The sequence below is a fragment of the Elephas maximus genome, chromosome 2, assembly GCF_024166365.1.
Source record: "Elephas maximus indicus isolate mEleMax1 chromosome 2, mEleMax1 primary haplotype, whole genome shotgun sequence".
Lineage (NCBI taxonomy): Eukaryota > Metazoa > Chordata > Mammalia > Proboscidea > Elephantidae > Elephas > Elephas maximus.
The window spans coordinates 46,904,930-46,959,986 of NC_064820.1; the positions used below are offsets into that span (position 1 = coordinate 46,904,930).

General features: G+C 41.5%; 2 protein-coding genes and 1 non-coding gene across 3 annotated transcripts; 1 reads left to right on the forward strand and 2 right to left on the reverse strand.

Annotated features, from left to right (window-relative positions):
- Positions 1-16,676: 16,676 nt before the first annotated feature.
- RPL37 (ribosomal protein L37) lies at positions 16,677-19,419 on the reverse strand. The gene is made up of 4 exons (XM_049862900.1): positions 19,316-19,419; positions 18,570-18,705; positions 18,255-18,339; positions 16,677-16,797 (listed from the first exon to the last, which is right to left on the reverse strand). The coding sequence occupies exons 1-4, from the start codon at positions 19,316-19,318 to the stop codon at positions 16,728-16,730; spliced, it is 294 nt and encodes a 97-aa protein (XP_049718857.1). The 5' UTR covers positions 19,319-19,419; the 3' UTR covers positions 16,677-16,727.
- On the reverse strand, positions 16,886-16,965 carry LOC126070752 (small nucleolar RNA SNORD72). Its single transcript, XR_007516275.1, has one exon. It is a non-coding gene; the product is annotated as a small nucleolar RNA SNORD72 (small nucleolar RNA).
- Positions 19,420-30,505: 11,086 nt separating the features above from the next.
- CARD6 (caspase recruitment domain family member 6) lies at positions 30,506-54,752 on the forward strand. Its single transcript, XM_049862915.1, has 3 exons — positions 30,506-30,819; positions 32,576-33,133; positions 50,553-54,752. Exons 1-3 carry the CDS (start codon positions 30,531-30,533, stop codon positions 52,844-52,846), a joined length of 3,141 nt encoding a protein of 1,046 aa, XP_049718872.1. The 5' UTR covers positions 30,506-30,530; the 3' UTR covers positions 52,847-54,752.
- Positions 54,753-55,057: the final 305 nt, after the last annotated feature.

Below are 55,057 nucleotides of genomic sequence, written 5' to 3' on the forward strand. Positions count from 1 at the left end.
AGCAAATGAAGGTCCCGAAAGCTTTACTCCATCCACATCATTAAGGTTGACTCTACTTTGAGGAGGCAGCTCTTCCCCAGTCATCTTTTGAGTGCCTTCCAACCTGGGGGGCTCATCTTCCAGCACTATATCAGACCATGTTCCGCTGCTTTTCATAAGGTTTTCACTGGCTAATGCTTTTCAGATGTAGACTGCTGGGTCCTTCTTCGTAGTCGTTCTTATTCTGGAAGCTCAGCTGAAACCTGTCCTCCATGGGTGACCCTGCTGGTATCTGAATACCAGTGGTATGGCTTCCAGCATCACAGCAACACACAAGTCCCCACAGTACGACAAACTGACAGACACGTGGGGGATGAAATGATAATATGTTGGATATATTGGATTAAATAAAAGATACTATTAAAATTAGTTTCACTTTTTTTTTTAACATGTTTTAATGTGGCTCCTAGAAAATTTTAAATTACTTATGTGGCTTGCATTTATGCTCACATTGTATTTCTATTGGACAATGCTTTCTAGGTCATTTTACAGACTAAAAACTTTCATATAGGCCAAGTCAGCACAAGCTTTACTCAGGTCGACTATGACAAAGGGCATTAAGCAATATTAAAATGATTTGTGGTAAACTTTAGAAAGAGGCCTAGGGTTTCTCTCGCCAGGATCCTGTATCCTGCAAGGCTTCTTGAGTGCCAGGCTCTTGCAGTGTGGGTGGCTTCTCCCATGCCAGAGACTGCTGTGTGCACTGGCCAGCAGTGACCAATGGCCACCTTTCTCCAGAATCCCTTCAGCAGCTTCACAGAGAAATGCTGTTGGGGAGGCTACTCCCACATTGTCTCTGATGAGTTTCCAGCAAGTTCTAGCAACAAGACACTTCTCCACTATCCAGTGAGCCATGGCTGTGCCAGTCTGACAATATCAGGATCTCAGCCCTGGGTTTGGGAAGGCCTCTTCTTTGGATGCTTTATCTCAGCTCTGGGGTAGTGATTGTCTTTATTTCTGCTATTCGTACATTCTTTAGCATTCCCTTTACTTCTTTCTTCAATATTAAACTTTGTCTGCTCAAATTACTATGTGGTTTCTGTCTCCTTGTTGGACCCCGATTGATACACCAACTATTTTCATTGATGTTGGTATTTTTACACTCCGTATGTTATTTCTGGCATTTATGTAATGAACTACCATAATGTTGTAGTCAACTGACAACTGAAATTTCCTTATTTAGCAAATGCTAAATGCCTGTCTGTACTTGCATCTACAGAGATTTTAGCGTTGGTCTAAACCTAACACATTAAAAAATATCAGAAGGCAGAATGTGAATAAGAAATTTATTCAAAATTTAAAAACAGTTGAGGATTTTACTCTATGATAAATTCCCTCATAGGATTTGAGGGTGGGAGACAGGAAAGGGCAGATTTGCTCTGATTAAAATTGTTGGAAAATTATCTTTTCAATGAATTAACTCAATGTCAAAATCATCTATGTGAATGTTATCTTAGATCTCTGTATTGTAATTAGCTTTGTGGTTCCACATCCAGGCCATAGATGAGTAAAGGATTCTAAACAACGAAGGTATATTTGTTGACATAATCTTACATTGTACAACATCTCTATTAAAGGGATACATTCCAACAACACTCACCATTGTCAGAACCTTTATTAACAAGAAAAACAAAATATCTACTTTTAACAATCTCTGTGCCTTAGCTTTCTCCTCTTCGAAATAAAGGAATTGTGTTACACAATCGTAAATCTGTTATAACTCTAAAACTACTGTGCTGTGCCGTGCCGTCCTGTGCTGTGCCGTGCTGTGCCGTGCCGTGCTGTGCTGTGCTGTGCTACCCATAGGGTGTGTTCCCAGAGGTTGCACTCTCCGGAGCCATCCTTAATTGGGCAGTAGATATACACCTCCTCTGAGGATTCCTGCTTCCTGTCTCTCTCCTCCCTTGAGGAAGGGCTTTTCCTCTGAGGGCTGCTTCCTTGTGACACAGGGACCATAGACAGTTTCTGCTCTGTACTTTTCAGTGGCATCACTAGAGTTGGTGTCACCCCCCTATGGACCTCCTCTCATACCATACCATACAGAAGTCTAAGTAATGTTTTTGGTACTAATGTTACTCATAAATTGTAATTCTCATATATCACTCCTTTTCCTTTACTACTTCATTGTCAAAAATGGTATTGATACAGGTTAACAAATACTAATTGCCACAATATTGTAGATAAAACACCAGCAAATTTGACAAAATCAGCAACTATAAAAACACCGGCCACAGCTGGAAAGGACAGCTCGTGCTTGGAGCACGTGCAAACGAAACCACATGATTTGAAGCATCACTGTAATTGGGCAATAATGACAGCTTTGAACAGAACACATTAGATGGTTCAAAAAGTAGATTAGCATAGAGTTTTAGCCATGTAGGTATATCGATACATATAGGCTGGGCTTACAAAAAATAGTTTTTGTTGTGACTAACTACGAGGATATTTTTGTAAAAAATAGTAAATTTCTGCTGAAACACTGCACAAAAACTTTTATAGACAGTCACTTTATTGTCCCCCCTGACAGTGTTACCCAGTGTAGTCCTCACCCCTCACACCCCTCCTAGTGATGCCACTGGTGCCTTTTACACACAAGGCAACTGAACTATGCACTACACAACTCTTATCTTCCTCCCATTTGCCCAGGATGCTTCTGCTCCTGAAATAATACTGTTTACCACCTGGTCTCTTCCTCCTCAGCTGCTTCTACCATCTGTCCTAGCCTGGGGAAGCGCAACATTTTTCCTGTGCCATTTTACCAGTTCTCTTTCTTAAAAAGGCTTTGTTCCTAAAGGGTTTTACTAATTTTATCTGTATATTAACACTCAGAGGCTCAAATCATTTTAAACATTCTTGAGGGCAAAGCAAAATTTTTTTACATTTGCTAGATGCTTAGGTCTACCCATATGTTTGGGAACTACCAAAATTAGTCTCTCTCTCTCTCACAATCCACCAGGCGCTCCTTGGAAACTCTATGGGGCAGTTCTACTCTGTCCTATAGGGTCGCTATGAGTCAGAATCGACTCGACGGCACTGGGTTTGTTTGTTTTTTTTCTCTCTTACACACACGCACACATACACATGTGCACATACACACACACCCACACACACAAAGGAAAATCTATCCAAATACCTGGTCATTGCCTTCAGACCACTTAGCTAGATCAAGGACTTAGGAGTACAAGGGAGAAATTGGTGAGTTTTTTTTTTTTTTCTTTTTCTGAAGAGGGATATTAGTGTTTAATCCAACCTTGTTGAAAAAAAGAGGCTACTACCTTTTAAGTTTCAGGACAGTGGTGGCTCGCTCAGTAGTAGAATTCTCACCTTCCAGGCAGGAAAGCCGGGTCAATTCCTGGCCAACGTACCCCAAGCTTGCATTTTGCTATGATGCTGAACAGGAAGTCCCAGCCTGACAGACTAGGAAGAAAGATCCTGTGATCTACTTCCAAAAACCAGCCAGTGAAAATCCAACAGATCAAAGCAGTCTGATCCCGTGGTGCATGGAGTCACCATGAGTCTGGGGCAACTCAATGGCCACTAACAACATTCTAACCTTAAGCCTAGTGAAGAAAACTTCATGGGAGCCATTCAAAAAGCTTTGAAATGTGTTCCTGGCAATTTGGTGGGAGGCCGGAGAGGGCTGCTGCCATGAGATCTCCCTGTACTTCAGAGTTTGTTCAGGCCAGGCATGTGGGAATGTTTCCTGTGGACCAGATGTGGGCCACTCAGAGGAGATCCAACATGGGGGTAATTTTGGATCCTGCCAGTAGGGTACCCAGAGAGGAAACCTCAAGAGACACCAGTTGGATACTAGGAACTAGGAAGGAATTTCAAAAGCCTATTTGAATTTAAATGGGCCCACCAGATTTAAGGGAACTACGAAAGAGGAAACCCAACAGGGAACTTCCACAAGGATCATACAAGTGCCTAGGAGAAAAAGTTAACTTAAACATCTGCTAGGCCCAGGGATTGTGAAACTTAACCAAGGAACCATATCATCCTCTCATCTCTCTTTCTTCCTATCTACCCTTTAACCCCAGTGAGTGCGAAATTGCAGGTCTCAAGCCCCAGAAGAGGTGTCCAGGGACAAAGCAGAGATCATGCCCCCTTCCCTACTGCTTGACTTGCTGCCCAAAGCAGGCCCAAGCTGGGAGAAGTGACTTAAAGCTAAGTTTGACTTTTGACTATTACGTGAAACCAAACATTTTAATTACTGAAATAAAACTGTTTTTACAACTAATCATGACTGGAGGATATTTTGTATTATCTGTGAGTGGTCTAAAAATACATGGGTCCAAACAGCTTTTCATCCTAGGGCAGGATAAGATTAGTCTCACTGTAAAAAAAATAAGGACACGAATACAATTCCTGTTCTACAAACTGTTTACATACCTGAGAACCATTACATTTTCATTGGAATTTTCCTTGTCAAAACATTCTTCTACCTTACCATGGTGGTTACTGTTATACGTGAACTTGGCTAGGATATGATTCTAAGTGGTTTGGCAAACATTGGACTGATTGCTGTTCCATAATGTAATATAATGTAATCACCTCCATGATGCGATCTGCTATGACCAGTCAATCAGTTGAAAGGGAAGTTTCCTTGGGTAGCATGGCCTGCCTCCAGTGTATAACTGGATGTTCCAGTAAGACTCATTCTCGCTCTGGATCCTGCATCCAACTTATCATCATCTGACCTCCAGTTCTTGGGACGTGAGCCAGCAGCCTGGGTTCTGACCTACTGATTTGGAGTTCTTCAGTCCCTGCAACCTCGCACGTCAGGAGAAGCCTCCACCCTGATGCCTGACTCATGGATTTGGGACTTGCCAGCCTCCACAACTCTGTGAGCCATTTCCTTGAGTTAAATCTCTCCATATATATTTATATATGTACATTTGACTGGATTTGCTTCTCTAGAGAACCCAGCCTAAGATGTCTGGTACTGAAAGTGGTTCTGAAATAAACCTCATTGCCTTTAGAGTCGATTCTAACTTGTAGAGGAACAAAATCATAATAGTGAGTTTTCTGAGTTGGTTTTCAATTCTGGTTAGTCTTAAAGGCACTAATGAGTCTGCTGCCAGTAGTAAAGAGGGCACTGCTAATTCATGGCATAAGGTGGAAATAGACATATGCAAAATATTACCACTAATGGAACAAATATTTGGGAAAGAAAAGGCTCTGGGTGATTGCATATTTGATACTTTTATACCATTTTGTCAGAATGAAAATTATAAGGAAGCTGGTTGGTTGGTCCTACTTTCACTAGACAAAGTGTTGAAAGAAAGAGATTATCTTAGGGCTTCAGAGTCACAGCTCAAATGCAACATAAAAGACCTGAAAGTTGCCTTTTGTGCCCTGAAAGAAAGCTGTATTTCTTGTAACAGAGCTGATACTGCCAAAAACCAAACCCGGAGTCTTATAAGAGTAGCTGAACTTACAACACCAATTGTAATTCCAGCCTCGAATGGTGTCTGAAGGTAAAGTGAGGGCATTGATTGGGAAGAAATGGAATCCTGAATCTTGGGATGGGGACCTATGGACAGGTAACTAGAAGCTAGCCCCTAAATTCCGTTCAATCACCCCTGCCAACAGAAACAGCCCTCCCAACTGAAGAGTTTACACATCATGTGTGTTGGCTAAACTATGTTCCTCAGGAAAACCATTACCCCCGCTTCCACCCCCATCTGTTGAGGCTAACCCAGCTGCGCCTGAAGAGTCTTTGTTAGAGATATGACTTGAGGCAGTGCCTAGGGAGTTGTGTGGGGTATTGCCTGAGGTAGATGCTTTTTTTTTTTTTTTTTTATAAAACATTGCTAAATGTCCCCAGGACCTACCCCCACCACCCATTTTTGCTTCTAGACATATAATTAGACTTAAGTCTCAGCAAACCCCAAGAGGTGAAGTACAAAGTGTGACCAAGAAGGAGATACTACGCTTGATTTTTCTAATATATATGAACAGAAACCTGGGGAATAGGTGTAGGAATGACTATTAAGGGTGTGGGATAATGGTGCAAGAAACATAAAGTTGGGTCATTCTGAGTTTATTGATATGGGCCCACTAAGCATAGATTTTTTTTTTAAATTGTGCTTTAAGTGAAAGTTTACAGATCAAGTCAGTATCTCATACAAAAACTTATACACACCTTGCTATGTACTCCTAACTGCTCTCCCCCTAATGAGACAGTACACTCCTCCTCTCCACCATGTGTTCCTGTGTCCATTCAACCAGCTCCTGTCGCTCTCTGCCTTCTCATCTTGCCTCCAGACAAAAGCTGCCCACATAGTCTCATGTGTCTACTTGAGCCAAGAAGCTCACTTCTCCTAGTATCATTTTTCTGTCTTATAGTCCAGTCCAATCCCTGTATGAAGAGTTGGCTTTGGGAATGGTTCCAGTCTTGGGCTAACAGAGGATCTGGGGACAATGACCTCCGGGGTCCCTCTAGTCTCAGTCAGACCGTTAAGTCTGGTCTTTTTATGAGTATCTGAGGTCTGCATTCCACTGTTCACCTGCTCTATCAGGGATTCTCTGTTGTGTTCCCTGTCAGGGCAGTGATTGGTGGTAGCCAGGCATCATCTAGTTCTTTCTGTCTCAGGCTGATGTAGTCTCTGGTTTATGTGGCCCTTTCTGTTTCTTGGGCTCATATTTACCTTATGTCTTTGGTGTTCTTCATTCTCCTTTGCTCCAGGTGGGTTGAGACCAATTGATGCATCTTAGATGGCCACTTGCTAGTTTTTAAGACCCCAGACACCACTCACCAGAGTGGGATGCAGAACATTTTCTTAATACATTTTGTTATGCCAATTGACCTAGATGTCCCCTGAAACCATGGCTCCCAGACCTCCGTCCCAGCTACTCTGGCCTTCAAAGCATTTGGTTGTATTCAGGAAACCTCTTTGTTTTTGGTTTAGTCCATTTGTGCTGACCTCTCCTGTATTGTGAAGCACAGATTCTTTATTCAGTGTTTCAGCTCAAGAGGTTAGAAAAGGATCTAATAGTTTATTTGGTTATTTCACTGAAGCATGGATTATGCGGTGGCCTACACTAAATCAAACTGAAATGCCAGACCTATCTTGGTATACTGTAGAAGGAATCCAAAGGCTTAGAGAAACTGGCATGTTATAGTGGATTTATCAGGTCAGACTCACAGACCAACCCATGGAGTGCCCAGAGAGCACACTTTTTACCACAATAAACCCATTACCGTCGAGTCGATTCTGACTGGTAGCAACCCTCTAGGACAGAGTAGAACTGCCCCATAGAGTTTCCAAGGAGTGCCTGGTGGATTCGAACTGCTGACCTTTTGGTTAACAGCTGTAGCTCTTAACCACTACGCCACCAGGGTTTCCAAAGGGTGAGAAAAAAATTCATGAAGGGAGCCCCAGCATTCTTCAAGACTGCTGTGATTGCTGTTTTAAATATTTGACAGTGGGAACTGCCCTAACTGAATTAAAACACCTAAGTACAATGGGGAGCCCTGGTGGCACAGTGGTTAAGAGCTACGGCTTGCTGTCCAAAAGGTTGGCAGTTCAAGTCCACCAGCCTCCCCTTGGAAACCCTATGGGGCAGTTCTACTCTGTCCTATAGGGTCGCTATGAGTTGTAATCGACTTGATGGCAACAAGTTTGGTATGGTTTAACTACAATAGGGCTGAATGGATCTAGTGGTGATAGGGGCTAAGTGGTGGCACTTAATTGACAAAGACAAGGTAGGCGTGGTTACCATAACGGAGAGCAGGATCGAAGCAGTAATCAGAATAGTCTGACTCATATGGACTTACAGCCTTGGCTACTTAGTCATGGTGTCCCTAGGAGTAAAATACATGGGAAATCTAAATATTTACTTGATCTGTTAAGCAGAAGAATTCTAGGTCAAGTGAATGGCAATATAACTTGAATTGCCAGAATATAGAGTCATGGCCCCTCAATCAATTCTCAGACTTGAGCCAGTTTGTTGTTGTATTATTAGGTGTGGTAGAGTTGGTTCTGACTCATAGCAACCCTATTAACAACAGCATGAAACACTACCCAGTACTGTGCCATCCTCACAACCATTGCTATGTTTGCATAGCATGTTGTTGCAGCCGCTAGATCAAGCCATCTCATTGAGGGTCTTACTCTTTTTCACTGACCCTCCACTTTACCAAGCATGATGTCCTGCTCCAGGGACTGGTCCTTCCTGATAACGTGTCCAAAGCACGTGAGATGAAGTTTCGCCATCTTTGGTTCTAAGGAGCATTCTATTCTTCTTCCAAGACAGATTTGTTTGTTCTTGTGCAGTCCATGGTTGTAAAAACGGCTTTGGGGCAGGGTCTGACCTCCTCCAGCTTCACGAGGGGGAAGGAGAATCAAGATCAACAGCCCAAGACTGATTAGCATGAGGCAGGGTTCAGACACGCCTCCTCTCTCCGCCATCTTTACCAATTCTGGCACCAATTGTCCCTCCTAATAGGACTCTCTACTGGGTTGGGTAATTCATTGCAACAGCCACACAGAACTCACAGACCATACTCACAATTATGGGGTTTATTAGGGAAGTAACAGTTACAATTTAGGCTCAAGAACACTCAGGATGCAATTCTTCCATTAGCATAGGCTCTCCTGAGCTGTGCTTGCAGGCCAGGCTCTCCCTGGCCATCAGTCACTCCCCAAAGTCACTCAGCTTTCTGTCTCTGCAGGCCAGGAAGACCACTGCAGTGGTATATTCAATATTCTTTGCCAACACCATAATTCAAAGGCATCAATTTTTCTTCTTTATTCATTGTCCAGCTTTTGCATGCATATGAGGCAACTGAATATACCACGGCTTGGGTCAGGTGCACATTACTCCTCAGAGTGATGTCTTTGCTTTTCAACACTTAAAGAGGTCTTTTACAGTAGATTTGCCCAACGCAATGCTTCATTGGATTTCTTAACTGCTGCTTCCGTGGCAGTTGATTGTGGACCCAAGTAAAATGAAATCCTTCACAATGTCAATCTTTTCTCTGTTTATCACAATGTTTTTTTTCAGTCTAGTTTTGAGGATTTTTGTTTTCTTTATGTTGAGGTATAATCTATACTGAAGGCTGTGGTCTTTGATCTTCAGTAAGTGCTTCAAGTCCTCTTCACTTTCAGCAAATTAGGTTGTGTCATCTGCATAATGCAAGTTGTTGATGAGTCTTCCTCCAATCCTGATGCCCGTTTACAGACCACAACCCCTTGAAAAAAGGGGAGGCTGGGTCCCCTTAAGGAAGGATCCCACTGTACTGCCAAAAATTTATACTGTTAATCTTTCTCTCAGCTTTCCCCAAAGGGATCTATGGCCTTTTATGAGAGTGACTATTCACTGGGAAAAAGGAAATAATCAGGCTTTTGGGGGATTGGTGGACACTGGCTATGTACTGACATTAATTCCAGGAGACCGTAAATGTCACTGTGGCCCACTAGTCAAAGTAGATGCATATAGAGGTCAGGTTATTAATGGAGTCTTAGCTCAGTTCTATCTCATAGTGGGTCCAGTGGGTCCCCGAATCCACCCCGTAGTGATTTCCCAAGTTTCACAATGCATAAATGGAATAGACATACATACTCAGCAACTGGCAGAAGCCCCACGCTGGATCCCTGACAAGTGGAGGAAGGGCTATTATGGTAGGAAAAGCCAAGTGAAAGCCATTAGAACTGTCCCTACTAGGAAAAGAGTAAACCAAAAGCAATACTGTATTCCTGGAGGGATTGTAGAGATTAGTGCCACCATCAAGAACTTGAAAGATGCAGGGGTGGTGATTCCCTCCACGTGCCCTTTCAACTCGCCTATTTGGCCTGTGCAAAAAACAGATGGGTCTTGGAGAATGACAGTGGTTATTGTAAATTTAACCAGGTGGTCACTGCAATTGCAGCTGCTGTTCCAGATATGGTTTCATTACTTGAGCAAATTAATATGTGTCCTGGTACCTGGTATACAGCTATTGATCTGGCCAATGACTTTTTCTCAATTCCAGTTTTGAAGGACCACCAGATGCAGTTTGCCTTCAGCTGGCAAGGCCAGCAATACACCTTCACTGCCCAATCTGCCAGCAGCAGAGACCAACAGTGAGTCCCCAGTATGGCACCATTCCTCGGAACCATCAGTTGGCAGGTGATTACATCGGACCACTTCCATTATGAAAAGGGTAGCATTTTCTCCTCACCGGGATATACACCTACTCTGGACATGCATTTTCCTTCCCTGAACACAATGCTTTTGCCAACACTACAATCTGTGGACTTACAGAATGCTTCATGCACTGTCATGGCATCCTACACAGCATTGCCTTGGATCAAGGGGCTCACTCCACAGCAAATGAAGTGTGGTAATGGGCCCTTGCTCACGGAATTAACTGGTCTTACTATGTTTTCCATTGTCTTGAAGCAGCTGTTTGATGGAACAATGGAATGGCCTTCTAGAGACACAATTAGGGCACCACCTAGGTGGCACTACTTTGCAGGGTTGGTATAGTGTTGTCAAGGAGGCTGTATATGCTCTAAACCAGTGTCAAATGTTTGGTACTTCTCCTTCCATAGCCAGAATTTACAGGTCCAGGATTCATGGGGTAGAAATAAGGGTGGCACCACTCACTATTACCCCTAGGGACCCACCTGCAGAATTTTTGCTTCCTCTCCCTGCAATCCTATGCTTTGCAGGCCTAGAGGCCTAAATTCCAAAGGGAGGAATGCTCCCACCTGGAAACACAACATTGACTGCATTGAACTGGAAGTTAAGAGTACTACCCAGCCACTTGGGGTTCCTCATACCTCTGAATCAACAGGCAAAGAAGGGAGTTACTATATTGCCTGGTGTGACTGATTCTGATTACCAAGGGGAAATTGGATGGGTATTACATAATAGAGGTTTTTTTAATGGAGGTAAAGAAGAGTATGTCTAGTATACAGATCCCCTAGGGCATCTTAGTGCTACCATGACCTGTGATTAAAGTCAATGGAAAACTACAGCAACCCAATTCCTGCGTAACTACTAACGGCCCAGACCCTTCAGGAATGAAGTTTTGGGTCACCCCACCAGGAAAGGAACCACTACCAGTTGAGGTGCTTGCTCAGGACAAGGTGAACACGGAATGGACGGTGGAAGAAGCCACTGCTGTCGAGTTGATTCCAACTCACAGGGTCGCTATGAGTCGGAACCGACTCAATGGCACTGGTGGAAGAAGGTAGTCCTAAATACCAGTTACGACCATGTGACCAATTGTAGAAATGAGGACTGTAATTGTTGAGCATTTTTTCATTTTATTATACATGTATGTGTGTATGTATATATATATATTTTTTATTTCTTCACTCCCTTATCCTATTACTCATAAAGTGAAAGATGTAAACGGGGCTAGTCTGCTTTCAGTTGTACACATTAGTGGTATCATGTTAAGCTTAAGTATGGCTTTATAATTGTCTTTATTTAGAGATTATGGTTTAAGGGCATGTGTACAGGTGCCAAGTTCACAACGGGTGGACTGCGATGGTTTACGTTAAATGTCACCTTGGCTAGGCTATGATTCTCAATGGTTTGGCAGACACTAGACTGATTGCTCTTCCATAATGTAATATAACCACCTCCATGATGAGATCTGACACAATATAATCACCTTCATAACAAGATCTGCTATGAGCAGCCAATCCAGTGAAAGGGGAGTTTCCTTGGGGTGTGTGGCCTACCTCCAGTATATACGAATGAATGTTCCAGCAGGGCTCATTCTTGCTCTGGATCCTGCATCTGACTCATCATCTGACCTCTGGTTCTTGGGATGTGAGCCTGCAGCCTTCCGCCTGACCTGCAGATTTTGGAATTTGCCAGCTCCTGCAAGCATGTGAACCAGCAGCCTGCCATCTGACCTGCCAATTTTGGGTTCGTCAGTCCCTGCAACCACGTGAGTCAGAAGCCTCCAACCTGACACATGACCCACAGATTTGGGATTTACCAGCCTCCACAATTACATGAGCCATTTCCTTGAACTGAATCTGTCTCTCTCTATATATGTTTCACTGGTTTTGCTCTAGAGAATAAGATACTTAGTATACAAGGAAGCTTTTGCTTTACTGCTTGCATTCCTGGTCTCCAAGGTTATTGATAATTTCTGCCCTGTGCTTCTCTTTGATGACTCAAACTACCTTTTATCTGGGGTGGGGATTCCTAAATAACCCACATGTGCTAATGTGAAAGAAAGTTCTCTGAAATTAATTCTTAAGCAAAACAATCCTGTAACACATTACATTGCTTTTCCTACACAAATTTATATTACAAAGAGAAATTTCCACCAGTTACAGCCAAAGTTAAATTCTGCAACAAACTCAGAACTCAAAAAATTGAGTACAATTAATTGGTTTGCTGAATTGCTATTCCCTGGAGCCTTTGCCTGGGTGGATCATTACAGCTTTCTAAACCACCTTTCTAAAGGTTCCCCCACTCTCTATCACATTCGTTACGACTTCACAGGACTTATTACTATGTGAAATTTACTTGTTCACTGCCTCCCCCCGCCCTTAAAGGGCATGCTGTCAAAGCAGTGTCCATGTCTTGTTCTCCACTTCTATCTCTAGAGCCTAGAACTATTTTTTGTACACAGGTTACTGAACAGATATTTGCTTCACGAAGAGGTTACTTTATTGTCAGTAAAAATTGGGAACCATAGAAGGAAGAGCTAGGTAACCTACCAAAAGTGTCTAATTTTGTTTTTTAAATTCTACCTTTCATTTCTTATTGCCCAATCTCCCCTGAACCCCTAGAATATTGACTTTTTTCTTGGTACTCTACTGAAATTTGAAAGGTCTATGGAAAGTCAACACTAACCTAATTTGCCGAATCCAAATCTATTTTATACCTTCATTCTCTTTAGTCTCAGCCACTTAAGACCAAGTGCCCCTCAAAAAATCTTTCGTGGTTTGCGTTGACTCAGCCCTATCTTACTTCCTGGGCTAATTCTGCAACTACTGCAGTTAACTGTCACCTTCAAGAGAGCAGGGACCATCATTTTTGCTCCCAATGAATCTCTAACATGGTCTGGCATTTTAGACGTATTATATTGAACAAATGAACCACCCTCTTCTTTGATCTCCCCAAATCTTTTGAGCCTCTCTAAATTGTCTTTAGCTTTGTATATTCTCATATGGTTCCAAGCATTAATGAACCAAGGACTCAAGTCAATGAACTGAATCTTTTTCTCACAATCATAGAAATGCCTACCAGATCTCATCATTACTTCGTATGTTCATGTTTAAATTATCTTCACCCCTGTGACCCTTAAATCAGTTCCCTTTCGTAACTATTTCTCCCAAATGTACATCTCCAGGTCCAACTCTATACCAAGTGTTTACCCAAGTGCTTCCTAAACACCAACTCCTGATAGCCCTCATTGCATCTAAACAAAGCCCTCATTCCCTCTATTCTGTATTTCAGTTAAGGCCATCAAGTACTTCCTTGCTGTAGCCAGAAACCAAACCTGTCTCCCCGATAAGAAGAGCTTGCTGTTAGACACCATGCTTATCTCATGTAATTCTCACACCATCACCCATCTGTCAGTTTGTTGTACTGTGGTGGCCTCCATGCTGCTATGATGCTAGAAACCATACCACTGCTATTTCAAATACCAGCAGGGGCAACCACAGTGGATAGGTTTCAGCACAGCTTCCAAACTCAGACAGACTAGGAAGAAAAGCCTGGAGATTCACTCCTGAAAGTTAGCTAATGAAAACCCTATGGCCCACAATTGAACACTGTCCAATATAGTACAGAATGTGACCTCCAGCTCATCTGTATATAGAGATTGGAAGGCACTCAAAATACGGAAGCTGCAACAACAGATGTGGGCATAACAATGATTATAAAGATGGTGGAGGATGAGGTAACATTTTGTTCTGTTGTACATGGGGTCACCACTAGTCTAACACAAATCCTCATAACCACCTAGAGAAGTAAACGGGCTTGCGAACTGTTCATTTTGATTCAAGTTTTAGATGTGTGGTGCAATGAGTTGCTCAATGCGGCCCTTCTACCCATAGTCTTTGTGACTCATACACAATGACTAAGACTATGCAAGTAAGGTACGTGGAATGCTCGAGAAGGGATCGGGTTTGAAGGTCAGTTCTGCTTCCCTGCTAGCTTAAAATGAAGACACCCCAGAGGGAGGAGGAGGATCTCACCACCACTACCAACAGGGTGTGAAGGATAGAGGGGGAAGAGTGAAAAGAGGAGTGCTTGCAGTTATTTCTAAGCTGTCCTACTAAGAACTGTATCCTGAGCATTTCTGAACCTGAAGTGTAAACCTGTTGCTTCCCTAATTAACTCCATAATCCTGAGTATTGTCCCTGAGTTCTGTGTGCCCAGTGCAATGAATTACTGAACTCAGCAGATAAGTAGACGGTGCCACGGAAGGAACAGTTGGTGTCCGAACTGGTAAAAACGGCTGGTGAGAGGATTTAAATCTGACGTCTGCCTTAAAGCAATCAGCCTTGGGCTGTTGATCTAGTTTTGTCCTTTCTCTTTGTGAAGTTAAGAGGTCAGTGCCCCCATACCATTTAAACCTGATGTTCCCCATAAGAGACCTCCCTCCTACAGCCCCACTGCCACTACCTTACTGGTCCAGGCCATCATGACTTTTACATTAAGAACATGTTGACTGGGTTTCCAGTTTCAATTCTCACCACATCCACACTAGTTAATCTTGCTTAACTTTTAACAGTGCCACTCCTGTGCTTGAAACCAATCATTTACCACTGACCTCAGGCTAAAGTTCAAACCCCTTAGGGGTTTTTTATGTGATTGGAAACCAACACCCAAACCTCAACTGTGATCCTCGGAGCCACATCATCAGAAACACCAGAGCCGAGACATAAGCATTGAGTAAATTAGGCCTCAAGAGCAATCATTCCACTTGCTCGTACCCTAAACGTGTTAACCCACCCCCAAAAAAGAAAAAAAAATAGCCATACAATTTTCAACGGCAACTTTTTCAAGTAGATAGCCACGGCTTTCTTCCCAGGCTTCATCTCTGGGTGGCCTTTTACTGCCAACCTTTTGGTTAGCAGCTGACAGCCTTAACCGTTAGCACTACCCAAGATCTCTTAACCCACACAGACCCTTTTTGATTTTTTTCTCCTTATGGCTACCCTGGAATAGGCAAGTGAAAGATATTGAGAGAGACCCTTTCTTAAAAGGTATCTAGTTTCTAACTCTTCATCTGGACTTAAAATGCTCATCACATCATCTGTCTTGTGCCAAATGATTCTTCCTCTTGGCACAGGATTCAACAATTCCAGAGGTCTTCAGGTCAATGCCCCTTTCATTTGCCTCAGTATCTAAAACTTATCCAGTACTGGGTGTTACCTATCATATTGAGTACCCCCAGCCCATCACTCAGGAATCAACTATTAGAAACACCAGAAGATTACGCTGGAAAAATCTTAAAAGTGAGACTCCTCTTAGGCAAAAATAAACATTATAGTGCTGTTTTTGTAGGTCAAAAAAAAAAAAACAAAAACAAAAACCCCAAACCCACTGCCATTTAGTCAATTCCAACTCACAGCAATCCCGTAGGACAGAGGACAACTGTTCCACAGGGTTTCCAAAGAGCACATGGTGATCTGAACTGCCCATCTTTTGGTGGGCAGGTGAACTCCTAACCACCATGCCACCATTTCCCTTTTGTAGGTTAGAAGATAACATATAAACCTGAACCTAGATATTACCAAGTTTAGGTGTGGCCACTGTAAAAGCACCGCCATTTACTGACCTATAGACTTTGCTTATTTAGTCCTCACAAGCCCGTGAGACAGTTATTATTAGCCCTCTCAGCTTAAGTGAACACTGGCACAAGTTAGTACCATCACACTAACAAATGGCAAATGGACTCTAGAATCCATGCCCTTAATTGTTCATACTTAAATTAAAAAAAAAAAAAAAAACTATTGCCGTCAAGTTGATTCCCACTCATAGCTACCCTTATAGGACAGAGCAGAATTGCCCGATAGCTTCCAAGAAGCACCTGGTGGACTGAAACTGCAAGACATTTTGCTTAGCAGCTGTAGCACTTCACCACCAGGGTTTCCTTAACGTAGAGAACACAAAAGTCTCACAAGAAGCCCAAAGCAGATCTCCAAGATCATCAGGGGCTTTTATGCAAGTGAAATGTAAGGCAAATGAAAAGCTCAGATGTGAAGGATGACTTAGTAGGTAAAGAAGAAAAAGTAGCATGAGGGCAGGAATTAGCTAGTATCTTGAGAAAACATTCTAGGCTATAGTAAAGAAAGGTTGGCGAGGCAGGAGATCATGAAAGCCCAGGTTAAGGTCATTGGATGTTATCCTACATGCAATGAACGGCTCTGAGTTAGACAGGGTAGCCCTCTGTTACTTTATTTTATGGTGGCAGTTTCAACATTTGTGTTTCTTTGAATCTTCCTTGTCCTATTACTCAGTAGTCCAACTAAATTGGTCTTGTTTCATTTCAAGAAACTGGCAATAAACCTGTTCTGAGGAAGGCATGACAGAAATTCAGAGCACTCTGTTTAAAAAGTCTTCCCTTAAGCACCACTACAACCGAGATCAAGTAAATTTAAGTTGCCTCATTCACGAAACCAACTGCAATTCACTGATTAAAAATACCTTACACCACCAGATATATTTTAATAGCAGAGCATTTATTGCACAACTACTAAGCGTTGAACTCCTTAAGATGAACTGGATGCTGCAACAGCTGCCCTCTTGGGTTTAGGTGTTGTTCCTTCGCGGAATCCATGCCTGCACCATGTTAAAATTAAAAACGAGAATAGTTACTTTAGTAACATTACTACATCCATTTCAATTTTTTATTAAACAGAATTTAATGAGCTTATCTCAGGCAAATGCTGAAATCAGTATTGTATTCATATGTTCAGACATTTATTTTTATGACATCACTGATAAGCTGCTAGCGTAATTTTATTTATTTCCTCCTGCTTGAAGACATCTATTTCAGTCAGGGATAGTCGATTGCTTATTTGGTTGTACTGATCACTGGGTCAGTTATTTCCCCACTGCTTGTCAAGAAAGACCCAAGTTATTTGTGAAAATGCCTTCCTACACCAGCAGGGAAAAAACCCTTACTTGCCCTTAATCAAGGTAACAATAAACAATGGCAGATACTTTCTGAACAGCTTACTAAGAGCTTTACATTTTAACTAATATTTGTAACTACTGTTATCCCACTTTACAAGTGAGCAAATTGAGGCTCAGTAAGTCTGGCTTCAGTTAATTCTCTTAACTCCTATATTATATAAGCAAATTACTCACACCAAATCTTTACTATTGTACAATGGCTGTTACGTACAGAAAGAAAAGTCACCACCTTAGCAGATGAACACAAACAGACCTAACTGTTTACAAGGCTACAAACTGCCTTGTCATCCCTTAACGTTAGAAACTCCGGCACCTAATGTGTTGAGGTCAGGAATTTTGCTATACATCTCACAATGCAGAGGGCGACCCCTCATAAGTTATCCGGTCCAAAATGTGAAGAGTGGAAAGAGTGAGGATCGCTGAAATAGAACATAGAAGGTGCACAGGCTTTCAAGGGAGGTCTGCATCACTTTCAATCTCAGCTGTGACAGACGGGTTAATCCCTAGGCAGTTTCAAACTTTAATACAGGTTTTCAGTAAGTCTTGGCAGAGATTTTTCATTTATAACAAGCTCTAAGGACCTCACACTTTGAGGGCCAAGTTTGTCCTTCTGCAAAAATGCAATACCAATTATGACAGCTTTTAGCTACTCTAAATGCATTATACACATCCTTCAAAATCCCCAAACCAACTTAAACCAAAAACCCGCTGCCACCGAGTCAATTCAGACTCACAGCAACCCTACAGGACAGAGTAGGACTGCCCTACAGGGTTTCCAAGGAATGGCTGGTGGATTTGTGAAGATTTTATTCCCATTTTACAAACTAAACCAAGTAATCCTGACTCCAGATCTCATCCAAGTCTTTGGTATGAATCCAAGTGAGACATTAGTTATTACTAGTAAACATCACATTTTTATAAGTCTAGTTCAAAACATGCTCTAGGCACTTAACAATTCATACTACTGTTTACTAAGATGATTACCTTCCAACAACTCATCTCCACTAATCATCAGGGCAATATCCTCATTTTACACAAGCAAATGTGAGGATTCTCACCCAGTCATAGAATCAAATATGACTGAAACATATTAACTGTACCTGAATCTGCGGTATACAATTTTTAGGTGTCTCATTCGACCAGTACCAGTGGTATTTCGTCTTTTAGCCTTGGCACTCCAATTATCTAAAACACAAATGCAGGTAAGATTCCGAGAGATGTTTCCACACAACTTGTATGCTTTGATAGTCAAAATACTTGCGTGCTTTAGTTCGTCCTATACAGATGCATTAAGTTTTATTGTTAAGCACCAAAGTCAAAAGTCATGTCCCACTCAGGCACATTGCAAATAATTATTCTTAATCTCAATATTCATTCTAAGACCTAACAGTCGGCAGGAAAAACATTCAACTTACACTTCCTCTTGCGCTTGGCAGGGTAGCCACATTTGCCACAGGTCGACTTCTGAAGGTGGTAGGCCTTAGAGCCACAGCGGCGGCACAACGTGTGCGTCTTATTGCGACGCTTTCCAAACGATGACGTTCCCTTCGTCTGCAAATGAAGGGGATAAACAAAAAATTCGGCAACCTGGCAAATTTCTATACATGTTCTGTAGTTTTCAGGAAAGGCAACTACTGGTAAGCTTTAAAGACAATAACGGTTTTTAACTTCTCATAAATGCATTCCAGGTTATTTAAAGCCTTCTGCAGGAGTAGCTGTTTTGAAATCTGCTACCTTGTTAGAAGTAAAACAAGGGGTGGCGCTTAAGGCTAAAGAACATGATTTTACCACCTACTGCAAAGTTTAAGTACTCCCGCAAGGCACGGCCAACAACGTCGTCTTTTGCTCCTACGCAGAGCCAAATACTTCCAAACTACGTTTCTTTCCTTAGCGCTCATCCAAAGGCATGGCTCTAACGGCTCCCCAAAGGGCCCGCGGGAGCATGGGACTTTGAGCAACTCCAGCTCTACGACCGCAGGTTCGGAGCCCCCAGGCTCCACCTCAGCAATCCCTTCGACTCTAGGGGACCCTCACATACTTCTTTCCTCCTCCACCCGTTTCCTTTATGCGGGACCTTGCCGGCTCCTTACGGACAGCAAGCAGGGCGGCACAGGGAACAAGGATGGAAGGCGATACCGACGGCGCCGTGGAAACAACTCACCATCTCGCTTCTGCCGCCGACACCAAAGAGGCCGGAAAACCAGTCACTTCCGCTATATTGAACTCAGAAGCTTCCGCCGAGGGGAGTACTTCCTGCGGAGCGCGGTGCACCGCTCTCAAGCGTCCGTCGCCGCACTGTGGCTGGAGTTAAGAGGAGGCTGTGAAGCCAGGAAGGACCAATCGGATTTCAGCGCCGGCGGGCAGGCGGGGCTCCCGGCTTCCTAGGGGCTGGATGGGCGTGTCCCCCCGGACCGGCCTCAGCTAGGGCTTCCTTCAGGCTAGTGCTTCGCTTTCTTCGCCGCTGCTGCTCGCGGCCTTGGCTCCTCATTCTACATCGGATGTGCGGTCTCTTCCCGGAGTCCGCGTGGAGAGCCTGGGGTGCGGGGGTGGCTTGTCCGGGAGCACACGCTCTGACTCAGCGTCCTTGGCGTGTGTGTATTGGTGTGGGCTGGGAATGGGATCTTGATGCAGGGGCAGCCAGCTTCTCTCCAAGTTCTCCCTCCCTCTGGGCCCAGAAGCTTCTCACTGTGGCGGGGGTGGGGGTGGCTAAAAGTACAGTGACGAGACGGCCCCCAAGGAGCTGGTGCTCAGAAAGTAAAACCAGTTGCCATAAAGTGGCTTCCGACTCATGGCGACCCCCTGTGAAAGGCAAATAATGTTTTTTTCTACCATTTATTTTTCCTACCAGTTTTTTAGGAGCCCTAATGGCGCAGTAGTTAAGAGCCGAAGAGATCCGCAGCTGGAAGCTACCAGTTGTTTAATGAGCTCTGTGGAGTCGCTGGAAACCCTGGTGGAGCACTGGTTAAGTGCTAAGGCTGCTAACCAAAAGGTCAGCACAGCAGTTTGAATCCACCAGGTGCTCCTTGGGAACTCTCTGGGGGGCAATTCTACTCAATCCTATAGGGTCACTATGAGTCAGAATCAACTGGATGACAGTGGGTTTGGTGTTTTGGTAGAAGGTCGCTGGAAACCCTGGTGGTGTGGTTAAGTGCTGTGGCTGCTAACCAAAAGGTGAACAGTTGGAATCCACCAGGTGCTCCTTGCTAAGCCCTAGGGGGTAGTTCTATTCTGTCCTACTTAACAGTTTTTCTTTTTTTTTTTTTTGGTAGTGTAAATTTTAAGTGGCAGCTAACTGGAAGGTTGGTGGTTTGGACCTACTAAGACCTGGAGATCTGCTTCTGTGAAGATTATAGCCAGGAAAACCCTATGGGGCATTTCTACTCCATAGGGTTAGATGTCTTAAGGGGTTGGAATTGACTTGCCTCCACCCAACAACCAGTTACTTTGAGACAAATAAGTTGATCTCAAATCTGAATGTGCAAAGGAATTTGTTAGTCTCCTAGTTTCCTGTACTCTGCTGTCAGAAATCTGATTCAGCAGGTTTGAAATAGAACCTGGAAGTCTGTACTTAAAAAACACTTTATAGTTTCGAAATTGGTGGTTCACAGACCATATTGATAAGCTGATACATTTGTAAACTTTTACCCACAAAAGCCTCTCCTTGGGCAAAACAAACTTGAAAGTATTAAACATTTAAGAGTTAATAGGGAAAACTGATCCCAAATAACCATCTAATCTGTTCACTTTGTAGAGCAAACTAGGAATTCTTGGCCTGTCACATGGAAAATGTTAGGGAAAACTCTGAGTTAGATTGACTCACGGCAACAGGCTTGGTTTTGGTTTTAACCAGTAACAACAAGGAGCACGCTAGGAATCAGAGGTTTGATTTTGACAGGTGTTAATTGTTGTTGTTGTTAGGTGCCTTGGAGTCGGTTCTGAGTCATAGCGATCCCATGCACAACAGAAGGAAACATTGCTGGGTCCTTTGCCATCCTCACACTATCATTGTTATGCGTGAACCCACTGTTGCAATCACTGTGTCAGTCCATCTCCTTGAGGGTCTTCTTTTTTGCTGCCCCTCTGCTTTACCAAGCATGATGTCCCTCTCCAGAGACTGATCTCTCCTGATAACTTGTCCAAAGGATGTGAGATGAAGTCTCTCCATTCTCACCTCTAAGGAGCATCCTAGCTGTACTTTTTTCAAGACAGATTTGTCTATTCTTCTGGCAGTCAAAAGGTTATTTAATAGTTTAGCCTAATAAATATAGACAGTTTTCTAGAACTGGGAATTGAAAGATTAACAGGACATAGTACCTGTCCTCATGGAGGTAGCTGATGGCTGGGAGAGAGGGGGCGGGAACGGAAAGGAAGAGAGTAGGCATATAAACAGTTAACTTCATTACGAATGCTGTGCACAGGAGGAAGTGCTTGGACCAAACTACAGTTCAGGAGACACTTTGTGGTTTAGGTGCTGTATTAGTTTCTTAATGTTACTGTCACTGCTGTAACAAATTATCACAAAATTAGTGGCTTAAAACACAGCAAATTTATGACTATACAGTTCTGTGGCACAAGGCCAAAATCAGTTTCCCTGTGGCAAAAGTGGAAAGAGACCTGTGCAGTGGCTAGGGGAGCTGGGCTGCTAACTGAAAACTGAGGGAGAAAGATGTGGCAGTCTGCTTCCATAAAGATTACAGCCTTGGAAACCCTATACCAAAAACCAAGGCCAAACCCCTTGCTGTCAAGTTGATTCTGACTTATAGTGATCCTATAGGACAGAGTAGGACTGACCCATAGGGTTTCCAAGGAGCACCTGGGTAGGGGCCAAGGTGGCTGACTAGGTAGAAGCTACCTTGGATCCCTCTTTCAACAAAGTCTCGGAAAAACAAGTGAATTGATCACATACATGACAATCTACGAACCCTACCATCCAATACAGATCTAAAGAGTTGACCTGAGTGACAGGGGAGGGAGAAGCTGCACCCTGAAGCAGCGACTGCCTCTGGAACCAGCGTCCCGCTCCACAGCCTTGAGCCCTCGCGGTTCCCTGGTGCCAGGTGGCAGGGCTGATTGTGGCTTGCTGAGGTAGGGCAGGCATGGGACACAGGCCTAACCCCTAGCACCCTGGGGCAACCTCAGTAGAGACTCAGCCAGCGCAAGAAGGCTGCACACTGACACGGGTAACGAGAGAACGAGCAACCACAGGGAAGGAGCGACTGTTTTCGGAGCCTGGAGCCAGCATCCCAGTCAGAAAACCTTGGTGCTGGGCTTTGGACTGGGAGCAGAGGAGCTGACCATGGCTTCTGAGACAGCACAAGCACGGGACACGGGCCTGACCCTCGGGGGGAAGGGGGCAATCTTGACCCAGCCAGCACACACAGGCTACATGCCCCTCAGGAATCTCAGATAAAACAGTCATCACCAAGCAAGATAAGTAACTTTGTCTACATTGCTGGGTTCTACTCTCTCCTATCTATCTGATCCCTCCCCTCCCTGCCCCAGGCGGCTTCATTAACATTGGAATTTCCCGGGCCAGGAAGTGAAGTGCTCTGCTGGGTTTTTTTTTTTTTTTTCTTTTCCCAACCCATTCTTCTGGCCTAAGAGAAAAAAAAGAGAAGAAAAAAAACAAACAAACAAAAAACCCAGGGATGAAAAATCCTTCCCTGACTTCCCTAAATTGGAATAAAAATACAGAACCAGCTCCAGCCAAGCATGTGACATCCACAGTCTTTGGCTTTCATCCCTACAAGGAACAAGGTGGCTATTATTATGCAAAGGCAATTCTGATAGAGATCTGACTGTAATTGTTTTAGTGGATCACTGGAAAGACAAGTTTTCCAGGTCTGATATCACTACTTATTAAACAGAGCCCTCGCTGATCCACAACGGGGAACTGAGGGTTGAAGCTCCACCCGAACCACCTAGCCACCTGCCAAAGGGGTCTGAGGATACTGACACCTACCAATCTTTAGCGGTACATGCATTGGGTGCCTAAGGTACAGCTACAGAGCCCATCCACCAAAGTGCTTTAGGAATAGAGACACACTTACCTCACTGGCACGTGGGGGAATGCTGTCAGCATCCTGCCCCCCTGGAGAGTGACCCCCTGCTGCTACTAGAATCTGGTGCACACAACTATCACCACTACTCCTCTAAGTTAATAGGTGACAGTCTACACCACACACTTGGTGACCCAAAATCGGAACACGTACGCTGATTCTACTCAAGAATAGTGAATGGACTCTTAGGCTTATATATCTGGTAACAGCTCAAACCAGCTGGTAATAGGACATAAGTGATTCAAAGGCTACAACAATCAAGATAGTGCAATCTAGTAGCCCATCTGCATATATCGAAAGAAAACAAAACAAGATAAGACTCAGTGAGCAAATATAAAACCATTACAATATCTTACAGATGGCTCAGAGACAGCAGTCGATATCAAACCACATAAAGAACCATGATTGCTTTTACAACTCCCCAAATTAAAGAATCAAAATCTTTCCCAAATGAAGATAAATCGTGGAATTGCCAGATGCAGAATATAAAAAACTAATATACAAAATGCTTCAAGACATCAGGGATGACCTCAGAAATGAAATAAGGCAATCTACAGAAAAAGCCAAGGAACACACTGATAAAGCAGTTGAAGAAATCAAAAAGATTATTAAAAAACATAGTGAAAAAATTAATAAGCTGTAAGAATCCATAGAGAGACAGCATTCAGAATTCCAAAAGCTTAACAGTAAAATTACAGAATTAGACAACTCAGTAGGAACTCAGAGGAGCAGAATCGAGCAATTGGAATGCAGAGTGGGGGAGTTAGAGGATAAGGCAATTGACACCAATATAGTTGAAAAAAATCAGATAAAAGAATTTTAAAAAATGAAGAAACCCTAAGAATCATGTGGGACTCTATCAAGGAGAATAAGTTGTGTGTGATTGGAGTTCCAGAACAGGGAGGGATAACAGAAAATACAGACAGAATAGTTGAAGATCTGTTGGCAGAAAACTTCCCTGGCATCATGAAAGACAAAAGGATATCTATCCAAGATGCTCATTGAACCCCATATAAGATTGACCCAAAAAGAAAATCACCAACACATATTATCATCAAACTTGCCAAAACCAAAGTTAAAGGAGAAAATTTTAAAAGCAGCCAGGGATAAAAGAAAAGTCTCCTACGAAGGAGAATCAAAAGGAATAAGTTCAGACTACTCAGCAGAAACCATGTAGTCAAGAAGGCAATGGAATGACATATATAGAGCACTGAAGGAGAAAAACTGCCAGCCAAGAATCATATACCCAGCAAAACTCTCTCTCAAATATGAAGGTGAAATTAAAACATTTACAGATAAACACAAGCTTAGAGAATTTGTAAAAACCAAACCAAAGCTGCAAGAATTACTAAAGGAAATTGGTCAGAAAATCAATATCAGATACCAACATAACACAAGGTCACAGAACAGAACATCCTGATATCAACTCAAATAGGGAAATCAAAAACAAATTAAGATTAATTTTAAAAAGAAAAAAATGCTTAAAACAGGGAATCATTGAAGTCATTATGTAAAAGATCACAATAATCAAAAAGAGGGACTAAATAAATACAGGAGGCATAGATCTTCCATATGGAGAGGAAAACAAGGCGATATAGGATGATACAAGTTAGGTTTTTACTTAGAAAAATAGGGGTAAATATTAAGGTAACCACAAAGAGGTCTAACAACTCCAACGAACACCTGGTGGATTCAAACTGCCGACCTTTTGGTTAGCAGCGGTAGCTCTTAACCACTTTGCCAGCAGAGGTTCCAAAACCATATAGGGCAGTTCTGTCTTAACAGGGTCACTGTGAGTCAGAATTGATTTGATGGCACCAAACAAGGCTAAAATTAAGGTGTTAATTTTAACAGGACTGTGTTCCTTTCTTAAATCTATCTTCTTACCTTTTTCAGTTTCTAGGGGCTATGCACATTCCTTGGCTTGTTGCCCCCTTCCACCTTAAAACCACCATAGTTTTTCTTGAATCAAATCACTCTGACTCTCTCTCTGCCTCCCTCTCCTACTCATAAAGACCCTTATGTTACATTGGGGCCACTCAGATAATTTCCTAATCCCAAGGTTGATGATTAAACCGAAACTAAGCCAGTAGCCATCCAGTCAATTTCAACTCGTAGCGACCCTATAGAACAAAGTAGACCTGCCCTATAAGGTTTCCAAGGAGGGGCTAGTATATTTGAACTGCTGACCTTTTGCTTAGCAGCTGTAGCTCTTAAGTACTGCACCACCAGGGTTCCAAGGTTGGTGATTAGCAACTTTAATCCATCTGCAACCTTAAGTGTCCTTTGCCATGTAACCTCACAAATTCACAGGTTTTGGGGATTAGGACGGGTTCATGGGTGGGGGGGAGCAGTATTCTTTCAACTACAGGTGCTGTGAGAAATAAGTGTAGAAAGGACTGGTGTCAACCTTGAGGAGCCAAGCAAATCACAGGCTGTGTGACAGTTACTATGTATCTTTAGACATTGTATGCATCCCAGAATTGTAGACAGCAGAGACACTTCAGAGAAAGGGAAATATTTTTCCTTCTTTCCCTGATGGGAGTTGGTTCTGTTTGGTGTGCTTGAAACTACATCATTTTTTACACTGACCTGGCAAACCTTTGGCTCCCCAAAGGCCCATGAAGCCAGTTTAGAACCTCTAGTTTCCTATCCAACAGTCAGATTTAAGTCAGGATTGGGTCAACTTCTGAAATGGACGATTGGGGGTTTTTAGCCTAGGCATTCACCCTATACATCTTACCTTTTGACAAAGTGTTAGAAAGAGACTACATAAGTCCTGCATCCATGGTTCAGATACAGTTCAAGTCTCTTGACCACCAGGACTTGGCTCTAGACCTGAATTTTTTTAACAATAAGTGAAATTACCAGTTGCTATCGAGTCTCAGGGTTATCCCATGCATGCTAGAGTAGAATTGTGCCCCGTAGGGTTTTCAAGTATAGATCTTTTGGAAGCAGGTCTCTAGTTCTTTTTTCTGAGGCACCTCTGAGTGGACTGGAACCGCCACCCTTTCAGCTAGCAGCCAAGCACCTTAGCCATTTGCACCAATTCTCTTAAAACCACCACCTCTCTGTCGGTTGTACTACGGTGGCTTGTGTGTTGCGGTGATGCTGGATGCTATGCCACTGGTATTTCAAATACCAGGCGGGTCACCCATGGTGAACAGGTTTCAGCAGAGCTTCCAGACTAGACAGACTAGGAAGAAGGACCCGGTGATCTACGTCTGAAAATTAGCCAGTGAAAACCCTATGGATCACAACAGACTTTCGTCCCACCTAGTGCTGGACACCTAAGTTGGAAGGCACTCAAAATACACAGTGGCTGCAGCAATGAACTTGAGCATACAAACAATCATGAAGGTAGTGCAGGACTGAGCAATGTTCTGTTCTGTTGTATATGGGGTTGCGATGAGTCAGAGTGGACTCGAAGGCAGCGAACAGTTGATTCTCTTAAAAACATGTAATTTAAATTCCTTAGCTGCAAATTAAAAATTTTTGCTACTGTGTTATTGGTTTTGATTTGAGGGGTATATTTGCAAATCTGTATCTTCTGGCTATATTTTATATAATAGAGACCATCCTGGCCACACGCATCCTTCCTCCAACGCACTGCCACTTGGATTAGAAACCTGTGATACACAAATTTCTTGTAACCCAGAAACAGAAGGCCAGCTGTGTTTTTTTTTTTTTTTTTTTGCCAACAACCCCAGAACTTTCTGTAAGTTTAAATTTCACTGCTAAATTGCCCACTTCAAATAAACACTTTTCTTTCCACCGCACTTCAAACTCTCAAGGGCAGGTTGTGGTGGAATTGGAGTATATTTAGGGGGAAACAGTATGGGGGAGATGGGTTTTGGGAGACCTGTTATTAGAATGCCTTACCAATGAACTTGAACAAAAAAGAGTAGCAAACTTGTTGACATTGTCGATGTGGGCATGAGGTGGGATGCATCTTTTGAAACCCATACTGTAGACACATACATTAAAATTCTTACCTAAAATTCATTTTTAATATCATTTGAGAATCATTTTCTTCTTTTTTCAACCTCAGGGACATCAGAATTAGATTAACCATTATCCTTGGTTCCTAATACGTTCTCAGCTTTGGTCCATGAATGACCTGCTTTTATTAGCATATGTACCTATTTATGATAATATAGTGTTGTTGCTGGAAGGTGCTGTGGAGTTGGTTCCAACTCATAGCGATCCCATGTACAACAGAATGAAACCTTGCCTGTTGCTGTGCCATCCTCACAATAGTAGGTTTGTTTGAGCCCATTGTTCAATCTGAGGGGCTCATCTTCCAGCACTATATCAGACAACATTCTACTGCTATCTGTAGGGTTTTCACTGCTTAATTTTTAAAATTTTTTTCCGGAAGTAGATCACCAGGTCCCTCTTCCTAGTCTTTCTTAGTCAGGAAGCTTCACTGAAATCTGTCCCCCACGGGTGACCCTGCTGGTGTTTGAAATACCAGTGGCATAGCTTCCAGCATGATAGCAACATGCAAGCCACCACAGTTCATCAGACTGACAGATAAGTGTTGGAAACCTGTTGCCCTCCAGTTGATTCTGACTATAATATCAAAAATCCAAACCAAACCCACTGCTGTCGAGTCGATTCCAACTCATAGCGACCCTATAGCACAGAGTAGAACTGCCCCATAGAGTTTCCAGGGAGCACCTGGTGGAGTTGAACTGCCAATCTCTCGGTTAGCAGCTGTAGCACTTCACCACTAAACCACCAGGGTTTCCGACTATGATATAAAAAAAAGTGCCCCAAAATACCAAGCTAAACCCATTGCCATCAAGTTGATTCCAGTTCATAGTGAATCTATAGAACACAGTAGAACTGCCCCATAGGGTTTCCAAGGAGCTGCTGGTGAATTCAAACAGTCGACCTTTTGGTTAGCAGCCAGGCTCTTAACCATTGTGCCATCAAGGCTCCTATAATACAATAACCCAGAACCTATAAACCCATCACCTGAACAATAGCCTTCATCTCACCCCATAATCTCTCCATGCTGCTGCCTTTTTTGCCTCCACCTGAGATGACCATTGTTCTAAATTTCATACAATATCCTTGCTTTTCATTTTATAGTTTTTAATGACTTCCTGTATATTCCCAAAATCGTGTGTGTGTGTGCATTTAAGTTATTTTTAACTTTAAAAAAAGGGTATTATGCTGCAGATGATCTTTTGGGACTTAGAGTTTTCCCTTAATATTGTTAGGGTTTCTTTATATTGTTATAGGTCACTGAAGTTTATTCTTTTTGAATGTTGTATAGTATTATGTGAATATACTACAATTTATTCATTCCATATCTTGTTGATAGTGATTTAGGTTGTTTTCAGGTTATTGTAAACTGTAGGAAACCCTGGTGGCATAGTGGTTAAGTGCTACAGCTGCTAACCAAAGGGTCAGCAGTTTGACTCCACTATGGAAACTCTATGGGGCAGTTCTACTCTGTCCTATAGGGTCACAATGAGTCGGAATCGACTCGACGGCACTGGGTTTGTTTGGTTTTGTGTAACTGTAAATAAAGGCCAACTAGATAGTTTCTTTCTTTAATTAAAATGAAAAAAGTCTGCTTATAGAAATAAAAAAATGTAAGATATTATCTGGGATCATAAAAGCTTGTGAGGGGCCATCTAAGATACTCCACTGGTCTCACCCTGTCTGGAGAAAGGGAGAATGAAGAAAATCAAAGACACAAGGGAAAGATTAGTCCAAAGGACTAATGGACCACAACTACCACAGCCTACATCAGACTGAGTCCAGTACAACTAGAGGGTGCCCAGCTATCACCACCGACGTCGCTGACAGGGATCACAATAGAGGGTCGCAGACAAAGTAGGAGAAAAATGGAGGACAAAATTCTAACTTCAAAAAAAGACCAGACTTACTGGTATAACAGAGACTTGAGAACCCTGGGAGTATGCCCCCTGGACACTTTTTTAACTCAGTATTGAAGTCACTCCTGAGGTTTAGCCTTCAGCCAAAGATTAGACAGGCCCATTAAACAAATTGAGACTAAATGGACACACCAGGGCAGGGGCAAGGATGAGAAAGCAGGATGGAACAGGAAAGCTGGTAAGGGGGCACCCAAGGTTGAGAAGGGGAGAGTGTTGATATGTCCTAGGGTTGGCAACCAATGTCACAAAACAATACATGTTAATGGTTTAATGAGAAACTAATTTGCTCTGTAAACCTTCATCTAAAGTACAATAAAAAAGTAAGACATTAAAGAGTAACATTTACAATAAAAAAAAAAAAAAGCAAAGTGTAAATACCTCTGTAATCATATCCCCAGGAATAAACAGTGTTAAGGTTTAGGGTTATCTTTTTCTTGACTTTTTTTTTTTTAATATAATGTATATCTAAATACATATACGTATTAATATTTTTAACAAAAATGAGGTCCATAACTCATTTATTTACTGTAACAATTTATCATGGATATTGTTACTTGTCATTGCATATAGATCTATTTCATTTTTTTGGAGCTGTTCACTATTGTGTTTCATAATTTATTCCACAAAACCCCAAATTGATAAACATTTTAATTATTTTCAATTTTCTCACCATTATAAACAATCTTGCAACACAGATTGTTGGGCATTAGTCTGATTAGTTCCTTAAGATAATTTTCGAAAAATGGAATTGCTGGATTAAAGGGCATTAATTTTGATCAGTTTATCTATTTAGTATTGCTGGATATTGCCAGATTGCTCTCCAAAGAGAATTAATTTACGTTCTTATCACCATGTAGAGTCCAGAGCAGGGAGTATCTATTCCAACCAGAAGTTGAAGAAAGGCTCCCAGGAGGTGATCCTGGCACTGAGTCATGATGAAAACTCAGTCATCAAAAGAGCAAATAATCTGCAGGGAGCCAGGGTGAGATTCCCCCACTGGGCTTGTTTGTTTCTGCCCTCTCCAACACTGGGTGTCATTGACATTTGAGAACTTTGTCAAAAGAATTTTTCTGTGCTTTTCTTTTTTTCTTTTAACTTATATTTATTTATCTAGCACAGAAAACAAACAAACCAAAAAAAAACACAAAAAACCCCAAACCCGTTCCTGTGCAGCGGATTCCAACTCATGTAGTGAACCTATAGGACAGAGTAGAGATGCTTCATAGGGTTTCCAAGGCTGTAAACCTTTCCCCAAACCGCCTGCTGCATCTTTCTCCCAGGGAGCCGCTGCTGGGTTGAAACCACTGAACCTTGCAGTTAGCTGCTACCACTGAACCGAGGCTCCGCCTAGCTATCAGAACCACTTCCTAATCTGCTTCCTGGTTTGCAGAAAACTGAAACAATGGCTACTGACGGTGTTCCGTCAGAGATCATAGAAAGAGAACGAAAAAAGTTACTTGAAATCCTCCAGCAAGACCCTGATACTGTCTTAGACACGTTAACCTCTCGGAGGCTGATTTCTGAAGAAGAGTACGAGATTTTGGAGAATGTTCCAGATCCCCTGAAGAAAAGTCGGAAGCTGCTAATTTTGGTACAGAAAAAGGGAGAAATGAGCTGTCTGCATTTTCTCCAGTGTTTAGGTAGTACTTTTCCAGAGTCAGCTACCATTTGGGACTTAAGTTTAAGGCACGGTAAGTTGAATTTTGAAGTTTTTCACTCTTTGAGGGGGTGAAGGGACAGATTTTCTGAAAAAAGAAAATTATCGACTCTTATTTTTGTTTTTCCCTGGGAGATAATCTTCAATGAAATATGATATCAGGGGAAAATGTCCAAATTTTAAAAAGCTGGGAACAACATAATTCATTGATTTAGGGGACTGATAACTTGTTCATACTGTCCCCAAAACTTGGCAGTTGTTTTAGTGTCAGTGCAAATTGCTCATTGTTCTGACAGCTGCACCTTGAAATACAGTTGGAAAGAGAATATGGTTAAGGATGACACCGTCCGGGGTTTGTTTACCAACGAAGTGAATTCACGGACATTAGCAGCCCCCCAGACCACATGCTGCATCTTGAAAATAGCCATTTTGAAAATAGAGGAAAAATAATTTTTAGCACACATAGATGGTGGATCAGTAATTTCACTTTCTTTTGTGATAAGAATGCCAGCTGAATCTCAGTTTTCTAGAACAATTTAGATGCTAATTCTTAAGTGTTCAAAAATATGTAGTGGCCTAGGGGATAAGGGGAGCCCTAGTGGTACAGTGGTTAAGAGCTTGGCTGCTAACCACAAGATCAGCAGTTCAAATCCGCCAGCCGCTCCTTGGAAACCCTATGGGGCAGTTCTACCCTGTTCTGTAGGGTCACTTCGTGTTGGAATTGACTTGACAGCAACGGGTTTGGTTTGGTTTAGTTTGGTTTGGGTAGGGGATAAGAGGAGTCCTGGTGGCGCACTAGTTAAACGCTGGGCTGCTAATCAAAAGGTCAGCTGTTTGAATCTCAATGGGAGAAAGATGTGTCATTCTGCTTCCCTAAAGATTTACAGCCTTGGAAACCCCGTGGGGCAGTTCTCCATCCTGTAGGGTCACTATGAGCCAGAATCGACTCAGTGGCAATGGGTTCTGTTTTGTTTATTTATTTTTTGGTTTTAGGGGATAAAGAACAGTTCTCCCGGAGTGGATTGTTTAGCACTTCTGTAGATTTACCACTAGAGGTTGATATAGCTCCTTTTCTAGTAACCTAAACAATATTCAGGATTATTTTAAGAGAAGACATTAGAGAGGCAGAGACTTGATAAAAAGGTGAATGTTGATGGACTTTAATGTAGGACAAGACTTACTTGGTTAGAAAAATAGATTTTATTATTTTTAGAACCTACTATTCCAAATTAGAGCTGTTTGCTTCCTGATTAGAAATTGAGTTCAGAGTCCATCAGCAATGGCTGCAGAAAGTTTGAATAGGTTGCGGGTCACAGAAATCCACAAGTAAACACTGTTCATCGGCTTAAAATTTTATGGTTTACTTCTTTACCTTTTGAGGTTGCTGGGAGCCCTGGTGGCATAGTGGTTAAGAGCTGGGCTGCTAACCAAAAGGTCAGCAGTTCAAATCCACCAGCTGCTCCTTGGAAACCCTGTGGGGCAGTTCTACTCTGTCCTGTAGGGTTGCCATGAGTCAGAATAGACTCATTGGCAATGGGTTTGGTTTTGGTTTGGTTTTACGGAGGACCCAAACTAGTGAGCAAGGCAAAGCGTAATCTGATTTTCTTCATCGGGAAAAAGTTCTGACAGTTGGTTTGGAGCCATGCGAGTTATGTAGGAAGTGGTAGGTATTCCTATCCTCCAGTGAAATGAAGAGGAGGGAGGATGCTTTGAGGCCTTGGAAACTCAAGTTATCAAATTTCTTTTGTTAATTTGGAAAAACACAACAAGAACTTTCTTGTCCTTTTCAGAGTTTTTAAAACATGAGACTATAGAACCTTCTCAATCTACGGGGGTAAGCAAGAATTCAGAAGATACTTTTTTCTCCGGGGAGAAACAGCCTGAGAACCCTGAGATCACAGCGTTCTTCAAAGAGAAAGGACAATTGGATTTGGAAACCTCTGAGCCTTTTGGGGACAAGAAAATTCGTGACAGGGAAACTGCTTTGTCCTCTAAGGAGGAGAATGAGAAGGTATGCAGCACACCAAAAGACACATTCTCACATTCAGTTGAGGATGTTGAATATGAAATTCCATCAACTATTGCATATTTAAGGGATGCACAGAGAGACGAGGAACCAGATGATTCATTATACCTGGGAAAAGAAGAATATCTAGGATCTGTTGGGTACTTTGAAGATGCAGAAAGCACTGTAGAAGAGGAGGACTATGACCCAGAGCAGGTTGTATACTATGGTGAAGAGGACTCTGAGAATTCAGAACCCACAGAGTTCTCTGATGATGAGCAGAGTTATGAGGAGTCGGAAACTGGCATGTTATTGGAAGAGGAGGAGAAGAAAAGTATGGAAGGTATGGGAATGATGCCAACATTTGATGTGTGTAGTTTAGTTAGGCAACAATTTCTTTTTAGACTGCCATGACATAGTGGGGAGGAGGGATGAGGGAGGATGCCATATGCCACCAGAAAAGCAGCTACTCAGAAATTTCTTGTGCCTCTTGAACCTGGCATCTGCTCAGAGGTGGGTGTTGATAGGGAGGAGCACCCAGGACCTAGGACGTGATGGACAATACAAGCAAATGTAAGTATTGATTGTCAGCTTACAGGCTTCTACAGTCATTTTCCATCATGCATATCATTTTAAGGTTACCTCTATTTTCACATTAAACCACTTTACTCATTTTAGTGCTTTAAGTTGGGCCTAAATCTTGAAGTGGAGACAATCAGAGGAATTTGTAGTGAATGGGTAAGATTCTCAAATATTGTTACTAGGCATGATCCAGTCCATATCTCGCCTTGATGAGGAAAATTTTATCAGTTTCTTAAATTAGAATACATATTTTTAATATTTTAAAACAACTTCATTGAGGAGTAGTTACATGTAATAAAATGCACCCATTTTAAGTGGGTATTTTGATGAGGTTTTAAAATTTATACATGACTACTACGACTCGATGGCACTGGGTTACCATGATCAAGATACACAACATTTCCATTTCCCTAAAAAGTTCCCCGTGTTTCTTCCTAGACGACCCCCTTACCCTCCAGCTCCTCCCATGTACAAACCGGGGTTCTAGGCAAATACTAGTCTACTTCGTACAAGTCTGTGCTGACGTATGATTTCATTTCTACTGGATAAATACCTAGAAATGGGATAGCTGGGTCATATGGAAAATGTATTTTTTAAAATAATTTATTTTTGTTGTTGAGAATATACACAGCAGAACATACACCAATAATTTCTACCTGTACAATTCAGTGACATTGATTACATTCTTTGAGTTGTGCAACCATTCTCACCCTCCTTTTCCAAGTTGTTCTTCCCCTGTTGACATAAACTCACTGCCCCCTAAGATTTCTATCTAATCTTTCAAGCTTCTGTTGTCAATTTGATCCCATATAGATAGTCCTCAAAAAAAGCATAGCTCCAGGCAGACATTCTTTACTAGTTAAGCTAAATTATTGTATGGTTTTAAGAAGACTTCAAGGGATATTTTTGGTTTAAGGTTTAAAGATTATATGAGGGCAGTGGTTTCAGGGGTTCATTCAGCCTCCATGGGTCTACAAAGTCTGGATTCCATGAGAATTTGAGATTCTGTTCTGTATTTTTCCCCGTTTGATCAGGGTTCTTCTATAGAATCTTTGCTCAGAATGTTCAGTAATGGTAGCTGGGCACCAACCAGTTCTTCTGGTCTCATGGCAAAGGAGGTAGTTATTTATGGAGGCAATTAGCCACCCATTCCATTTCTTCCTCCTATTCCTGACTCTCCTTCTTCCTCTGTTGCTCCAGGTGAATAGAGACCAATTGTGCCTTGGATGGCTTTTAAGCTTTTAAGACCCCAGGCACTATACAATGAACGAAGAGATGGAACAGAAGCCCTGAACACATTATTAGGCCAATTAACTGGGATGTCTCATGAAACCATAACCCTAAACCTCCAAACCAAGGAACGAAACCCCATGAGGTGTTTGTACATAAACAGCACCAGCAGCTACCCTCTCTTTTTTGTTGTTGTTTCTGTAAATATCTGTCATTCAACTTTTGCCATTGAATTTGAATATTTCTTAATGAAAATTGAAAATATGAAAAATACTTCACTTGAGGGGATATTGTCTGGGAAAGGAAACATCATTGAGTTCTCAATAGAGAATGGGAATGGGAAGGTAGCTACCAGGTCATTTTCAGTCCTGGAGGCTCACATCCCAGTTCTACTTAAGTTGGAAAAGAGTGATTTCTTCCTCCCGCCCATTCCCATATACCTTCCCAACACATAGTTGCTTTTAGGTTCTATTAATTTTTATTTATTTATATATTTTAGTCGTTGCATAAACCAAAACCAAACCAGTTACCATTGAGTTGATTCCAACTCATGGCAATCCCATGTGTGTCAGAGTAGAACTGTGTTCCATAGGTTTTTTTTTTTTTTAAATAATTTTTATTGTGCTTTAGGTGAAAGTTTACAAATCAAGTCAGTCTCTCACATATAAACTTATATACACCTTAGTACATACTCCCATTTACTCTCCCCCTAATAAGTCAGCCCGCTCCCTCCTTCCAATCTCTCCTTTCGTGACCATTTTGCCAGCTTCTAACCCCCTCTACCCTCCCATCTCCCCTCCAGACAGGAGATGCCAACATAGTCTCAAGTGTCCACATGGTGCAAGTAGTTCACTTCTCATCAGCATCTCTCTCCAACCCATTGTCTGGTCCAATCCATGTCTGAAGAGTTGGCTTCGGGAATGGTTCGTGTCCTGGGCAAACAGAAGGTTTGGGGACCCTGACCACCAGGGTCCTTCTAGTCTCAGTCAGACCATTAAGTCTGGTCTTTTTATGAGAATTTGGGGTCTGCATCCCACTGTTCTCCTGCTCCCTCAGGGGTTCTCTGTTGTGCTCCCTGTCAGGGCAGTCATCGGTTGTGGCTGGACACCATCTAGTTCTTCTGGTCTCAGGATGATGTAGACTCTAGTTCATGTAGCCCTATCTGTCTGTTGGGCTCATAATTACCTTGTGAGCTTGGTGTTCTTCATTCTTCTTTGATCCAGGTGAGTTGAGACTCATTGATGCATCTTAGATGGCCGCTTGCTAGCATTTAAGACCCCAGACACCACACTTCAAAGTGGCATGCAGAATGTTTTCTTAATAGATTTTATTTTGCAAATTCACTTAGATGTCCCCTGAAGCCATAGTCCCCAAACCCCTGCTCCTGCTTTGCTGACCTTCAAAGCATTCTGTTTATTCAGGAAACTTCTTTGCTTCGGGTTTAGTCCAGTTGTGTTGACCTCCCCTGTATTGAGTGTTGTCCTTCCCTTCACCTAAAGTAGGCCTTATCTACTATCTAATCAGTAAGTAACCCTCTCCCACCCTCCCTCCCTCCCCCCTCCCCTAACCACAAAAGAATGTGTTCTTCTCAGTTTAAACTATTTCTCAAGATCTTTTTTTTATAATAGTGGTCTTATACAATATTTGTCCTTTTGCAGCTGACTAATTTCACTCAGCATAATGCCTTCCAGGTTCCCCCATGTTATGAAATGTTTCACAGATTCCTCAATGTTCTTTATTGCTGCATAGTATTCCATTGTGTGAATATGCCATAATTTATTTATCCATTCATCCGCTGATGGACACCTTGGTTGCTTCCAGCTTTTTGCTGTTGTAAACAGTGCTGCAATAAACATGGGTGTGCATATATCTTTTCTTGTAAAGGCTCTTATTTCTCTAGGATATGTTCCGAGGAGTGGGATTGCTGGGTTGCATGGTAGTTCTATTTCTAGCTTTTTAAGGAAACACCAAATCAATTTCCAAAGTGGTTGTACTATTTTACATTCCCACCAGCAGTGTATAAGTATTCCCCTCTCTCCAACATTTATTATTTTGTGTTTTTTGGATTAATGTTGGAGTGAGATGAAATCTCATTGTAGTTTTAATTTGCATTTCTCTAATGGCTAATGATCGAGAGCATTTCCTCATGTATCTGTTAGCCACCTGAATGTCTTCTTTAGTGAAGTGCCTGTTCATATCCTTTGCCCAACTTTTAATTGGGTTGTTTGTCTTTTTGTGGTTGTGTTTTCACAGAATCATGTAGATATTAGAGATCAGGCACTGGTCAGAGATGTCATAGCTGAAAATTTTTTCCCAGTCTGAAGGTGGTCTTTTTACCCTTTTGGTGAAGTCTTTGGATGAGCATAGGTGTTTGATTTTTAGGAGCTCCCAGTTATCTGGTTTCTCTTCGTCATTTTTAGTAATGTTTTGTATTCTGTTCGTGCCTTGTATTAGTGCTTCTAACAATGTCCCTGTTTTTTCTTCCATGATCTTTATCGTTTTAGACTTTATGTTTAGATCTTTGATCCATTTGGAGTTAGTTTTGTGCATGGTGTGAGGTATGGGTCCTGTTTCTTTTTTTTGCAAATGGATATCCAGTTATGCCAGCATCATTTGTTAAAAAGACTATCTTTTCCCCAATTAACTGACACTAAGCCTTTGTTAAATATCAGCTGCTCATATGTGGATGGATTTATGTCTGAGTTCTAAATTCTGTTCCGTTGGTCTATGTGTCTGTTGTACCAGTACCAGGCTGTTTTGACTACTGTGGCTGTATAATATGTTCTAAAATCAGGTAGAGTGAGGCCTCCCACTTCGTTCTTCTTTTTCAGTAATACTTTACTTATCGGGAGCTTCTTTCCCTTCCATATGAAGTTGGTGATTTGTTTCTCCATCACATTAAAAAATGTCATTGGAATTTGGATCGGAAGTGCATTGTATATATAGATGTCTTTTGGTAGAATAGACATTTTTATAATGTTAAGTCTTCCTATCCATGAGCAAAGTGTGTTTTTCCACTTATGTAGGTCTCTTTTAGTTTCTTGCAGTAGCACCTTGTAGTTTTCTTTGTATAGGTCTTTTACATCTTTAGTAAGATTTATTCCTAAGTATTTTATCTTCTTTGGGGGCTAGCGTGAATGGTATTGATTTGGTGATTTCCTCTTCAATGTTCTTTTTGTTGATGTAGAGGAATCCAACTGATTTTTGTGTTTACCTTGTAACCTGAAACCCTGCTGAACTCTTCTATTAGTTTCAGTAGTTTTCTTGAGGATTCCTTAGGGTTTTCTGTGTATAAGATCATGTTGTCTGCAAATAGAGATAATTTTACTTCTTCCTTGCCAATCTGGATGCCCTTTATTTCTTTGTCTAGCCTAATTGCTCTGGCTAGAACTTCCAGCACAATGTTGAATAAGAGCAGTCATAAAGGGCACTCTTGTCTGGTTCCCGTTCTCAAGGGAAATGCTTTCAGACTCTCTCCATTTAGGGTGATGTTGGCTGTTGGCTTTGTATAGGTGCCCTTTATTATCTTCAGGAATTTTCCTTCTATTCCTATTTTGCTGAGAGTTTTTATCATGCATGGGTGTTGGACTTTGTCAAATGCCTTTTCTGCATCAATTGATAAGATCATGTGGTTTTTGTCTTTTGTTTTACTTTCGTGGTGGATTACATTAATTGTTTTTCTAATATTGAAGCAACCTTGCATACTAAAAAAACCTGGAGTAAATCCCACTTGGTCATGGTGAATTATTTTTTTGATATGTTGTTGAATTCTATTGGCTAGAATTTTGTTGAGGATTTTTGCATCTATGTTCATGAGGGATATAGGTCTGTAATTTTCTTTTTTTGTGGTGTCTACCTGGTTTTGGTATCAGGGATATGGTGGCTTCATAGAATGAGTTAGGTAGTATTCCATCCTTTTGTATGCTTTGAAATACCTTTAGTAGTAGTGGTGTTAACTCTTCTCTGAAAGTTTGGTAGAACTCTGCAGTGAAGCCATCCGGGCCAGGGTTTTTTTTTGTTGGGAGTTTTGTGATTGCCTTTTCAGTCTCTTTTTTTGTTATGCGTCTATTTAGTTTTTCTATTTCTGATTGTGTTAGTTTAGATAGGTAGTGTGTTTCTAGGAATTCATCCATTTCTTCTGGGTTTTCAAATTTGTTAGAGTAGAATTTTTTGTAGTAATCTGATATGATTCTTTTAATTTTAATTGGGTCTGTTGTGATATGGCCCATTTCATTTCTTATTCGGGTTATTCGTTTCCTTTCCTGTATTTCTTTAGTCAGTCTGGCCAGTGGTTTATCAATTTTGTTGATTTTTTCAAAGAACCAGCTTTTGGTTTTGTTAATTCTTTCAATTGTTTTTCTCTGCTCTAATTCATTTAATTCTGCTCTAATTTTTATTATTTGTTTTCTTCTGGTGCCTGATGGATTCTTTTGTTGCTTGCTTTCTATTTGTTAAGTTGTAGGACAGTGCTCTGATTTTGGCTCTTTCTTCTTTATATATGTGTGCATTTATTGATATAAATTGACCTCTGAGCACTGCTTTCGTTGTGTCCCAGAGGTTTTGATAGGAAGTGTTTTCAGTCTCATTGCATTCTATGAATTTCTTTATTCCCTCTGTAATGTCTTCTATAACCTTGTCTTTTTTGAGTAGGGTGTTGTTCAGTTTCCAAGTGTTTGATTTCTTTTCCCTGATTTTTCTGTTGTTTATTTCTACCTTTATGGCCTTATGGTCTGAGAAGATGCTTTGTAATACTTCAGTGTTTTGGATTCTGCAAAGATTTGTTTTATGACTTAATATGTGATCTATTCTAGAGAATGTTCCATGTGCACCAGAAAAAAAAGTTTACTTTGCAGCTGTTGGGTGGAGTGTTCTGTATAAGTCTATGAGATCAAGTTGGTTGATAGTAGCAATTAGATCTTCCGTGTCTCTGTTGAGCTTCTTACTGGAAGTCCTATCCTTCACCAAAAGTGATGTGTTGAAGTCTCCTACTATAATTGTGGAGGTGTCTATCTTTCTTTTCAATTCTGTTAAAGTTTGTTTTATGTATCTTGTAGCCCTGTCATTGGGTGCATAAATATTTTATATGGTTATATCTTCCTGGTAAATTGTCCCTTTAATCATTATGTAGTGTCCTTCTTTATCCTTGTGGTGGGTTTAACTTTAAAGTCTACTTTGTCAGAAATTAATATTGCCACTCCTGCTCTTTTTTGATTGTTGTTTGCTTGATATGTTTTTTCCATCCTTTGAGTTTTAGTTTATTTGTGTCTCTCAGTCAAAGGTGTGTCTCTTGTAGGCAGCATATAGACGGATCTTGTTTTTTAATCCAGTCTGCAACTCTGTCTCTTTATTGGTGCATTTAGTCCATTTGCATTCAGCATAATTATAGATAAGTATGAGTTTAGTGCTGTCATTTTGATGCAGTTTTTTGTGTGTTTTGTTGTTGACAATTTCATTTTTCCACTTACTTTTTTGTGCTGAGAAGTTTTTCTTTGTAAATTGTGTTCCTCAGTTTCATAGTAGTAGAATTTATTTTTGCTGAGTCGTTATGTTTATCTTGGTTTTTATTTTGAAGTATGGAATTGTTAGACCTCTTTGTGGTTACCTTAATATTTACCCCTATTTTTCTAAGTAAAACCCTAACTTTTATCATCCTATATCGCCTTGTTTTCCTCTCCATATGGAAGATCTATGCCTCCTGTATTTAGTCCCTCTTTTTTGATTATTGTAATCTTTTACATAATGACTTCAATGATTCCCTGTTTTGAGCATTTTTTTCTTGTTTAAATTAATCTTAATTTGTTTTTGTGATTTCCCTATTTGAGTTGATATCAGGATGTTCTGTTCTGTGACCTTGTGTTGTGTTGGTATCTGATATTATTGATTTTCTGACCAAACAATTTCCTTTAGTAATTCTTGCAGCTTTGGTTTGGTTTTTGCAAATTCTCTAAGCTTGTGTTTTCCTGTAAATGCATTAATTTCACCTTCATATTTGAGGGAGAGTTTTGCTGGATATATGATTCTTGGCTGGCAGTTTTTCTCCTTCAGTGCTCTATATATGTCATTCCATTGCCTTCTTGACTGCATGGTTTCTGCCGAGTAGTCTGAACTTATTGATTCTCCTTTGTAGGTGACTTTTTGTTTATCCCTGGCTGCTTTTGAAATTTTCTCTTTTATCTTTGGTTTTGGCAAGTTTGATGATAATATGCCCTGGTGATTTTCTTTTGGGATCTATCTTATATGGTGTTCGATGAGCACCTTGGATAGATACCTTCGATCTTTCATGATGCCAGGGAAGTTTTCTGCCAACAGATCTCCAACTATTCTATCTGTATTTTCTGTTATCCCTCCCTATTTGGGAACTCCAATCACCCGCAAATTATTCTCCTTGATAGAGTCCCACATGATTCTTAGGGTTTCTTCATTTTTTTTTAATTCTTTTATCTGATTTTTCTTCAACTATATTGTTGTCAATTGCCTTATCCTCTAACTCCCCCACTCTGCATTCCAATTCCTTGATTCTGCTCCTCTGACTTCCTATGGAGTTGTCTAATTCTGTAATTTTATTGTTAATCTTTTAGAATTCTGAATGCTGTCTCGCTATGGATTCTTGCAGCTTATTAATTTTTCCACTGTGTTCTTGAATAATCTTTTTGATTTCTTCAACTGCTTTATCAGTGTGTTCCTTGTTTTTAAGATTGCCTTATTTCATTTCTGAGGTCATTCCTGATGTCTTGAAGTATTCTGTATATTAGTTTTTTATATTCTACATCTGGCAATTCCAGGATTGTATCTTCATTTGGGAAAGATTTTGATTCTTTAATTTGGGGATTTGTAAAAGCAATCATGGTCTGCTTCTTTATGTGATTTGATATTGACTGCTGTCTCTGAGCCATCTATAAGATATTGTAATGATTTATTTTATATTTGCTCACTGAGTCTTATCTTCTTGTTTTGTTTTGTTTCAATATATCCAGATGGGCTACTAGATTGCACTATCTTGATTGTTGTAGCCTTTGAATCACTTATGTCCTATTACTAGCTGGTTTGAGCTGTTACCAGATATATGAGCCTATGAGTCCATTCACTATTCTTGAATAGAATCAGCTTAGGTGTGCTGATTGTGGGTCACCTCTAGTGTGGTGTAGGCTGTAACCTATTTACTTAGAGGAGTAGTGGTGATGGTTGTATGCACCAGATTCTAGTAGTGGCAGGGGGTCACACTCTGAGGGGGGCAGGATGCTGACAGCCTTCCCCCACTTGCCAGTGAGGTAGGAGTGTCTCTATTCCCAGAGCACTTTGGTGGGTGGGCTCTGCTGCTGTACCTTAGGCACCCAGTGCTTGTACCTCTAAAGATTGGTAGGCGTCACTATTCTCAGACCACTTTAGCAGGTGGCTAGGTGGTGTGGGTGGAGCTTTAGCCCTCAGTTCCCTGCTGTGGATCAGTGAGGGCTCTGTTTAATAGGTAGAGAGGTATCAGACCTCCAAAACTTGTCTTTCCACTGCTTTGTTGAAACAATTACAGTCAGATCTCTATCAGAATTGCCTTTGCATTTCAATAGCCACCTGGTTCCCTGTAGGAATGAAAGCCAGAGACTGTGGACCTCTTTTGCTTGGCTGGAGCTGGTTCTGTATTATACCAGTTTTGGGAAGTCAGGGAAGGATTTTTCTCTCCCGGATTGTTAATTGCTGCTTCTCTCAGGCCAGGAGAATGGGTTAGGAAAAAAAAACAAAAACAAAAACACAGAGCACTTCACTCCCTGGCCCAGGAAATTCCAATGTTAATGAAGCCTCCGGGGGCAGGGAGGGGAGGGATCAGATAGATAGGAGAGAGTGGCAATATAGACAAAGTTACTTATCTTGTTTGGTGAAGACTGTTTTATCTGAGATTCTAGAGGGGTGTGCAGCCTGTGTGCGCTGGCTGGATCGAGATTGCCCCCGAGGGTCAGGCCTGCATCCTGTGCTTGCGCCACCTCAGGAAGCCAATATCATTTCCTCCGCTCCTAGTCCAAAGCCCAGCACCAAGGTTTTCTGGCTGGGACGCTGCACTCCAGACTCCCCATGATTTCTCCTCCTGTCTGCCACGTCAGTGTGCAGCCTGCGTGTGCTGGCTGGGTTTCCGGCCGAGGTTACCCCAGGGGGTTAGGCCTGCCTCCCGTGCTTGCGCCATCTCTGGAAGCCGTGATCTGCTCCTCTGCAGTTAGTCCAAAGCCTAGCACCAAGGTTTTCTGACTGGGACGCTGGCTTCAGGCTCTGAAAACAGTCGCTGCTTCCCCATGGGTTCTCGTTCTCTTGTCAGCTGCATCAGTGTGCAGTCTGCTTACGCTGGCTGAGTCTCTGCTGAGGTTACTCCAGGGGGTTACGGGTCAGGGCTGCGTCCCATGCTTGCCCCATACCAGTAAGCTGCGATCAGCCCTACCACTCTGGGCCAGGGAATCACGAGAGCTCAAAGCCGTGGCGGGGATGCTGGTTCCAGAAGCAGTCACTGCTTCACCGCGTGGCTTTTTGCTCCCCTGTCACTGAAGTCGACTCCTTAGTTCTGTGTTTGATGGTCAGGGTTCGTAGATTGTCATGTATATGATCGATTCACTTGTTTTTCCAGGTCTTTGTTGCAAGAGGGATCCGCGGTAGCTTCAGCCTAGTCAGGCATCTTGGCCTTGCCTCCTCCATAGGGTTTTCAGTGGCTGATTTTTCTGATGTAGATTGCCAGGACTTTCTTCTGTGGCACCTCTGAGTAGACTCACTGCCAACCTTTCTGTTAACAGCCAAGTGTTTAACCGTTTACGCAACTTAGGGATGCTAGTTGTTGCATAGAATTAAATTAATTAGTTCCTTGCATAGTATCATCATTGGTCTTCAAAAAGACCCTTTTATTTACCTATTCTTTTTTTTTTTCCCTCTCTTCACCATTCCTACTCACCTTAACCCATAGGTAACATTATTATATTATTATGTATGCCTAAACGGTATTGTTTTGTTTTCCTGAATTTTTTATGTTATTTATTGCCACGATAATGCTGCATAACAAACTGGCTCAAAATTCTTTTCCTTGAAACAATGAGAACTTATTATTGTTTATGTGTCTGTGGTTTGGTTAGTTCTGGTCTCTGAGCTCACTTCATGTATCTGTGGTCAGCTGCTAGTTGGGTAGGAAGCTTTTCTGATCCTGACCGGGCTCTCTCACATGTCTGGGGACTGTAGACTAGTCTTTTATCTTTTAGCAGGCTAGTCAGGGGTTGTTCACAGCCTAGATGGGGTGCGTTCTTATGGCAAGAGCAAAGGAGTGAGAGAGAGAGGGAGAAAAGAGAGTAGAAGTAGTCACGGCCTTTTGAGATTGAAGCTCAGAATTATCATGTTATCACTTCTGTCACATTCTGTTGGCCAAAGTTAGTCACAGAGCAACCCAGATTCAAGGTTTGGAGAAATATAGCCTACCTCTTATAAAGTATCATTGCAAAGGATATGGATATCAAGAAGCCATTAATTGGGGCTATTATTGCCATCAATCTAATACCTTTAGCAAAAGAGGTTGTCATGGATTGAATTGTGTCCCCCCAAAAATATGTGTTAACTTGGTTAGGCCATGATTCCCAGTATTGTGTGGTTGTCCTCCATTTTATGATTGTAGTTTTATGTTAAGAGGATTAGGGTTGGAGTGTAACACCACCCTTACCCAGGTTGCATCCCTGATCCAATGTAAAGGGAGTTTCCCTGGGGTGTGGCCTGCACCACCTTTTATCTCTCAAGAGATAAAAAGGCAAGAGAAGAAAGCAGAGAGTTGGGGACCTCATACTACCGAGAAAGCAATGCCAGGAGCAAAGCACGTCCTTTGGACCCAGGGTTCCTATGCAAAGAAGCGCCTAGTCCAGGGGAAGATTGATGAGAATGCCGACAGAAAGAGAAAGCCTTCCGCTGGAGCTGACACCCTGAATTTGGACTTTCAGCTACTAGACTGTGAGAAAATAAATTTCTCTTTGTTGAAGCCATCCACTTGTGGCATTTCTGTTATAGCAGCACTAGATGACTAAGACAGAGGTCAAGGAAAGTCTTAATAATAGTTATGGCTTGTAATCTAAATCTGATGGCTACCAATCCCCTCTAGTTGACTGGAGACATGTGGCTGTCCTCTATCTCTTTCCTGAGTGATATTTGTCTTTGCAAGTGGCTGTTGTTATTAGGTGCTATCAAGTCAGTTCTGACTTATAGAGACCCTATGGGCAACAGAACCAAACACTGCCCGGTCCTGCACCACCCTCACAATTGTTATGCTTGAGTCTATTGTCGCAGCCAGTGTGTCAGTCCATCTTGTTGAGGGTCTTCCTCTTTTTTGCTGACCCTCTGCTTTACCAAGCATGATGTCCTTCTCCAGGGACAGATCACTCCTGATAACATGTCCAAAGTACATGAGATGAAGTCTCGCCATCCTTGCTTCTAAGGAGCAGTCTGGCTGTACTTCTTCCTAGGCAGATTTGTTGGTTCTTTTGGCAGTCCATGGTATATTTGATGCTTGACGCTGACACCGTAATTCAAAAGTGTCCATTCTTTGGTCTTCCTTATTCATTGTCCAGCTTTTGCATTCATATTAGTCGATTGGAAACACCATGGTTTAGGTCAGGCTAAACTTAGTCATTAAAGTGACATCTTTACTTTTTAACAATGGGCAGATTTGCCCAATGAAATGTGTTTTTTGATTTCTTGACTGCTGCTTCCATGGGTGTTAATTATAGATTGAAGTAAAATGAAATCCTTGACAACTTCGATCTTTTCTCCATTTATCATATCGGTCCAGTTATGAGGATTTTTGTTTTCTTTACGTTGAGGTGTAATCCACACTGAAGGCTGTGATCTTTTTTTTTTTTTTTATTATTTTACTTTAGGTGAAGGTTTACAGAGCAAACTAGTTTCTCATTAAGCAGTTAGTACACATATTGTTTTATGACATTGGTTAACAACCCCACGATATGTCAACACTCTCCGTCTTCTACCTTGGGTTCCATATTACCAGTTTTCCTGTCCCTTCTTGGCTTCCAGTCCTTATCCCTGGGCTGGTGTGCCCCTTTAGTCTTGTTTTGTTTTATGGGCCAGTCTAATCTTTGGTTGAAGGGTGAACCTTGGGAGTAACTTCATTACTGAGCCAAAAGGGTGTTTAGGGGCCACACTCTCCAGTTTCTCCAGTCTCTGTCAGGCCAGTAAGTCTGGTCTTTTTTTGTGAGTTAGAGTTTTGTTCTACATTTTTCTCCAGCACTGTCTGGGACCTTCTATTGCGGTCCCTGTCAGAGCAGTCAGTGGTGGTAGCCTGGCACCATCTAGTTGTACTGGGCTCAGTCTGGTGGAGGCCATGGTAGATGTGGTTCATTAGTCCTTTGGACTAATCTTTCCCTTGTATGTTTAGTTTTCTTCATTCTCCCTTGCTCCCGAAGGGTCAAGACCAGTGGAGTATTGTAGATGACCATTCTCAGGCTTTTAAGACCCCAGACGCTACTTACCAAAGTAGAACATGGAACATTTTCTTTATAAACTATGTTATGCCAATTGATCTAGATGTTCCCTGAGACCACGGTCCCCATAGTGAAGACTGTGGTCTTCGATATTCATCAGTAAGTGCTTCAAGCTCCCTTCACTTTCAGCAAGCAAGGTTATGTCATCTGCATATTCCAGGTTGTTAATGAGTCTTTCTCCAATCCTGATGCCCCATCTTTCGTATAGTCCAGCTTCTCAGATTATTTCCCAAGTATGCAGAGTCAATAAGTATAGTGAAAACCTGACACACACCTTTCCTGACTTTAAACCGCACAGTGTCCCCATGTTCTGTTTCCTGTTTGAATGACTGCCTCTTGATGTATCTACAGGTTCCTCAAGAGCACAAATAAGTGTTCTGGAATTCCCATTCTTTGCAATGGTAACTGAAAAAAAAAAAAAGTCCAAATGCATCTGACTCAAAGGAAAAGGGTCTTCATCCTTTTTGTCATGTTAAATTTCATCCCATAAAATAGTCACAGTGTCCAATCAAAGCCTCAGGAAGACTTACAACGTTGCCTTGTATACTCTTTGCTGTAGAAGGCCAACTTGTATAGACTGTATCAATCAACTCCATTCCCCTCCAGCTTGTAGTTGGGTTCAGCAAACTACGTGTATTTACTATTCGTATTTACCCATATATTACCATTTCTTTCTGAAGATCCAAGTTTCCATTTGATGTTATTTGCCTTCAGCCTGAAGAACTTTATTATTTTTTGTAGTGCAGGTATGCTGGTGTTAAATCCTCTTAGATTTTGTTTATCGAAAATATATTTATTGTGTCTTCATTCTAGAAGGATATTTTTCCTGAGTACATAATTCTGGACTGGCATTTTTTTTTTTTTTTGCCTTCAGCACTTTTTTGATGCCATTCCTTGACTGTTGGCTTCCATTTTTTCTAGAGATAAGTCTTTAGTCATTTTATCATTCTTCCTCTGTAAGTATCATGCCATTTTTCTCAGATTATCCTCAAGATTTTTTTTTATTGATTTTTTTCAGCAGTTTGACTGATGCGTCTAGATGTGGTTTTCTCTGTTTTTGTCCTCTTCAGGATTTGCAGAGCTTCTTGAATCTGTAACTTTTAATAATCAAATTTGGAAAAAATTTAGCCCTTATTTTAGTCAAAAAAAAGTTTTTGTTTTTTTTTCTGCATTTGCTCTCCCCTCTCTTTCTGAAACCCCCATTACATGTACGCTAGACTTTTTGATATTCCTCCATAGGTTTCTGAGGCTCTGTTCATTTTTTTATTAATTTTTTTCTCTCTGTTCTTCAGATTGGAACATTTCTGTTGATCTACCTTTAAGTGTAGTGACTCATCTGTCATCTCCAATCTGCTGTTAAGCCCATCTTGTGAGTTTCAAAAAATTCAGATATTGTGTTTTTAACTTATAGAATTTCTATTTTATTCCTTTTTATGCTTTCTATTTCTCTTCTGTGAATTCTTATTTAGTTACTTATTATGGACCTATTTTCTTTCACATTCTTGAGAATAGTTAAAGGAAAAAAAAACAGTTGCTGTTGAGTCGACTCCAACTCATGGTGACCCCATGTGGGTCAGAGTAGAACTGTACTTTATAGGGTTTTCAAGGACTGATTTTTCAGAAGTAGACTACTAAAGCTTCTTCTGAGGTAACTTTGGGACACTTGAACCTCCAGTCTTTCAATCAGCAGTTAAGCACTTTAACCATTTGCACCACTTGGGAATTCAGTTATCTCATCAGCACTAACATCTGGCCTAGACTGTGTGGGTGTTGATTTCTGTGCTGAAGGAGCAGGGGATGGTCATCCTAAAGCAAGGTAGAGGATGGGCAAGAGGAGAACTTAAAAGTTTCCCTGCAACTTATATTCTCACTGCCTCACCTGGGAACCCTTCATGTTAGCTGCCAATTCCCCTTTACCTTCTTACTCTAGCATATATTTCAGTTTAAGTACCTTTTCCACCACCCAAGAGTTCCTTATAGTTACTTTTGTTAATTCCTGAAATCCATCTAACAACAACTTTCACTTGTATAGATTCTTCTAGGCCATTTTTAGAGGGGGATCCAAGCAGCTCCTGCTAGCTTGCCACAACTAGGATCCATTGTGATCCTCTTTCTTCACTAATTCCCATCTTATTCCCAAGATGTGGCTAGAAAATATACTGAAAGTTGGGATATCAGGAAAAATGAGGGGTAGCGTGTAAATTCTGAGAAGACTTTCATGGAAATCAAATCTTTAGTTTCTCCAAAATTTCGCAAGAGATAAAATTCAGAAAGAAATCAGTATTAACCTAGAGAATTCCTCATATGTGTATACAATGAGACACTGACAAAATTTTTCATCCCTCCATAAAAGGATTGTTGTTGTTAGGTGCTATCAAGTCGGTTCTGACTGATAATGACCATATGTGTAACAGAACAAAACACTCCTCGGTCCTGTGCCATCCTCACAATTTTTGCTATGTTTTAGTCCATTGTGGCAGCCACTGTTGTCAATCCATCTCGTTGCAAGTCTTCTTCTTTTTCACTGACCCTCTACTTTTCCAAGCATGATATCCTTCTCCAGGGACTGGTCCCTCCTGATAACATGTCCAAAGTACGTGAGATGAAGTCTCTCCATTCTCACTTCTAAGAAGCATTCTGGCTGTAGTTCTTCAAAGATGGATTTATTCATTCTTCTGGCAGTCCATGGTATATGCAATATTTTTCATCAACACTATAATTCAAAGGCATCAATTCTTCAGTCTTTCTTATTTGTTGTTCACTTTTTGCATGCATATGAGGCATATGAGTGTGGGTCAGGTGTACATTAGTCCTCAAAGTGACTTCTTTGAGTTTTAACACTTTAAAGAAGTCTTTTGCAGCAGATTTTCCTGATGCAATATGTCGTTTGATTTTTTGACTGGTGCTTCCATAGGTGTTGATTGTAGATCCAAGTAAAATGAAATCCTTGACAACTTCAGTCTTTTCTCTGTTTATCATAATCCTGCATATTGGTCCAGTTGTGAGGATTTTTGTTTTCTTTATATTGAGGGGTAATCCATACTGAAGGCTGTAGTCTTTGATCTTCTTCAGTAAGTGCTTCAAGTTCTCTTCACTTTCAGCAAGCAAGCTTGTGTCATCTGCAAATTGCAGGTTGTTAATGAGCCTTCCTCCAATCCTGATGCCCTGTTCTTCATATAGTCCAGTTTCTCATATTATTTGCTCCGCATACAGATTGAGTAAATATGGTGAAAGGATGTAACCCTGAGACACATCTTTTCTGATTTTAAACCATGGAGTGTCCCCTTGTTCTGTTCAAACAACTTACTCTTGGTCTGTGTACGGGTTCCTTATGAGCAGAATTAAGTGTTCTGGGGTTCTCATGCTTCACAGTGTTATCCATAATTTTTTATGATTCTCATAGTTGAATGCCTTTGCATAGTCAATAAAACACAGGTAAGCATCTTTCTGGAATTCTCTGCTTTCAGACAAGACCCCTCCGACATTACATTAGCAAAAAAAAAAAAAGGAGAAACCTAAATGATCATCAACAGGCAATGGTTAAATAAATAATGGCCCATCCAAACCATGGAATACCATGCAATGGATAAAATTATATATAGAGAGTGTCATGGATTGAATTGTGTCCCCCCAAAATATGTGTCAACTTGGCTAGGCCATGATTCCCAGTATTGTGTGGTCGTCCTCTATTTTGTGATTGAAATTTTATATTAAAGAGGATTAGGGTGGGATTGTAACACTCTTACTAAGATCATGTCTTGATCCCATGTAAAGGGAGTTTCCCTGGGGTGTGGCCTGCACCACCTTTTATCTCTCAAGAGATTAAAAGAAAAGGGAAGTGAGCAGAGGGGGGGACCTCATACCACCAAAGAAGCAGTGCCAGGAGCAGAGTGCGTCCTTTGGACTCCAGGTTCCTGCATGGAGAATCTCATAGTCCAGGGTAAGATTGATGACAAGGACCTCCCTCCAGAGCCGACAGAGAAAGCCTTCCCCTGGAGCTGACGCCCTGAGTTTGGCGTCAATAAGCCTATTAGACTGTGAGAAAATAAATTTCCATTTGTTAAAGCCATCCACTTGTGGTATTTGTTATAGCAACACTAGATGACTAAGACAGAAACTTAGAAGAATTTGCTAGAAATACCATTTAGTGAAAAGAGGTTGAAGGGGTCATGTGTTTAGTATGATATCATTTATGTAAAAATAAAATCACATTCATTATATATGTATACACATGTATGTTTGTAGAAAAGGGATGGGAAGCAAACATCCATATTGACATATCTCTTAGAAGTGAAGTGGGATTGGCAGGATGATGAAAGTTCTTGGACTTTGAGTTTATTTGTATTGCTTGGTCTTTTTGCAATGAGAAGATCAATTACATATCTAATTTTAAAAGTCTTTGAGGAAAGCTTAGAGTCCAAACATGGCATTCACTGAGTATCTTTTTTCCAACAGAAAGAAAAAAAGTGTTTAAAGACGTCCTGTCATGTCTGAACATGGATAGGAGCAGAAAGCTTCTGCCAGATTTTGTTAAACAGTTTTCCTTAGACCGAGGATACACATGGACACCTGAAACTCCTGGAGATTTAGCTTGGAATTTCCTGATGAAAGTTCAAGCACTGGATTTGACAGCCAGAGATTCGATTCTCAGGCACAAGTTTCCAAGCGAGGACAGGAATGGGGAATTGCTAACTGAAATGGAGAATTTGGAACTTAGAGACAAACAGACCATTAACCCCTTTGATGTCCTTTGTGCTGCCATGCTTTGTTCAGACAGCTCTTTGCAATGCGAAGTCATGTCAAACATGTATCGATGCCAGTTTGCTCTTCCCCTGCTACTGCCTGATGCAGAAAACAACAAAATCATCTTCATGCTGGGGGCTATGAAGAACATTGTGAAGAAGCAGTCAGCCCAGTCCTCAGGAGGACCTGCTGAGGATACAGAAAAGTTTCTGGCTCACATCAAGATGCCTGTCATCTCTTTTGTTCGTTTAGGATACTGTAGCTTCTCCAAGTCCAAAATCCTCAACGCACTGCTCAGGCCTGCCCAGGTGAAATCGCACAAAATCTTTCTTCATCAGGATTCGCCTGCTTTGGTGCTTCCCCGGCAAATCTCTGATGGCCTGGTTGAGATAACTTGGTGTTTTCCTGATGGCGATGATCTAAAGGAAAACGTTAGTTTTTTTCAAAAGCCTGTTGCTGTGGCCAACCTTCGTGGAGACCTAGAATGTTTTTGCGTGCAATTTGGTTTTTTGATGGAAGTTTCCTCAGCTGTGTTTTTTTTCACCGACTACGTAGGTGAGAAGGAATGGAGCCTGCTAAGGTTTTTAGGAGAAGCTGCACTTGAAAAATGCTACTTTGTCCTCAGTCCGCAGGCCAGGGAAAGTGAAGAGGCTCAGATTTTTCAGAGGATCCTGGAATTGAAGCCATCACAGCTACTGTTTTTAGAAGGCGAGGAAGCTGGGGATAGAGGGAAGGACATGCAGTGCCTTCAAGCTGCCCTCCAGGAAGTGATGTGCTCTTCACTCAGATGTGTGTCCATGAAAGACATGGCCCCCCTGGCCAGGGAATTGGGGATTCAGGTAGACCAAGACTGTGAGAACACTCAAGGAATTCAGGTTTCCCCTAGTGAAAACATGGCTGGAACAGCTAAAAGTAAGGGACAACAAAGACATAGTCAGCCAAAAACCCCAGCTCAGATGTCTACAAGAGATACTGGGGTTATATGTGCAGTCAGCCAGAATCCTCAGAATAGCTACTCCACCTCAGTTTTCAGGTCTCTTCCACAAAACTCCTGGCCTTTACCATCCAGGATTGGAGGTAGCTTTAACCAGGCTTCCTTGAAATCCTCCTGGCTTATAGGCCACCCCTTTTGGCCAGAGCAGAGGCCTAAGTGTTTCCGTCCTTTCACCTTTCATAACACAAGGGCTCATAGTCGAGGTAAGAGTTTTGGTTTTCAATACTTCCAACCCCAGAGGTTTTATTCGGATAAAACATTCATGAAATTTTCAGGAACCACTGGGGGATGTCACTGGAATGGAATGTTTGGGAGACAACCAAGACCTATCTCTCAGCATGCACAGGCCTGGCCTGAAAGACCAGAAACAATGGGAGCTTTTGGAAAGTCTGGGGCAGTGATCTCTCAGGTAGGTCACTTCCATTCCCTGGGCTTACAGCCAACAGGAAGAGTTGGAAAGCCACAACCTGGGCCAGCCTGTGCTCAGGGAGCACAGCTAGCTGCAGCAACGGAAAAAGTAATGAGAACATCCCACATAAAAGATCCTCGTCATCAAGCCTTTCAAGCAGCAGGAACCACACGAAAGCCCATTAGACCGTCCTGTGGGCAAAGTGCCCAGCAGAAGACACAGAGTAGGCCTTCAAATCCAGCTTTCCAAACACAACCGTATCCCATGTCCACTAGCAAACTTTCACCCAGCTCTCAGTCCAAATCTAATCAGCCCAAGCACTCCCAGCCTCAACCGTCCCAACCTGTGTTCTCTCAACCCAAACCCACTCGAATAAAACCAACTCAGCCCCAGCCCTCCCAACCTAAAGCCCACCAGTCCACACCCACTCAGCCCAAACCTTCCCAACCTAATACTCCCCAGTCCAAACGCACTCAGCCTAAGTGCTCCCAGTCTAAGTCCTCTCAGCCCAGACCATCTCAGCCTAAGTCATCCTGGGCCAGTCCTTCACAGGCCAAGGTATACTACCCAAAAGCAGGTTCCAAAAAGGTAGGGAAGCATTAAAGTGCTTATGCCAGGAACCTATGAAACCTAGCCTTTACCCAGGTCATTCCTATCATGTAGTAACCTAAAGAGTTTCAGTAATGGTAAAAGACTACTGTCCTCAGCATGACACAGACAAAAAGATATGCAAAGCCTGACTGAATATCGTTAAAATACTTCTGAGAAGTATTTTAACTGACAGGGATAATATGAAGAAATTAAGAATAGAGTCAAGCAGTAAATAAATTAGTTCAATCCAACTTTGAGTATGAGGTAATGTGTAAGCCGAATCCACCGATGAGGGCTGTGAGACAACCTCATATGGAGGAGAATGGATTTAAAGGAGCCCTGGTGGTGCAGTGGTTGAGAGCTCAGCTGCTAACCAAAGGGTCGGCAGTTTGAATCCATAAATGGTCCTTAGAAACACTATGGGGCAGTTCTACTCTGTGCTGTAGGGTCTCTGTGAGTAGGACGACTCAATGACAATGCATTTGGTCTATGTTTGGTTTAGTTGCTAAGGAGTCACTGGGTAGTGGAAATGGTCAACTATTCAACTAGTAGCCTAAAGGCTGGTGGTTCAAACCCACTCAGTGGCATCTTGGAAGGCAGATCTGGCAATCTGCTTCTGAAAAGTCAACAGCCTTGCAAAGCCTATGGAGCAGTTCTCTGCACGTATGGGGTTGCCATGAGTTCTAATCGGCGTGATGGCAACTAACAATAGTTGCAGAGTGACCATAAAACAGGGCTCAAATGGCCACAGCATTGCAGGAAAAATTGCCCTAGATGTTTGCTGCTCTAGAGGCACCCTGGTCAAAAGCTTCTGGTCCAACATCAGCCTGCTGAACGGATAACCCTGCTATTTGGGAATAGTTAAATCAGGTTTCTTGGTATAACCCCTTGCTGTTGAGTCAATTCTGACTCATAGCGACCCTATAGGACAGAGTAGAACTGCCCAATAAAGTGTCTAAGGAGCAGCTGGTAGATTCAAACTGTCAACCTTTTGGTTAGCAGCCAAGCTGTTGAACAATTTTGCCACCAGGGCTCCATAGCGTTTCCAAGGAGGGTCTGGTAGACTTGAACTGCCGACATTTTGGTTAGCGGTCATAACTCGCAGTAGCTCTTAACCACCATGCAATTTGCTTAAATGATAAAACTCTGTGACATAAAATGATGAACTAAAAACCAGTAAAATTAATTTGTTTGTATTAAAATATTTGTAATATTTAAGAAATTTGGTTTATTAGAGGATCTAAAATATTAGCCTTATGATTCAAATTTAAAATGTATAACTGAGTTTTAAATTTTAGAGTTTGCAATTTTTTGAAGTTGAAAGGATTAAGATAAGTTTACAAAGTTTGAAAAGGTATTGAAATGTTTAAGAACTTAAGGTTCACTGAATTTGTAATTTTAACTTATTCATTATTCTAAGTATTTGGGTAAGTTCTGCTAATTGGAAGCATTAGCTTAAGCTAATATATTAAATTTGTAAACACCATTTAAAATACAGTCATTCCTCTGTAAACACGGGGGACCGGTTCCAGCAACCCCCGCAGGTACCAAAACTTGAAGATGCTCAAGTCCCTTATATAAAATGGCATAGTATTTGCATATAACCTATGCAGTCTTCCTGTATACTTTAAATTGTCTCTAGATTACTTATAATACCTAATACAATGTAAAAGCTATGTAAATAGTTGTTATATGGTATTGTTTAGAGAACAATGACAAGAAAAAGAAGTCTTTTTTTTTAAATGTTTTTCATCTGAGGTTGGTTGAATCCAAAGATGTGAAATTTAATTAACTAGACTTGTAAATGACACCAAATATTAGTAAAAGATTCCTTTAAAGGTAGATGTTAAAGTTCACTAGATTTGTAAATAAGATAATATGATTTGTTACTGAATTTAAAAACCCTGATTTTTGAATTTGAAACTTTAATAAAATTGCTATTAATTTCAAATGCTAAAACATTTGAATTTTTTTTCTGGGTTAAAAAAAACTCTTTTTGTTTAAAAAAAAAATCCTTTCAGGGACACCCAAGAAAAATCATACTGACAAATGCATGAGAAATGATCTTTGAAAAGAAATAATCTCTGAGAACATTTTCATACTACATAGGTATCCTTTGTTTGTTTTTTCATGTATTAAATAATCAATATTGAGTGTTTACAAGGTGCTGAATCTCTCAGAAGGTTGTAAGAGTGAAGAAAGAGAGGAGCATTCATGTGAAAT

Bases quoted from the DNA above. Each gene is read 5' to 3' on its own strand.
- RPL37 (XM_049862900.1), bottom strand. The intron at 18,340-18,569 runs GTAAGTTGAATG...TTTGTGTTTTAG, and splicing joins TGCCAAGCGCAAGAGGAAGT to ATAATTGGAGTGCCAAGGCT. The intron at 16,798-18,254 runs GTACAGTTAATA...AACATGGTGCAG, and splicing joins ATTGTATACCGCAGATTCAG to GCATGGATTCCGCGAAGGAA.
- CARD6 (XM_049862915.1), top strand. From the start codon at position 30,531: ATGGCTACTGACGGTGTTCCGTCAGAGATCATAGAAAGAGAACGAAAA. The intron at 30,820-32,575 runs GTAAGTTGAATT...TGTCCTTTTCAG, and splicing joins GGACTTAAGTTTAAGGCACG to AGTTTTTAAAACATGAGACT. The intron at 33,134-50,552 runs GTATGGGAATGA...TTTTTCCAACAG, and splicing joins GGAGAAGAAAAGTATGGAAG to AAAGAAAAAAAGTGTTTAAA.